Below are 72,089 nucleotides of genomic sequence, written 5' to 3'. Positions count from 1 at the left end.
GCCCATACTCCATTAATGCAATTCTGATCAAAATACCAATAAGCACATCTCACAGAATTAAATAACACAATCCTAAAATTTATCTGAAACCAGAGGAGACCTAGAATAGCAAAAATAATTAGGACAATAACAGGAAGCATGAGGCATCACAATCCCTGACTTTAAATTATACTAACAAAGCTACAGTGATAAAAACAGCGGGGGGGGGGGGGGGGGGGACAAGGGTCAATGGAATAGATTAGAAGGTGCAGAAATAACTCCAAACACACTCAATGACCTGATCTTTGACAAAGCAAACACATTAACTTGAAAGATAGCCTCTTTAATAAATGGCTTTCCACATGTGGTAGTCTAAAACTAGACCTATGTCTATCACCACACACTAAACTAAAATCAAAGTGAATCAAAGCTCTAAATGTTAAAACAGAAACACTAAATCTTCTGGTAGAACTCCTGAAGACATTGGTGTAGGCAAAGACTTTATGAACAAAAACCAAATCACACAGGAACTATCATAAAAAATCAACCACTGGGATATCATTTTATTAAAATCTTTTTCCCAGCCAAAGAAACCATCAATAGAAAAAAGATATAACCCATAGTGTGAGGAACAAAATTTCCAACTGTCCCTCAAACAAAGGACTACTGTATAGAATATATTTTTAAAAACTCAAATAATCAGACTTCCCCTCCAAATTTAAAGAGTCCAACAAAATGGGCATCTTAAAGAGCTATTATCAAGAAATCAACCAATAACAAATGCTAGTGGGGCTGTAAGGGTTAAAGGAGCCCTTTTCCACTGTGGTGAATGTGCAGGGTGGTGCAACCACTGTGGAAATTATTGCAGAGATTTCTTAAAAAACTAAAATTAGTTCATTCAACCCCGCTATTCTCCTTGGTATTTCCCTCCAAAAATTAAACACATCATATCATAGTGATATATGTTCACTCATGTTTATCGCAGCACAGGTTATAATAGCTAAATCTTAGAAACAGCCCAAATGCCCATCAACTGATGAATGTGTGAAGATGTAGCTTTTTTTATACAATGGAGTGCTACTCTGCCAGAAAGAAGGATTGGCTTAACACATTTCTACCTAAATGGATGCACCTTGAGATCACATTCTTAAGTGAAATAAATTAAACATGTTTAAATACTGCATTCTCTGGTGTGAGAACCCAGAAGTCTAAATAAGAACCCAAATGTATAATTACATTTATACTGGAAAACAGGGAGAAATCTTTTAAAATAATAAGGAGAACAGGGAAGGGAGAGAGGGGAAAGAAAAGAAGGGAAAAGAAAAAATAGAATTGAAGTAAAAAAATGGAAATGAAACTTTTGTAAATAAGGAAGAGGGGTTTAAGAGAGTAGAGGCGAATGGGAAAAAAATAAGCAAGATACACCATGTACAGGTACAAATTCTCTATGATGAAAATTACCACCATGTATGTCTAACATGTGCCAACAAAATTTTAAAAATGCAAAAAAATTTCTTTAAATACTTGAAATCCTAAAGTCAAATCTTTTACCTACTCCTTAAACCTGTTTATAGATTAATTAATCAAAGTAGGCTTTTATAGACATTTCTAATACACAATTCTAAGTTATTATTACCATCTAAAGGGTAGTGCCTTTATAAAAATAATATTTAATAGCTGGTAAAATATCATAATCACAAAGGAGTTTAGGTTTTTCACTGTCTTGATGATAGATGTAAATAGACTCTTCCAGTAATGTAGCTTTCTCTGTAAGAATATGTTTATTAAAGATATGCTCTCTCATTCTTCCCACATTAGCTTGACTTCTTACGAATAACTTGATACCTTGACAAGCTGTTCCAAGTGTTGACACAAATGTCTTCAGAATGCAAATCTAGGCTACTGCCATAAATGGGGCCATCTCTCCAAGTGCCCACCCCTCCAGTCCCACCAGTGCACTGGAACACAAAGATGGAAGTCATCAGAGAAACTCAAAGAGAATGTCCTGAGAATAGTACTGTGGTTCTCGGTTTGCACAGAGTTCACAAAATCTGGAAGTGCAACTCAATGAACAATAGTCACGTTTTTTCTCTGGCATCTCTCATCTAATGCAGTTAAGGTTTCTCAATTGTGATCTGTGTGTCATTTACATAAAACTCCTAGATTCCTTACCTAGACCTACCGAATCGAATCAGAGCTTCTATAGCATAGTTCATGAATCTGAATATTTTTAGTTTTCCCTCTTGGTTCTTATGCATTCTTTGAGCATCATGATTTGGTATATCTTTGGAGCTCAACACTAAGGATGCAATATGAGCTAGACCTTATGATATATTACTGCAAAGCTTCACTGAGCTGAAAGATTCACTAAGATTAGGTATTTTATTCCACACTAAAAACAACAGTGAGAGGTTTCTCTTCAGGTAGATAACTATGAGAACATCAATAAATATTAGACCCACATTCATTATCTTTAATATACGTCTTACTTTGCTGTGTTTCTTGGACTCTAGATAATTTCAGCCACTCAAATACTGATTTTTCAAATGTTTTTATGTATATCCAATAATACTGATTAGGACCCTATCATGAGTCAGGCTTTAGCTTGCCATCAACAACAGAGCGATAAATGAGATAAGATATTCTCCTGGAAAAGTCTGAAGTCTAATTCTTTTTCTCTATCTTCCCTAAGAGTTGCTCAGAACAATTTTCTAATTCCAGCCAAAGAAATTCTAAAATTTATCCAGTCCATTGTTTTTTATTTGTTTATTTTGTTTGGTGGATTTTTTTTCTGTGTTACTTGGATCTGAGAGATACCTCTGTTCCCCAAGGGGTGTGTGGGTAGCAGATCAAGTAGACTCTGTACAGCTACCTCCCATTCAACCGTAACAGCTTCACTGTTCTGTACTTTAATTACTTTCCCCATAAGATTTCAGATAAGACAAGAAAGAAGTTTGTAAAACAACAGCCTAGAGCAGACACGTTTTCAGATATTTATCTGTGGCACCCAACTTTTTTAGCAAAACACATATTTTATTGGTTTGATAATTTTTTAAGAAATCAGCACACAAAATAGCACAGTTTTTGTGTGCTATTTCAAGCATTTATAAATGTTTTAGATATTCTTCCCAAAATGTCAGTTAACATCTTAACCACTTTGATCAAAATTTCATGCACAAAGAAACATAATAAGAAACATAATAAGAGTTGTAAATAAAGAATAATTTTAAATATTTGATTACATATTTATGTAATACATACAAAACTGACATACAAAGCATTAAAGCATTGCCTTTTCATTAACATTTTTACTGGTTGGAAATGAATATGTATATGGATATGTATATATATGTATAGAGAGAGAGAGAGGGAAAGAAATCTAACATACTTCTAGTTTGAAAAACAAAAACCAGCTTATTTCTATTTGTTATAGGCTCAATTATTCTGACAATACTATTGAATCTAAGTAACAAGATAGCATTTTATAACAAAGTATGCATAATTGAAATAATACATAGGATTTCACATGAAGAATTTTCCAAAAAAAGAGATTATATGAGCTGTAATAAAATTACATTTATATTAGGGTAAAGCAACAATGCTTATGGTGTAAGGACCTTAAGCAGCTGTAGGTAAACTCATATGCCCGTCCTACTGATTTGGTTCAACACTCCCCTTCCTGTCTTCTTTCAATGTTTCTATTAAATAAAAGAAAATCCCTCAAATGATGCTAAATTGGGACAAACTTTCCCTGCTAGGTAAGCTCTCATAAGCTTTCAAGGTGTTTTCCCTTAAGGGAGCTGGAGATAGAAGAAGATAACATTCAGAGGGTCTAGTGCCCTGGAGTAACTCCCCGGAATTAGTTGTTTTGGAACTGTACCAAGCCACAAAAGGCATCTGGAAGCCACAAGCCTTAATTCTTCCATTTCTTGAAATTTGTCATTCCATCCTACTCCATTAATTCTTGACAGATCTTTTAACTTAATCTCCATAGAATTCTACAGAATTAAAATGTTTCCTTCTTTCTAAAATAACTTGCCTTTCACACCAGAGCCTAACTTCAAGTAGGTTCATTTGTTCTCAGGAATCAGGTATGTAAATAGAGAAAAAAGGACTTCTTTATTCATCACAGTTATAGTAAAGAAGACGACTTATTGGAAGAGTGTAAGCATATCTTTTCTGAATAAGATTGTGCAAGTTAGTGACCACCAATAGGCCGCTGTTTGCTCTGTAGGCCAGTGAATGGGGGGGGGATGCAGTGTCTGCATCAGAGGGTGTCTAGGTGCTTGTTCTGGGTTTTTTGTTTCGTTTTGCTTTGTTTTAGTTTATTTAAGAGGAAAAAAAAGACACAGGAAAAACAAAAAGCAAAAGAGACAAACAAACAACAACTACAAACCCAAAACAATAACAATATATGTTTACCAAAAAAGATGATAGGAATTCCACGATGGTTATTATACTGCATATTGTTACCTTCAAAAGTGTTGCATAGATTATCAGATATAAACATGTAAAGTTGATCTAATCATAGAGTATTGACTGTTCTTTTCCAAGAACAATACAATTAGTAATATAATCATTTTAACTCTCTTATGTGTATATATATATATATATACACAAAAAAAATTTATGTCTTCTTCCTTTTCCCTTCCTTCTTTCCTCCTTTCCTCATCCCAGTTACCTTGCTTTTTTGAACAGTTTCTTACCCTTACACAGTATTCAATGTAGATTTTGGATCGTATATACTTGTTCAGTTTCTTACATTAGGGAGACAATATGGTATTTACATATATGAGTTTGATTTATTTCACTTATGAATATGGTATCAAGTTACATCCATTTATTTGTAAGTCTCAGTGCACTCATTCTTTATAGCTGAGTAATACTCCATTGTATAAAAATATCATATCTTTTTTATCCATTCCTTGATTGATGGACTTTTGAGCTGTTTCCAAGATTTGGCTACTACAAATTGTGCTGTTATAAACATGGGTGCACATATATCACTGTGGTATGATGTTTTCAATTCTCATGGGGAAATGCCCAGAAGTGAGATAGGGTCAAATAGAATCTCTGATCCTAACTTTTTAAGGAATCTCCACACTGATTTCCACAAGATTGCACCAGTCTACACTCCCACAAGCAGTGAAAAAGAGTTCCTTTTTCCACACAGTCTCTCCAATATTTTGTTATTGGTTGATTTCTTGATCTTGGCCATTCTTTCTGGAGTGAGATGGAATCTCAGTGTTGTTTTAATTTGCATTTCTCGAATGAACATTAATATTGAATTTTTTTCATGTGTTTACTTACCATTTGTATTTCTTCATCTGAGAAGTGTGTATTCATCTCAGATGTCCATTTTTTGGACTGGGTCCTTGAATTCTGGGGGCCTCATTTTTTTTAATACTTTATATGTTCTAGATAGATGTCCTTTGTTTGAGGGAGACATGGCCAAGATATTTTTCCAACTTGTGGGTTTTCTTTTCACTCTGTTGGAGATTTCTTTTGACATGTAAAAATCTTTTAATAAGATGCGATCCCAGTTGTTGGTTCTGGGAAGTATTTCCCATGCCGTTTGAGTTTGGTTCATGAATTCTCTGCCTATCTCTATGTCATCAAGATTTCTCTGTACTTTGTCTTCCAGCAGACTTAGTGTTTCTGTTTTAATATTTATAACTTTGATCCATTTTGAGGTTAGTGTATGGTGATAGACACAGATCTAGTTTTAGTTTTCACAATATGGAAAATCAATTTTTCCAGCACCATTTATTAAAGAGACTATCTTTCTTCCAGTGAACATGTTTGGCCACTTTGTCAAAGATAAGGTGGCTGAGTGTGTTTGTAGTTGTGCCTGTATCTTCTAATCTATTAGAAGACCTTGATCTTCAGGTCTATTTTCTATTCCAGTATCATGCTGATATTATTATAGTAACTTTGTAATATAATTTCAAGTCAGGGATTCCTCCTGCCTTATGTTTGTTGCCCAGAATTGCCTTTGCTATTCTAGGCCTCTTTGGTTCCAGATGAATTTTAGGAACAATTTCTCTAGATCTATGAGGTATGCAAATGATGTTTTGACTGGAATAGCATTAAATCTGTATAATAATTTTGGGAGAATGGCCATTTTCACAATGTTTGTTTTTCCTATCCATGAACAGGGAATGTCTTTCTATTACCTTTTTCAGAGTAATGTAATTTTCAATTTATAGATCTTTTACTTCCTTTGTTAGACTGACTCTAAATATTTCATTTCTTTGGATGCTATAGTTAAGCATGTGGTTTTCCTTATTTCCCTTGCAGTGAGTTTGTTGTTTGTGTGTAGGAATGCAATTGATTTTTGAGTGTTGACATTGTATCCAGCTACATCACTGAATTTGGTTATTACATCTAGGAGTCTTTCAGTGGAGTTTTGGGGTGTTCTGTGTAAAGTATCATATCATCTGCAAATAATGATAATTTAACTTCTTCCTTTCCTATCCTATTCCTTTTATTTCTCTCTCTTGTCTAATTGCTCTGGCTAATATTTCCAGCACTATATTGAATATGAGTGGTGATAATGGATATCCTTATCTGGGAAGAGCTTCAGTCCTTGAATATCTCCATGGCTAGCCAGGGCACATCTATGACATCGGAGCCTTATGCTCTGTGGCCTGTGAGGCTGGCTGAGTATCTCCTGATAGAGTGTGCTGGGTTGTGCTGGGATGCTGGGCTGGGCAGAGTTTGGATCCTTCATGAGGCTAGCAGGGACTCACCCTGGAGTGTGTCATTTGTGCCTAGAACCTGGCTAGGTGGGATTCAGAACCTCTAGGACACAGACAGCTAGGCAAGGCATGCCCCTGGAGAGTGGTACCATCAGCGGCTTGCACTTGCCTGGGAGCTATGTGCTTGTTCTAGAAGTCTTTACTAGACAATAGTTGGTGTTCTGTTCACTTACTGTTTATGTTGGCACTTGCAGCTGAGAGAATGGGTTATAAAAAGGGCTATTTCAGGATAGGGTTGTTTGTCCAGCAATGGTCTATTCTACTGCAATTGCCATTCAACTTTAGCCTAAAGTCACTATAATAATTTGATGAAGCTCTAAATGCTTTCTACATTGCTATAATGCAAAGGCTTCAAGTCTCTATCAGTTCTAAAGGGATACATGATTGAAATAAGCATCCTGGAAGAAAAACTCAAAAAGATCTCAGATTCCAATTGTTCTATAAAGCCCTGTATAAATGCAAGGGTAGCATAAGAATATTATGCAATTATTAATGAGGTTACTAAATAAATCATGAACTGTGGCCAAGCCAGAATTTAGACATTCTCACTTGCACTGTATTTACTGCCTTTGCTTCCTTGAGAGAAAACATCCTGATTCAAGCTTATTTAGTGGGGAAAGTCCTGCACAGATCATCACATTTACATACTGGTCTAAAGAAGAGGAAACATGCCCAAATGAAAAATATTCATGTCCCCTAACTTATTCTAAATTTATGTTTCCTGTCAGATACAGATAAAGATGTATTTCATGATCAAAGATAGAGAGCAAGACTAATCTGCATTTTTTTTTTTTGAAAATGAAACGTGAAAAACATTTTTCCCATGAGATATCGTCTCTATGACTTTTAGTCATTTAAACACACAAGTACACCTGAAGGGAAGTGCCTCAGATGAACGCAGACAGCAGCTCATATTTTGCCTACACTTTGGCCTTGTATTGTCAAATCGAAGCAGGCAATTACTTTCACAGTGATTTTTGGGAGGTGTCAAGCATGTAGACACATGTGGAAGGTAAATATTCAAAGCATTATATAAACACAGGCATATCTATCACCGTGATGTTGAGAAAGTCATACCACACAGTGAGAGGTGATATGGTCAAATTCATTATGATCATTTACTCAGAATTACAAAAGCATGGAAAGTACCTTTGAGAATGATGGAAAAGAGGATGTGGTTGTTACAAAATATTTTTGCCTATCCAAATAAAGCATAGCTACTCCAGATCTCCTCCACGCAGATCTGCAATTTGTGCATGGCACTCCTCCAGTTGTGCCATTTACACTTATGCTGGTGAAAATGATACTGCCTGGAGGTGTTCCACGTGCTGCATGTAGGAGGCCTAGAATGTGTCATCTGATGGAAAGGAAAGGAAGGCAGGCATGTGAGAGAAAGAGGCTTAAACGACTGAATTTGTGCCTCGGTTTTTCCATTTATACACTGCTCATAAATTTGAAATTAGCTTACTGCTAATATGGTGGGATACTCCAAAAAGTTCTACAGATTCAAAGCAATTCTTCACAACGTTCCAACTCCTTTTTCATGAAAATGAAAAAGCCAATTCTAAAATCCATAAGGAATTACAATGAGGCCTAAATGAAGGGGGGTATTCAAAAAAAAAAAAAAAAAAAAAAACCACAAAGAAGCTCACATTTCCCAGTGTAAAAACTTGCTACAAAGACAAGTATTTAAAATAATGTGGTTCTGAGATAAGGACAGACATCTAGATAAGTATAATAGGATTAAGAGTCTAATAAAAGGTTATCACATCAATTATCAACTTTTTTATTTATGATAAAATAAAACAAATTTCCATAACAAATTAATAAAGGGAGAATACATTGTGTGTCATATACACAATCACATCACATTTTAATATACTGTGTTTCATAATTTTAAAAGTAGTTACTCAAGAGAAAAAGACAAAAAAAGGGTCTCTTACAAAGAAGAGAAACAACAGCAGAAAACTTTCATTTCAATGAACCAGGAAACACTAGTGGTCTAAATGAACCAAACTAGCATTTTACATTAAAATACTTTTGAAACAATGGAATGTATACTTTAGGAAATTATTTGAACTTTTCCTACTTCCTATTTTCAAGAAGAGTTTCAAAACAGTAAATGGATAAAACAGTCTTTTGAATGGATTGTTCTGGGGCCACTCAATATTCACATGAAAAATACCACACATTACACCCAAAAATTAATACAAAATTATCAAAGACATAAATATGAGACCTACTCCTTTCAAGCCACTAGAGGAAATATAGGGATAAATCATCACAAATTTGGATTAGATCATACTTCTTAAATAAAACACCGTAAGAGAAAGCAATAAGGTAAAAAATTAGATAATTAGATTTTGACAAAATTAAAAACCTTTGTTCATCAAAATTTACTCTGAGGAAAGTGCAAAATATTTCACAAATAAAATAAAAATTTATATCATTCATCTAATCAGGGTCTAGAACTGTGAAATAATAAGGAATTCTTCAATATGATAAAGCATTTGTACAAAAATTTAGAAATGATATTATAGAAATAATATTGTACTTAATGGTGACACAGTGAATGATTTGTCCCTCAGTTGAGGAAAAAGACAAGGGTACTCTTTCCCGTTACATCCACTAATACATTAAGCAGACTGCATACCCTTCTAGCTGGAGGTTACAAGAGAAAGGAATAAAAAGTACCTAGACTGAACAGCAAGAAGGTCAGTGTCTTTGCTGGCACACATAGTTTATTTGTATATTTACAGTTTGTTCTGGATTCCACCCTGTCAGAGTATGACTAACATGTCTATTTTGCAGACTCAGATTCTGAGTGGCATGAATGCTCTTAAAATCTCAGGACATTCTACAGAATAACTGCAGTGACAAGGCACACCCGTAGTAATTGGTGAGGTCAGATAGTATCTTAGATGATCCCTAGCTAAGGATAAAGGATGCCCTCAAAACTGGCAAATGAGCTTTAACTGGCAAAATCAAAGGTCAGAAATAGATAACAGGAAAGACACTGGAATTAGAAGGACCAGAAACAAGGATGAAATCTTGGACAGGGGAAGTAGTGACAGCTGAAACAGGATATGAAAGCCACGGAATACCGAGTGGACACATAGAAAAGTATATGAATGAAGAGAGAACCAGCCTGGGGCCCGCTCTGGGTCTTGCCATAGAGCTATTTCATTTTGGATAATTTGCATAACCTTTCTTTCTTGTATGTGAAACAGGAGAAAACAAACAGTGTGTGGCAGGCTCCCTCTTGTCAAAAAGTCTTTTTCATTTTCAAAATTTGTTTGAGATTTATTAGTACATGTTTGCATGTCACAATGATTACATTCGTCCACTGTGAGGGGTTGGTACATGTACGGAACACATCTTAATCCTCTTCACTCCCCTTTCCCCTCCCCATCCTCCCCCTTGCTTTCATATCTTGGTCCCTCTGCCAGATACAAAAGATGCCCCTGTTGCCTATGATCTGTCTTTTATTTTGACCTTTAAAGTGTTTATATTTGGGTTTCTTATATAAAAGAAACTATGTGACATTTAGCTTGGCATCTGATTTATTTCACTTAACATTATGGTGTTAAGATGCATCAATTTGGGGGCTGGAGATTTAGCTTAGCGGCATAAGCGCCTGCCTTACAATCAGGCAGTCCTGAGTTCGATCCCCGGTACTGATAAAAATGAAAAAGACAAAAAAAAAAAAAAAGAAGATGCATCAATTTTCCTACAAATGACACCAGTTTATCCTTCTTTGTAGCGTCGTAGTACAGTACTACATTGTGTTAAGTGCCACACTTCTTATCCATTCATATTTTGATGGACAAATGGACCACTTCCAAGATTTAGCTACTCTGAGTTGTGCTGCTATAAAGATGGGTATGCATATGTCATGTAATACAATGTCTTTAGCTCAGGAAGATATGTAGAAGGAGAATAACTGGATCAAATGGAATTTTAGTTTTAGGTTTTGGAGGAATCTTCATACTGATTTCTATGACGCTCATACATATTAATTCCACTAACCTTGTCTTTCTCCAACCTTGTCTGCATTTGTTATTATTGAATTTCTTGAAAATAAGCCATTCTTCAGAAATAAAATGTAATTTCAGTGTTGTTTTAATTTGTACATCTCTAATGCCTAGCAATGTGGAACATTTTGTCATGAACTTATTGGCTATTTTTATTAATTTCAGTCGTTCCTTTTTAATGGAGGCATCTACGTTTTTTGAATTCTTTATATATTCTAGATATTAGTCCTCTGTCTGAGGAATAAGTGGAATTTTTCCCCATTGTGTATATTGTCTTTTCACTCTGTTGGTTGTTTACTTTGCTGTGAAGAAGCTTAGATTTAATCTTCTGCTTGTGGGTAGACAGTATTCCCAGCATCATTTGCTAAAGAAACTATCTTTTCTGCTCTGTAGACAGCCTAACATTCCCAGGGTTGTTTCTTCATCCTCCATTGTCTTCCATTGATCTGCATGTCTGTTTCTGTGCCAGTACTATGCAGTTTTTGTCACTCTAGCTCTGTAATACAAGGTGAAGTCTGAAATTGTGACACCTGGCCTGCTCTTGTTGTCCAACATTGCTTTTGATATTTTGGTTCTCTTCTGGTTTCGTATGAATTTTAGGATTCTTAGTTGTGTGTTAGTTGAGACTTTTATTTGGTTTGCATTCATTTTGTATATCAGTTTTAGAAGTGTAACCACACGGGTAATATTTGTTCTTCTTATTGAAAAACAGAAGACATCTTTTCATTTTCTGGTATCTTCCTTGCTTTCCTTTTTCAGAGTACCATCGTTTTGTTATAGAGGTTCAATCAATTCACATAGGAATTATGTAAGTTTTATTTACTGAAGTGATTGTGAATGGTATTGTTTTCCTATTTCCTTTATTAGTGAGTTCATTTTCAGTTTACAAGGACTATATTGAGTTTTGTGTTTTGATTTTGTATCCTCTGACCCTGCTGAATTTAGTTACCAATTCTAGGACCCTTTTGCTAGAATTTTTGGATCTTTTATGTAGAGACTTACATCTTCTGTGAATGACAAGTTGATTTTTCATTTCATATATATATATATATATATATATATATAATCTTTTTATTTTTCTCTTACCTGATTGTACTGCCTAATCTTTCAAGTTATATATTTAACAGAAGTAGTAATATAGATATCTGTGTTTTGTTCCTGATTTTAAAAGGAAAGCTTTCCCATGTAATATAATTTTGGCAGCAGGTTTGTCATAAATGGCTTTTGTAAGATTGAGGTAAAATGCTTATATACCTATTTTTTCAGGGTTTTCAATCATACGTGAATGTTAGATTTTTTTCAAAGGCTTTCACTGCATTTATTCAGATGATAATGTGATTTTCCTCTTGGTTCTGTTTTGTGTTGTGTTATATTAATTATCTGTACGTGTTGAACCCCTTTTCCATACATGGAATGAAGCCTTCTTGATCATGATGTATGATCATATTGATAATTTGTTGCATTCTGTTTGTCAGTGTCTTGGTGAGGATTTTTGCGTCAGTATTTATTAAAGAAATTGACCTATAGTTCTATTTAGTTTAGCCTTCATCTGGTTTTGTTGTTTTTTGTTATGCATACTGTCTTCTGATGTTTCACTTTCACCATCCTAAATCTACGGGAATCTTCCTCATCTCTCAGGTCCTCTCTGTCATTCTGACTCATTTTCTTTATATTATTTACATAATCTGAAATTAATTGTTCATATATTTGTTAAATGTCTGCAGAAGATATTTGATGTCAGTTAATAAAGGTATTGTGTATGCAAGCAGATTGTTCACTCTAACAAGGTTGTTTTAAAAATGAAAAAGAGTCATGTGTGCAAATTCTTTAGTGTAGTACCTGGGCCATAATAAGCAATTATTATGCAATATTTTTGGTATCATATCTCTTATCATGATCTTTTATTATTTCACTTCAAGTGCTCATTAAGATGACGGTTGAGTGGAAATGTTAAGCAACAGAATAGCCCTAGCTGACCTACTATGCTATGCAGGTGACAGGATCTGAGAGAAGCTACCATTAGAGCAGCCTAAATTGGAGGGTCAAACCAGAAAGAATTTCCCATGCCCTGATGATCGCCCACCGTTCCCACTGTCTGATGAGCTGGCCAACTGCTCTTCTGCTGTGACCAACTCCTAGTATTTACCTCTTCATTCTTTTTTGGTTCTCTCTTTATTGCTATTATAGAAGGCTGCCCACTCTTTTCATCAAAATAACATTTTGTACCTGTACCATGCACACAACTTTTCACTGCAAATAGCTTTCGTTTAAATCAGAATCCCTCTTTCATCAATCAACACTAACTGTGGGGTCCTCTTCAACCTGGCCTCAAAGCACCTCACCCAGCAAGCACAGGAGTGTGTTTTGTGGGCAAAACCACCATGGGAAATGTCTCCTCAAGGGAGCTCACAATCTATCTTCTTATGTGACTATCATTTCTACTTGTGAGAACCCCCATTTTCTTAGCAGAAACTGGAATGAGTTTTTCTCAAAGAAAATATCAATGACAAAACTCTGCTAAGGAGACTTTGATTATTTTTCCTACAACCTTTAAGAGATGCAACATAGAAAAACAAGCTACTGAGGAACAATAGAACATGGTGATAACAAGGGAGGTGCCAGAGCCAGTCAGCATGGTATGGATCACCGCTCTTCCACTAGAGATGTGTAGCAAGCTTCCAGGTCTCACCATGACATTCTTGAGGGTACTAAGAGGCGTTAAACGAATTATTAGATGTAAAATGGGCAGAGCATCTGGAACACTGTAAACATTTTATAAGTATTAGAGTAAGAACAAGACAAAAGACAAATGAAAAAGGTTGGGGGGGGGGGACAGGCCTGGAAATAGGGACCAGCATCATGCCACAGCAGATGAGAAGTTTGTCCAGAGGAAGCTGGGCTGTGTGTTAGGAAGCTGCTAGCATTCACAGAGCCCTCAAATGCACGAAGAAGCCAATGCCCCTCTAAGGAACCCATAAGCGAAAAGAGATCTGTTAGGAAATGAGGATATGCTCTCTATGGGAAGAGAGAGATTCAGCTAAGGTTTGGATTTCCAAGTAAGCTTGGACTCAAAGTCACTTCGATGGAACTTGAAGTGTCTTTTCATGAAGTATGAAATAAATTCTGCATTCCAATTGCCATAAAATAACAACACTTGCCCACCCTGAGGATTAGATGGATTGAGATGAGGTTTACTGCCACTAAATGAGACTGGAACACTCATTTTGTGCTGGGCCCAGCAACCACACACAGGCAGTTTGCCTGTCCTGCCTGTGGGATGCCTACGCCTCTGGTTAGCGCTTAGGATGTGGCTATTCATTTCCCATTGATTAGACTCACACCACCCTTCTAAGACTGACTTGCATCAAAGGAATTTCCTCCTTCAGTGTAAATGTGGAAAGATGACCAGAGCCTTGATTTTAACCCATCGTTCTCTTGAATGTAAGAATCAGAAGTACATTTGAGCAGCCAAGGAAGTGAATTTGGTGAAAGTTATGTATTTCAAAGCCAAAAACACAACAGACTTTGGGCCTTGAACTTGGACTTAGAGGTTCTAGAAACCAAGGCAGATGACTGTTGTCAGGACTTCTTTTTCCCCTACTCTCTTCCCAGGGAAATGTATGTCTCATTTCTTCTCCCTCAATATGTACCTGCTCTTTCTTCTGTGGTACTGCAGATGAATTTTCATTCTGTCATCATTCACATGGTATGGATGAAATCCCCCAAGGACTTCCCTTCGTACCTTCATTTACATACCGTAAATTCCCCAGAGACAATCTAATGTTTCTCCTGTGCATCAGATTTCCAACTCAGGTCTAGAAAAATGTGACTGTAATAGAAGCATCATAGAGTGTATCCATGGTGACAAGGGGCTCCTCTCTCTCTCTCTCTCTCTCTCTCTGTGGGGGCAACAGGAAATCTCAGAGAAAGGGTATAGATACTTTGGGCATGCAGGTCTATCTTCTTTCTCCTAAGAGGCTGTCTCTAGTAGATCAAGAGTAAGGAAGAACAAAGATAGATCTTGGACTGTGTGTGTGTGTGTGTGTGTGTGTGTGTGTGTGTGTTTGTATATGCATGCCCATGTTAAGTGCTTTGTTATTACTGACATTGCTGCAAAAACTCAGAACATGAAATCATATTAATTTATAATCATCATCTCTTGTAGCATAATCAATATACAATAAACTATGCATATTTAAAATCTGCAACCAGATAAATGTTGACCTACACATGCATACACACCTTTGAGAACATCATTATGGTCAAGAAAGTGCACACACCCATCATCCCTAGAGACTGCCTCATATCCCTTAGAAATCTCTGTTGCTGTCCTTCTCCTTCCCCCAACAACTGCTAATCCACCTTTAACCAAATGCATCTGCTTGCATGTTCTGCAGTATCATTTAAAAGGAACCATACAACATATACCATTTGGCCTTTTTAAAATTCAGCATAATTATTATTCTTATTATTACATATGCTAATAGTTCATTGCTGAATTTACTGCTAAGATGTATCTGTTTTATGAATTCTTTCTTACACATTTTTAAATAGAGATTTTTAGAGTTCACAAGGATAGATTTTTACATTATTTGTCTTCCACAATACATAGCAGAATAGATTTAGAAAATCTGTAATGTTTTTCTCAAGTTCCTACAAGTCAGCAGAGCAGTTCAGGAAATTACCAGCAAATATAGATCCCAACAATTTCTAAATAGTGCCCCATAAATGCACTTTTTGCACACAACAACAGATGACTCACTCCAGGGACTCTGAGAATCCAGAGTGGGCAAAGGAAGCGGCAGAGTAGAACGGGAAGAGCACAGCTTTTTGAGGCTCAGCCCAGCTATGTGACCCGTGGAAAAACTACTTCCTACTCAGGAACCTCAGTTTTCTTATTTGTAAAATAGGGAAGCTGAACCCCAGCACCTCAGCTTTGGCCTTTGTGGAATCTCCTAACTTGGCAGTGTCAGCACATGAGTCGTCCTCCCTCAGACATACTGGATCTAAGCCACACTGAAACGGTCAAGTATGAGCAGCTTTCCTTCCTCCTCCTAACAAAGAACTCAAATTGCATAGTAGGCAATGACTTTTTCCAGGTAAAGTACAATTGCAAGAGGCTCTTTGAAAAACTCTGTGCTGACAACATCTTATCTAGCAAGCAAGCTGGAGCTCTTGGCTTAGAGCCTGTCCTTGACACAGGAGAGAAGAGCTTCCTCTTGGCGAGAGAGGCAGGATGATACCACCCTGAATTTAACACGGTTACAGTAAGTGCTACCGCTCTGGCTGCTTCTGCAAGCCGTGCTGCCTGCTCCAGGAGCCTGCTCCTGATGACTCAGGTGGTTCTGAGCCCTGCACCTCCACCACATACACACCGCATTACTGGAACTCCACAGCCAAGATCCTCATGAGATTCAGCAGGAAAACAAGAACCATGGTGCACAGAAGAAAGAAATATATGGGATAGATGGTTGAAACGGAGCCAGAAGCAGTGGTTTGATGGAGGAGGGGGGTGGGGTCTTGTGACAATTGTGAAGGGGAGAGCCAGGAGCCCGAGGGTCTTCCTCCCTTCATAGGTGCCTAAGGGCCACTTTGTCACACTCTGTAGATGGTGTGCACCCACCTACCCTGCATTTTACAATTCTGTCTCACATGGTCATCACAGCAGCCTAAGGAAGAGGGGGAGAGTTACTACTATACCACTCTCCATGCATTCTACAGAGAGGAAAATTGACACTCAGAGTGATGGAATGATCCCAACCATCACCACCAAAAAAAGGGAAAAAAAATCGGATAATTAAGCAGCCTAATCCCAGGCTCTGCAGGCACCAAGTCCTAGGATTTTATTCCATAGACCCTAACAGGGCACTTTCCAGTGCTAAGATTCCTGAGAGACCCAAAAAATAAGATATGACAGGTTATGCTGTGACCTTCCATAGAAACTGTGGGAAGGAATCAATCCTTTTATTTCACATAATCAGGAGGTAAAGAGAAAGGAGGGAAGCACATTCAGAGCTGTATCTAAAGCATTTCTACTCATGATAATTTTATTTTTGTAACTTTTATAAACCATTTAGTGCACTGTCATCTTAAAAGCAGAAGGAGCAGGAGGGAAGGAGAGAAGGAAGGACGAGAGAGGCTACATAGTCTACTTTTTGGTTTGGTAGCAAAGTGAGGGTTAATAAATTTTTATCTAAATTAATAGAATGGGAATAGAAACTTACTTTTTACTTTTTATTGTTCTTGAGTGTTTGAAACCTTGTCAGATACGTGTGTTATTTGCAGGAATAAACACCAACCCTGAAAGTTTATTTCAAAAGGAAGAGTTTATAATAATGGGAAAAACTGATTTCTTCCTCTCCATCTCATCTAATTTTGTGCTGAGATAGGACAGGCTCCTTATCTCTCATCTATAATAATTGTTTTGCAGTCATTTGTAAAAAAGTTCTGTGCCAAGTTCTCTAAATATTATTTTCTTCATTACAATTCTAAGGGTAGTACAACCACTCCCTTTATATAGACGAGGAAATTGAGCCTTTTAGAGTTTAAGTAACTTCGTCAAGGTCACGAAGTTAATAAACATAAAGCCACAAAGACATCCAGACAGAATTTGTCATTGCTTCCTAGCAGCAATAAACACCAATATTCTCACTTGCTAGTGTTTGTGTTTAGCCAAATACATTCACCTCACTTCTTTGCTTAAAATCTGTGGCGCACCCTGTCAACCTTCTCGTTGCCCTGGTCCAGCTTTCAGCACTTCCATCCATCTACTCATTATTAGTCAACAAATTATAGCAACTCTAATGCTTATTTCAAACCTATTTAACATATGATCTCTCAAAACGCCTGCGACATAGTTAAATGAGCACGCATCCGAAACAGTTTCAATGATGCATCAAAAGGTTTACAACCAATGCTCATCCCTGGTCCCCAAGTCTAGGGCTAGACTGACCTTGCTGTGCAGATGCCTTGAAGTCTTCTGGTTCATTCAGTGCCCTGAGCTTTCTACCAGGTATATGAGTGTCACTTTCTTCCATCTCCCTCTGATTTTACAGCTGCTCTGTCTTCTGCCAGGTGGGGCCTTTACATAAGTCCTTCATTAGTTATCTCTAATAGCCTATTGTTGTTTTTTTTCTTTACTCCATTACACTGTTACTATCTTGCTATTGTATCACGGGTCACATTAAACTGGATGGATTTGTTTGCCTGATTCCTTCTATGAAACATAGATTATGAGCTGTGAGCTTAGTCTGAGTAAGATACTGAGATAGACTAATGATGGAGATAGGAATAAGATGGGGTGAAGAAAGCCATGATTAATAACAAAGATACATTCCTAATGTTTCCAGAATCCTTGTAACATCGAACTGGGCACAGAACTGGAGACAGAGATAAATGCTAAACAGGACAAAAATGGTCATGTTTGTGTCTGTGTGTATCAATCATACACATATAATATCTATACATACCATGATTACACGTAATATATTGTACATGTACAGTATGTACACATATATGTACATAGCCTGCAAAGAGTTTACTAGTGAATATCTGGCATGTATATATAGTACATAAATTTGTGTGTACATGTATAATAGTGTATATAGACTTACATTTAGCTTGTGTATATGATGTGCAAATACATGGTGTATATATAGTCCTATATATGTGTATCTTGCACATAACATGGTATGTGCACATATGCATACATGCACCCATTGAGTATATATACTATAGTGCAACGCAGTCGGATATTTACAGAGTACATAGGAGATGGCTATAAGGACAATCATTGCACACAATAGGGACTTTATTTTCAATAGAAAGATAGTGCCTTGTGTTCAGCTCCCTGTTGTGAAAGAGGAGCACTGAAGGAAGAAGAAATAGTTGGAGAATTAGGAAAGAAAAAGGCGTGGAGAAAACTCACTAGCCAAGAAAGAACCACATCCTAAGATGAGGGTGGTTAGCTAAACAAATCCAGAATTTTTCAAAAAGCCAAAGAGATGGAAAACCAAAGAGGAAGGGATCCTTGGGTTTAAGAATTAGACACATTGTGGTGACCCAGAGTAAGTTTCAGGAAGAGGAGAGGTAGGCTGAGTCACAGGCGAGGAAGTAGAATAAGACAAACAGATTTCTGTCTCTTTCTAAAACTATTGCCTGGATAGGGTGGCAGAGTAGCAACTTGTAATAGAGAAAGAATCAAAAACTCGACTTGATGTGGCCCCTAATAAGACAGGAAGCTCATGTTTGATAAACAACATTTTGTAGATAGGAAACCAACACACAGAGGTTAGTTAAGTAACTTGTTCAAAGTTGCTTAGCTCTTAAGTCCCAGAACTCATGTTCCACTAAGGTAATCCAGCTTCAGCATTGTGCTCTTGGCCCAGGAACAAACAGAGATGCAGAAAACATTTGTCAGGTCTTGCTAAGACTACATGAAATACTAGGCACAGAGCTGGAACAAGATATAAATAATAAACAGAATAAAAAAATGGTAGTTGTGTTGTGCATGATATTTATAGATGTATTCTACCTCTCGATAGCATGTTATATCTAGACTAGCCTGCCCCTGGATTTCCCTGGCTTTCTCCCCCAACCTGTGCAGAAGCTTTCACTCTAGCAACATCACTGTCAAAACAGTGGGTCAGAGAATCACTGGTATCAGTCACAGAGATAAGGAAGAAGAGCAAGAAGAAACTATGTTGGCACTGAGGGTTTGCCTCCTTCCAGAAATTGTGAAAATTATAACCATCAGAAGAGATGGGTAGTAAATATGTGAGGCCAAATTTTGAGAGAATTTTCTCTAAATTACTTAGAAAATGGCACTGTCATGGTTTATGTCTGTGGCCCCCAGGCCTCATGCGTTTGCATTGTGCATTTGTGATTGGTTCATTGTCTAGTATTTGGACTGACAGTGTCAGTGCTACACCCACCTACTGGTGGAGCCAGCATACAATGTAATGGCTGGAAGAAGGCGTGTCTCACTCTTGCTGGTATCCACTTGCTGTTTGCAACCACCATGAACTGTGGCTCTGCCATGCCACCCTGCCTTGGAGCCAACTAAGTGTGGACTGAAACCTCCAAAAACTATAAGAAGTAAACCTTTCCTTTGCTAATTTTGGGCATCAGGCATTTTGTCTTAGCAACAAGTAAAAAGTAACTTAGGCAGCCACTTACCTGCTGTGGGTACCAACTCTCCTTAACATAGGATGATGACAATGATAATCTTTGTCTCCGTCACTTTCCTCATTGCTAGGGCAAAACACTTGACACCACAAAAGGTAAAGAGAGCTTTACTCTGGCTCAAGTTTCAGTCCATGACTGGCCCATTCCAAATCAGCAAGGCACAGGGAAAAGTACTCACTACAAGAGAGCTGAGAGGGCTAGAGGAAAGGGAGGGAGGAGGCTGTGGCTGAGTTACAGCCTGCCAGGCTAAGCCCCCAGTGACCCACCACTTCTAAGCAGACCCCAACTGCTGACAGCACCCCTTGATCCAATTGCTTTCAAACATCCCACCTACTGAGCCCTAGGCTTTGGGAGGACATGAGATGTAAACCACATCAGTAGCCCGTATCCCTCAGAGTATTGCTACAAAGACCAAGTGAAATACCGCAGGAGAATGCCTCCAAATGTAACTATTCATAATTAGGATGAAGCCCTCAAACTACCTGAAAAACTGCCTCTCCTCTCCACTTTCCCAGGTCCTCTTCTCAAGGCTTAAAACTGGACATATCAACGTGAGAAAGTTTCTGAATCTTAACATTTTCCAATGGGCAATTTGCCTCAGATCTAAAATTCCCTTATATAATAAGGCAACATTACACAATCTTAAAAATCTCTGAGGGTGATTTCTGACACATTGTCATCATCCAAGATTTACAGGGCAACTTTCTTTCTGCTCACAACAGCTAATAACTATACCACACACTCCACATCTTCCTGTTCATCCTTCAGTTCTTTCCCCTCACCACATAGATCTCAATATTAACCCACTACCTGCCTTCAGTGCAGGATTTTCACCTCACAGCTGGCTTCCCCTTTCAGCAGACTTCACTTTTATGAATCAGTGTGAGTGTTAAGTTCCTCCTCTGTCCTGCTTTGGGCAGAGTAACTTCAGTTTAGAAGCAGAGAGAACACAGGTTGGAGTGAACATCAGAGAAACGGCATTCGGGTTACACACTGCCAATCATTTAGGAGGGCGGAGGATACTGCAGGGGAGTCTCTTCAGGCATACTACGCAGGCTGGATCTTTCCACGGATGTCCTTTCATTTAAACAAAGTAGCGTGGCTCACAGATAATGAGCCTAGGGTTACCTGTAAAGCTCCTGTCCTTTATAGACTATGGTCTAAATCATCTTCATTTTTAAGTTACCCTACATCAACTGTATTCCAAAATTTACACTCAAATAACTAAGCAGTATCCAGACAGATAGCATGTGTGTAGCCAGTAACAGGGATACTTACTATCGCCTCTACTCTGCAAGAATATCTGAGACACCATCTCTGTACAAACCAGGAACCAGGGATCCAGGGCCAAATTTCACTTTATCTCTCTTTGAGAAAGGGCAGTATATTTTGCATAAATGTCTTGTGAAAATGAAATATGCAAAAATGCCAGGTCACAGAGGCAATATGGTGCTGATCATTTGAACAGACTAAGGAAGACATCATGAAAAACAGGCTTACTTAAAATTGCTTTCTACCCTGATTAGCTACTCTACTGCGCATATACTGGGCTCACCTGTTTTGTAAAGCAAGGTACTCCTCTATTTTATAACCCCACACATACACACTCCACTCCAAACAACCCAGCAACTCTTCAGTGTAAATCTCTCTGCAAAACTGTACAGACTAATTCTTGCATTTGTTGTCCATGCAGAGATCGGCTAAAACATATTCAGAATGACTTGTTTTTTCTCTTTGTGAAACTCTAGACGGAAAGAGACAAACCAGCTCCTTCTCCCCTTCTTTGCTGCACCCCTCTTCCCTTCAGAGCACCCACTACCTGAGAGCACGCTGCACATAGGAGGGCTCGTGGAACTGAAGCTCACTTACCATCCCAGCCCCCCTGACCTTTTCAGTTCTTATCCATAAAAATGTCAGTAAGACAGAAGGCAGTAATTGTTTGATTCAATTCTTTTTTGTTGTGATTTTAAAAGTACAAATATCATTTTTTCAACATAAATACACATTTCTAGGGAAAAAGTACTGTAATCTTAGTCACTGCCCAGCAGGAACATGTTTGATTATAGATCCTGGAGTCGGATCCTCCCTGAAGATAAGCTTTTTTAGCCCAGTTTGAGGACATTTTCAAACATAAGAGAGTGTTTTTCAAAGACACCCTTTTAGAGACGATTTAAACATGCCATTGATGAATGTCTAACTTACATCCAGGACTCCAGGCTATTGAAATGAGCTAGAATTTGACACCCAAAATACAATCGTGTTGACATACAAACATTGTATAAATTACTTTATCCGGCTGCAACAATACATCAGATTTTATCTACCAGTTTTCATCAGTCAATAAGTTACTAGTATTAAAAAGAAGAAAACAAATCTCAAGAGTGTTTCTTCTGACCCGAGGGTGAAGCGCACAGCCGCGCAGAGTCTGAGGAGCACCCCCCACAGTCACCACTGCACTCCGGGAGGGGTGCAGGCCGCAGGGTGCCCAGGATTCTGTCCCAGTGTGTGAAGTAAGGCGCGAAGTTGCAGTTAAACTGAGAGTGGTGCAGGTCGTGGTGCGCCACGCCCCCGTACCAGCCGAAAGGCACCAGTCTGTGCGTGGACCACGGGAAATCGTAGCCTGAGTGGTCCTCCACCGACAGCCAGATGTTGAGCACGTGGAAAGTAAGAACGGTGAGCGGGTGGCTCCTCAGCAAGGTGATGTTCACCATGTCAAAAAAGCCCAAGGAAAAGAGCTCCCAGAGGCTCATGTACTGCGTGGCCAGCGCGAACGGGGCCGGATTCTGGTGGTGCACCTTGTGAAAGGCGCGGTATAGCCAGGGCACCTTGTGGTGCAGCACGTGCCACACGAAGAACTCGCCGTCGAAGAGCAGCAGGCAGAGCAGGACATCGCGCAGGAGCTGCAGCAGCTCCGGGGCCTCAGGCGGCAGCAGACTGGGGCTGCAGAGCCAGTGGAGCAGCGTCACCGGGAACACGAAAACCAGGTGCTGGTACAGGGTCTGCCCCAGGCAGGGCAGCAGCTGCTGCACGGACGGCGAGAAATCCGGGTGGATCTTGAAGCGTCGCAGCGCAGGCACCCAGGGACTCAAGAAGTCCAAGACCACGAAGGGCAGGCAGAAACCCAGGTAGGTGACGATCGCGAAGATGACCGGGAAAAAGGGCGACTGGATGGGTACCTTCGAGGTCCTCAGACGATCCCAAAGGGGCTGCAGGAGTAGCTGGCCCGAGCTGCACAGGACCTGGAGCTCAGAGCTGTTGTGGCTGCTCATGGTGAAGCGGAGCCTGCAGCTGAGCAGTTAGCAGCTCCGCCAGCTTTTCTTAGGGATTGAGGCTCCGCCCCGCGTGATGTCAATAGACTTTTAGGGCTTTCAGCTACAGGAAATTTAAATACGTAAACCAAGGAGTTGCTTTTACTAGTCCTACATTTTGCACATCTAGACTCAATCTAGTTGTCTTATATATGATCGTATCCAGTAACACAAGCTTTTCATACGCACGCAGAAGTACGTTCCCTGTTTTCAATTTACAGGATACAACTGTACAGATCTACACTGGAGAGTTTCCATGAGTTTTAAACTTGGTGATGGGTCATCATCACTCCCAAGTTAATATTTCCAGCACCACGGGAAGATGCTACTCACTGCTTCGCTGTGCTTCCATCAAGACGCAAGCAGAGCTAGGTCGGAAAACTGCAAAGCGAAGGGCCTGGCGCCGTCAGGGTCCTGGCTGCGCGCGCCCTGGAGAGGTCCGAACCGCCGAGGAGTCCTCTCGGCGCCCGGAGCAGCGATCGGCTCTGCAGGTCCGGCAAGCAGGGCGGTCAGCCGGGGTCCGAGAGGAGCTTCTGGCCAGGCTGGAGGAACCTCGCACGCAGATTTGACGGGAGGAGCCGCAGCCCTGGCACCGAGGAGAGGCTGCCAGCCCGCGCCGGATGACCCCCCTCAGTGCTACGCTCGGGGCGCGGGGTGCGGGGCACGGTGGGTTTCACGCCCAAAGCGCACGAGAGCGCGCTGAAAAGCCGTCGCGCCCCAGTGATGGACGGAAAGGACTGAAACCGCTAACTTCTACCTGCTCGGAGCTCCTGGAACCCCGGGAAGTTGGGAAGGAGCCCTCTCTCCTCTTCCTGCCCTTCCCTGGTCTACAGCCCGGTTCCCTCTTGCTCAGTGCTGCTTCTCCAAAAAGCAACTCTTGGCCCAAACAGCAGAACATAGTGATTATTTTTGGCCACAAATCTTTGATTGGGCCGGGAACTGAACACAAGACAGTCTGTATTAGGGAAGTTCTGAAGAGACTCTTCACATAGGTGCAAAAACAAAAACAAAACAACAAACAACAAAAACCCTCTGCCTTTAGCCCAGGTTGTGGACTCAACACGCAAGAGAGTCTTAAAAGATCTGACCTTTAAAAAAATAAATAACTAAATGTGTTATTTGCAGAGAAATGGATGCAGCCTGAGACCATAATGTTACATAACACATGAGCTGAAATAGTGTATGGTTGCTCCGTTATGAGAAGTCCAAATTATAAATAAAGAGCGAAATGAAGCCAGATAATAGGGCATAGGGCGGTAGATCTTTCTTAAATGGAAAAGAATGAAGAAATGGGAAGAGGGGAAGGGTGAAAAAAAGAAATCAAGCCATTTATACCAACTCCACACAAGAAATGTAAACATTGTACATTGCAAACACTTACTAATAAGATTTTTTTTAAGTTTTAGATAATAACTTTGAAGCCAGGGACTACTCTGGATCCCAGTGTTTGACATTCCTGTCTATGAGTCTGAGGTCGGCCTTCCATTCACTTGCTTGCCTTTGCTCATCCACTCAAAAGGAAGCAACGACAATAATCATCATCTTACCTGCCTGTTGGGAGCATTCAGTGGAAAAATAATAACATCCACTGTGTAACACCGAGCATTAGCTAAGCATTTTTAATTGAAGGATTTCGTCCAATCCTCAAGAACTATGCTCCCCCTCTGACAAGTAGGAGATAGTCATTATTATTGTAAATTTAGAGCATTAAAACCACAGTACCTTATACACAAAATTAGAAGCACATTCTTTTAAATTTTTACTTCACATTTTACCTAAAGAATAATTGAAATGACTGAATTTAAAATCAAATGTTTGTGTAATAAGAAACAAAGATGTAAAACCATGTATTATAGAGAAATACTATAAAAACATAGACTGACACGTAGGCCTAAAATATAATGATATATATGACAGGTATGATACAGGCCAATTTATAAAATGTATATGATATGTGCATCATAATAGACATTCATAATTCAGAGTCTGCCACTTTGTGTTGCAGAACCGCCATTCATGGAATTTGGATATTCCTCGGATACCCACTCTTGGGATACCTAAAACAGTGGTGGTGAACCTTGGGCACAATTGCCATAGCAGGCTGTATGTTATCACTGAAAGCACTAGAAGGTTCGCCATCGCTTCATAGGTCATAGACCTTTGTGGTACAGCATCCACTTTAAACTCCAGTGTACCATAAGAATATTATCCTGCGTGTCCAGTTGCTATTCATAGTGCAAAGGGTCATACACAGCTTTGAGCTTTTTGACAGCCAACACGAAGGAGAGAAGACAGATTTCTAATGTAGCTCTGATGTCTAGAAGGTAGCAGAAAACAGGTCCAGTGCAGGCCCCTGGCCTCTTTCCGGGCAGCTTTCCTCCCGTGGATAAACTCCCTCTCCAGATCTGTCACTCCCATCCCAGTGCTGTTCCACTTCACTTTTAGGGCAACTTAAGAACTTTCTTCTTTCTATTCCTGGTAGACTAGAATGTCTACCTTGCTGTGATGCCTCAGAGAAGACAAAAGATTTTCGATCCTTCATTCTTGTGTCCCCTGGGAGCTCTAAAAGGACCATCAGATTTCTCAGAATTACAAATGCATTCTCTTAACAAATGTCATTCAAACTGACCCTCAACAAATTAAGTCAGCAGTCCTTTCATGTGAGCACACAGTGTCCTTTCCCTGGCTGTAGTCTTGGTTTTCATGCCTCGGTGCCCTGGATACTCTTGCAGAATTTTTTGAGTGGGTGGCATCAGCAGGTAAATATTATTTGGACTTTGCTGCTGGATTTGCTGTCAGGACTGCTTCTCTGACCCCCAGACCAGTGAAACTGTTCTTGCCTGCTTTGGTGGCTCTATCCTCTGTTCCTGCTAGAAAAGCCTTCAGGTGCTAAAGTCCTCAAAATCTAAGAAGATGGGTGTCAGCCGCCAGAACCCTGACTTCACAGCACTTTCAAGAAGAGCAGGCAGGTTCTCAGCCATTCTGGCCATGAAGCCCACCAGGACGGAAGCTGTCATCCTACATACAGGTTCGACCATCTCAGGGAAACTGGTCAGGGAAAATCTTTTTAGTCATCTCTCTCTTCCATGAAGGACGCGGCAAAGGTAATCACAGTACGTCAGATTATCAAAATCAGTCAACCTGGAATGGACCAGAATAAAACTGAGTCCTCTACAGTGATTATAGCAGAGCCACTAATTGAATTTCACAAGATTATACTTCTAAATACTACCTATGCACAAAAATTTAATATCTTTCCAGGTAAGTTACTTTAGGCAAAGTTGTTATCTTCTAAGACATTTTCCTGTGGCTCTAAATGTTAACTTTTTTTTGGCAAGAGATGAAACCCAGGCCCTGCACGTTCTGAGCCTGTGATCTATCACTGACCTGCACCTGCAGTTCCAAACACTGTATCTTATACATAATGAGTGTTCAAAAGATACTAGATGTTCCTTTTCAAAGATACAGGCTCTCAGCTACTTCTAAGATAACAATATGTAATTTATCAACTAGTGACTTCTTACCTTTTTTGTAAAATTCTGTACTATTTCTACCCTTATTGTTTTGCGTTTTTCTCTAAATAAAAAAAAAAATAAAAGATATTGGCTCAAAAGTGGGACTAAAATAGAATCTTTTTTCCTAGAACACTAGTAGATGTAGTTTTTTGGTCTGGTTTAAGCAGGTGGAGATTTTCTGGTCTCAGAGAGCACTAGAGCTTTGGCCACACTATTTCTTGTACTTCTCCAGTTATGACTTCTTATGTTTCATTTTTATCTTAACAATCTCTCTGACAGCGTGAGAAGACAGGAATCTTTTCTTCTCTAGTTTCCACAAGAGTCAAATACTTTCTTGAGATTATAAGTATCTGCAAATCTAACATGCTCTTGGAATTATTTGATAGCAACTTACCAAAAGACATTAAATACTGCCCTAACCACTGCAAACAGACTACATACATAGTTGGCAAAGCTTTCAATTTACAACTTTTTTCTAAAAACCTATCTGAAATCACTCTTCCTGGATATCAGAGATGTACAATAGTGTGTATGTGTAATGTATAAGATTCATAGAAGTAGAGTAATCTCAAAAATCTGAACCTAGCTCTGCATTTTAAGACTAGTGGTTAAAATTTCTGTCTCAGAAAAGTCAAGACCATCCAGGGTTAAACAGTAAATTATCGGCAAATTGAGCAGCACCAGGCAATGTCAACAGCACGTTAAGTATCTCTTCAGGAAGAGTCTGTTAAAAGGGGGTATGGAAGCTGTTTTTATGTTTCAATCTACAAAAGATTTAGAAAACACGAAGTAGCCACAGGAAAAACAGTAAATACTGATGAAAAAGATGAGAACTATTCACTCCCCCAAGATGCTCCCTCAAAGCTCTTACAAATCGAGATTTTGATACACATTTTGATTCTAAGCACTTCATGTTTTTGATCCATCCATATAACATGTAAAACATTTAACACACATGAAATCATCCCCAATAAACAAGAAATAATACTACTCGTCCACTGTCAAAAGGTTGTTACACTGATCAAAATGTTATGCAAGGCTTTACAAACCCAGATGGCACAATGACAATGAAAATGGTTATTTTTACAAACACTAAGACAGCTCAGCAGAGTTACACTTTTACCTCTTAGTTTAGAATTGAACTTGGTATCTGCGCATCTATAATTCAATAAAGAATAACTGGCAATTTTTATCAGAACAATTATTAACACAATGTTACCTGTGAAGCCTCACAAGAGATCATGTTATTTTGAAAAATTTTATGTTGATATTTAACACATTTGTATCTTTAATGGCCACCCACATGAAATAATTTTCATTATTTTGAGACACTGCCACTAACTTTTGGTGCCTAATCAAGGTGAGTTAAAGTCTTCAAGTGAATCAAAGTCTTCTCCATTCCCCAAGTTCTGATCATCCATTAAACTATTTGATAAATTCCAAAGTTCTGATCATCCATTAACCTATTTCATAAATTGTTACATTCAGGTCACATTTAGGGTTAGCTTTTCCTCGAGAATACTTTTCAAGTGCCATTCATTAGGCAAAATTTATTCTAATACTGGAGGCAAAGGAGCACAGCCAGAGCTGGCCTGACATAGAATCAACTACCAGCCTGCTTATGAAGCTGCCAAGGTTTCTTGTTTCCTCATAGGAAAGCCCCAGAGAAATCCTCAAGTGCTGGAGGGGTCAGGGAGCATGAAGGAGGAGGTGAAGGCAAAGGAATTAAGATGTCTCGTGTACATGTACAGATTCCTAAACAGTAAACGTAATCATTATGTACTGCAAACATGTACTCATGAAAATTAATCGCAAAAAAAGAATTATGAAAAAGCAGAGGAGTAAAATTCAATAAAGGCAACTTTCTGAAGGAAAAAAAAAACTGTAGGGGACTGGGGAACATTTGCGTGCAAAGCCAAGAGTGCCCTCTGGTGGCAAATAGAAATATGAATTTTTTACTCATTAAATTTTTTTTTTAAGAGAAGAATATATTTTTTGAGAGAAAGAAAGCTTCTGAGAGACACAGAAGGGGTCTTACATGGGTTGCCAGGGACCCTGTCTTTTCTAGGGACTTTTATAGAGTAAAATCATGAAGTGAGATGGGTCCAACGTGGGGAAAAATGGGAACTTACAAGGTGGGCATAAAGTGGGATAGAACTGTTAACCAATAAGAGTGATTGCTCAGGTAAAACTGATTGAATTAGGAAGAAATGGGGGGACAAGTCACCTGGTAAGCGGCATGCTTAACAGCAGTGACCCTTCCTCTAGGGAGGTGGGATGCTGACTCCTGACTTCCTCAGGGTGAGGGAGAACTATTTCAACTGTCATTTCTTAGGACGTGGATGTATTTGCTTGATCCTTTGTCTTGAGATCTTGCCCACAGAAGGAGGTGCCTGTCTCCTCTAAGTTCATAAGACATTTGGTCCTCTGTGCCAGCTCCCTTGAGGACCTAGCCCTGTCTGACCACCTATAATATTTCTAACTGACTCAGCTACCTGTAACATTCCCCGCTCTGAAGAAGTAACCCTAACTGCCGTGAGCGGGTAATGGGCAATGACCAATCTGGGTTCTTCAGGCTGAAGGGGGTGGTAGTTGTTGAAAGACAGTCAAAGTTACTTCTGCAAAGGTTCTATCTAGAGGCCCTTGATAGACACCAGGCATTTTCATCTTGGGTAAGCATACAGCTTTAAGTTTGGAGGAGACAAAGCCAAAGAAACAATTAAGTATGCATGGGCCAAATAATAGAATCAACAGGATAATTATGAGTATACTTAACAAAGATTTCCACCAAGAAGAGCTAGTAATGGCTTCCTATAAGGAGGAAAAAAAGATGAGGTTTGGGGAATTTTAGTCTAATATGTCATTAATTTGTTGTCTAATATCTTGAACAGCTACTGAGATATTAGCAGAAGAATCAGGAATGAACACACAGAATGCAGTTTTTACAATTTCACAAGTGCCCCCCCCCGCCGTGCTGCTGTTAGAATGTCTAATGCCACCCAATTTTGGAGGACAGCCTGTTCATTAATTTTATTTACCCCACCTACAACATCAATGGTCCAGAAGTGTGTTTCACTGGTATGATCACCTGGCCTGACTTTATCCCTTCCCTACAATTAGAAGAAGTCATGCAACATATCAAGGCCTTAATTAAGTATACTCAGCAGGCCTTAAATGACACTGCTGCCAGTCTCTCTCTCCTAAATGAACAAGCAAAATTAATGGGACATTCTTAATTGTGATTCATTTCATAACCCTTTGCTTTCTGCTGTAAACACAGTATCTTAGAGAAGAGTTCCACGTCGGCAAGACTTGTGTAAATCTTAGGGTAGGGACCTTTGTACATTTTTGTGTTCTGCTCAACAGAAGATGTATCAAGGCCTGCTGAAAACAACCTCTGGAAAATTGTCACAAAATGTGTTATAGCTGAAATTCTGACTCTCAGCTAATGATGAATGGAGCTATGTTAAGATTTTGTTTGTTTGTTTGTTTGTTTGTTTGTTTTTTTAAACAAGTCTTGCTATGCAGTTCAGGCTGGCTCTGAATTCACTGTACAGCACAGGCTGACCCCAAAGTTGCAGGGATCCTCCTGCCTCTACCACCCAAATATAGATTTACAGGTGTGTACTGGCACACCTGATAATAAAACTATGTTAATACATCCAGGATTTGAAGGCTACAAAGGAATTTTACTGCTGCTTCTAGATAAAGAAGCTACCAACAAAAGTAAGTGAGAAATGTTACTCAATGGCTGTGCAATATCCCCATCTCTATATGGTCCATTCATTCTTTTTTTAGAAAAGTTCCCAAGGCAAAGTTTGGAAAGAAAGCAGTGGAAAACAGGCAAGTAAAAAGTACACTTTTGAATGTACCTGTTAATGATTTATCTCTAGATGCATCTAAATCCTCATGTGTTCATGAATGGGGCTTCTGAGAATGATTAGATCATGGGTGTGTAACACTTATCAGTGGATCATCTACTAATGTGTCTATACTTAACTATGATTTGGAGGTCCCTGCAGACGTGGCCTGGAAGGATCTATCTCCCTTTCTCTTCTCTTGACCCCTCTCTATGCTTGCTGCCTGCCATGTCCATCTGCCATGCTGACCAGCCTTGCAGCCAGCCAACTTTTCCTCCTTAAATTTTTCAGGTGTCAGGCATTGTGTTTCAGGGATAAGAAAAGTAGCTAGACAAATTCTGGTACCAAGAATAGGGTCGTTGCTATGAGGCTACATGACCATGTGGTTCAGAAGCCTTTTGAACTGGATTCATGAGTTTGAAAAAGGATTGGAAGTGCTGGCTAGAAAACCAGCCCTAGAATGCTGTGAACCAAACTTGATGGAAGATACTGGTCGAAGCTCAGAAAACAGAATGTGATGTAAAGCAACCAAGCAGACCAACTTCAAGAGGTTTCGGTTGGGAGGGCCTCCACTGGCAGTTGGACTTCAGGCCCTGTGTGTAATATTAGGACAGAAAAATTCATCTGAATTTTGCTCATGTCCAGAGACTTTGCAGGCAACTGAGATTAAAGACAGTGGTCTGATTAATCTGGTGGTGGAAATTTCAAGGCAGTCAAATACGCAGACTGTGGTTTAGGAACTGTTGGGAACTTTAGTCAGCTCTACACCGAGAAACAACCAGAAGAATGATTTAAAACATACTGAGTTTGGCCAGAAAGGAAGCTCCAGTAATGTTGGGGCCTACACAGAGGGAGCAGAGACCTTGGTTGCTGAAAAGACTTGTGTTAGAAAGAAGGCAAGTATGGGGCTGGGGTTTAGCTCAGCGGCATAAGCGCCTGCCTTGAAAGCAGGCAGTCCTGAGTTTGATCCCTGGTACCCATAAAAACGAAAAAGACAAAAAAAAAGAAAGAAGGCAAGTACTTTAGAACTGGGAACAGGGGAAATCCAGAAGAGCCCATCTTTTATGGACTTAGGCAGAAAAGTGAAAGCCCTGTTCACTCAGGAGAGTTTTCTCAAGTTGTGTGCAAGAATTTAGCTAATCACAAGCTAACAAGGGCATCGCTGGGGGCTCCAATAGCAACAGCCACAGTAAAAGGAGCCCCATCAGCCCTGGCACTGAAGTCTTTCTCTGGGGAATTCCCCCCACTCCTGGAGAAAACAACAAAAATGCCCACTCATGGCCCTCCTTATTTTGTGATCAGCCCTACCCAGGAGGTATCTGTACATGGCTGGTCAAATCAGTTTGCCTTAAAGGCAAAAGGATAGCTCCTTGGAGGAATATATGGCCACAAGGTGATGCACATACCCTATGTGGTATGACTTCAATGTTTTCTATAGCTGCCATATGAAAATCACACCAATTCTGTATCAAGACTCTCCCACATGTTACTTCTGTTTCTAATTTCATTTCATAAATGTAGAAGCTCACTGTTTCAGTTTGTCAATCCATATACATTTATTGACTCACTATCCTGCAGGCTCTCAGTTAGACTTTGGGTCATAGAGATGATTAACATATATCTTCTGCCCTCAAGTACACAGGGCACAGGGCCTCAAATCTGTGTTTGAGGGCCCGTATGATACATGCTGTCTCTGCTGGCTTCAGTTCTCTCCTTTGTTCAAGGATGTTAATTCCTCAGCCCTGCGGTCCTACCGTGGCCAGCCCTGCCTCTAGAGGTTTCATTACTGTCTGATCCCCACTCGTGGCCTCATTAACACGGCCCACGCAAGGTAACATCTGAGCCTGAGTTTCCAAACTACCCCCCAGCCCTCCTTGGATTCGGGACCCTTTCCTTCTTCCCCTAAGAGAAGAACAAAGATTCATAGTCAGCATCAATGAGGTGCACAAGGAGGAGGGAGGAAGGGGAGATGAGAAAGAAAAGCCCTGTGAGAAGAGAACAGGAAGAATGAAATAGTCACTTTAAAAAAAAGAGAGAAAACAGACAATTCTTAAGTCCTATGAATCTCAGTTTTATTGAAAAGTTTCAGTGAAATCATTTACTGTTACAGTAGGATTTTATCTGCATGTAGCCAATACTAACATTGTTATTGCAGTGAAAGTAACTACATCAGAAAAATATATCAATTGTCTTTTTGTCCACCTGACAGCGTCACAAGGAAATAAACAATGCTGCAAGAAAAGCAGATAAATACAGGCTTCCAGATACTGGAATGCAAAGCAGGGTTACAAAAATACACACAAGACTAAAGTAAAATATGAAATGAATTCCTGAGCTAAACTTTAATCTGAAAACATTCATATTCACATTTTATATGAGTGAAAATGAACTAGGACACTTCACGGGGGACCACAGGGCTTTGGCTTCACAATGACATCACCACTGAGTGACAGCAGTTGGTTCAGAGTTCCATACAGTCTCTCCAGAGCACTTTTCTCCTGAGACAAACAGACTGCCTGCTATGCAATCTAGAGTCCACAAATACAGACAGCTGAATGTATCAGTTTTCAAGTTGTTAATAACTGAGGTTTTTTAAGTCAGTGCAATCTGTGCTTCAAGATCCCAGCAAGCTATTTTGCTTGCCCTGAGCAATTTAAGCATTTTCTAAACATTTGTTATTGTGGTCTAATAAAATTCATTATAGAATCTTTACTACTGGCACATGACAGCACTGAACATGATAAAGTATCTAAAATATAAAAATAAGACAAAGTTTTATTTAGATCTCTAATATAAGACAATTAGACAAAGGAGTCCTTTAAGAAAAGGAGATGAGAACTCAATACTTTTATACTGTGCTTAAGTCAGTGACAGATTGTTTAGCAATAACCAACACAGTGTATTGCATGTATTAATTTATCCTGGGTAGGGGTTAAAAAAAAACAATAGAATAGATTTTAAATTGTAAGGAGAGACAAAATAGTTATACAGGTCTTCTCATATGTCAATGGCATTTTTTCAAGACTTAAAAAGACGTTAGTGACACTAGCTTCATATTCACCTATAAGTAGGTAAAATATAGCTGATGTGGTTTGAATTCTAACTATGGAGGACTGGGCATCTTCAAAGTCATAATTTTCTTGCACACAAAAGATGTGGGAAAGGAAAAATCAGTATCTTTCAGAAATCAAGCAAACACATTTTCAGATGACTTGCTGGCACAGGTCTGAAATTTTGTTTTCATGGATATTTCCTCATCAGATTAATGATTTCATTGTACATCTTCCCAGGGGCATCCAAGCCCCAGATAAAGTCAATATGATCCCACTCAGGAATTTTCTTGTGGTACACCAGGTTGGGGATCTGAGTCAGTAAGAGGCTGACATCGCTGGCATCTGCGAGCCAATCGTGGCCTCCGCTCCAGAGCGCAGTGGGCACGAACATGTCTTTCACTCTGTACACAGGCGGGTAAGTCTGCATGCAGAGAGAGACGCAGAAATAATTGTTACAATTTTCAAAGTCACACTGAACACAATCTCCATAAAACACTGTCTAGGAAGTCTGATCTGAGCATAAGAGACTGAATTTTTGAAATCTGTTTCAGAACCCTTTCAGGTTGCCTTTACCACAGCAAAAAGTAATCCAACCTGCAATGAAAGAATCTGTGTTACTGCACACTGGTACTATCATGACTGTTTAATACCCAGTGAAGAAACCATTTTTCTCATCAGGGAGTAGCTGCTACAGGAGAACAAGTAATTTGGAAAGGTCTTTGGAGTAATACTTTCTTGGAGTAAGACAAGTCATAGAAGTTCTCTAAAACTCATTTTTCCTTCCTCCCTCCCTCTCTCTCTCTCTCTCTCTTCCTCTCTCTGTATGAGGAATTGAACTTAATAGCTTATGCTTACTAAACAGGCATAGTCCCACTGAGCTAAATCCCAAGCCACAGTTTTTCCACCTTTAAATCAGAGATAACTACATTTATATAACAAGATATCGAAGAAATAAGTAAAATGTTGCATAGTTTAGTTCACTGAACATACAGAACACGAACTTGCAGGGAGAAGAAGAAACACAAGCAATGTAATACGGCTAGGGTCCCAAAGGTGGCAGGTTACGGATGAAGGGTGCACCCATGATCACTCAGCATAATGCATAACAGTGCCGATTCATTCCTGTAACCAGGAGAAGGAGAAAGGGAGGACACCCAGCGTACAACCACAATGCAAAGCCTGGGTCATCCTGAAGCGGACTGAGGGAATCTAACACTGCCTAGTCAACCTTCCGAAAGCAGGAGCCCACCCAGAGTCCTGACAACCTGGGCACTTCCTGGAGGAGTTCTCAGGGCCCATTCTAATGCAAAGAATGAAAACTTTACCTGGTTGTAATGAAAGTAATTCTTGGTACTGCTTCCCCAGTCAAAGGCTTGAAACTTTTGGTATCTAAAAGTCTAAAAAGAAGATGAATTAGAAAAATGTTATCTGACATTGTAGACTGAAATAACTTCAAAGGTTGTGAGAGTTGCTTGCATCCTCAGAAATCAATCTTATACCAAAATCCAGATATCCTCTCCATTTCCAAACCATTATTTAAAATAAAATGCATTCTTTTGGTTTGCTTTATCACATGACTCAGTTCTCACGGACTGGAAAACCAGTACTACATGACCCACGGAAGCAGTCACCCACGCAGAGCTGAGCTGCCCTGGACCCACAGCTGCTCCTGTTGATAAACTTCATCTGCATGGCTATTTCCCACTGAAGTCTGCATCTTAAATTTTTTCAACAAGATAATGATTTTCCTTGGAGATAAACACTCACAGGGTCATGTGTCACAAAATGCCATTTCAGACTTCAATGAGTTACTATTATAATCGTCCTGAAAGAGTATATCAATGAATTATATTGTAGCTGTGTAGTCTGTGCGGGTATACTCTATTATATACGAATAATGATGAAATTATCTAACACACATTCCTCCAGAATATATTTTTACTGTTAGGAGATACCTGACATATATATTTCTATATGTTTATATAATTTTCTACTATGTTATTTTTCACATTTTAGTGATTTTATTGATTTAATACTGTTTTTGAGTCTAGTAGCACTACAATCACCAAACATTTTACAAGCCAGTACAATTTTAATTAATTAGGGATACTAGAACTATGAAATGACAGTATGTATAAAATTTTAACCTATGTCTATTTGGAAAAGTGTGACATCAACAAAAGTCATTTCTTTGTGAAATTTAAAATAATGCAAATTCTTACTTCCACCACACCTCCAAGTTAAAGTATGTCAGGAGTTAAACCCTAAACTGACAGATCAAATAAATTAGAAACTGCAAGTTTTGGCCATGTGGTGGCGCCTGGCACAAGAAGAAAAGAAAAAAGTGCCCACAGGTGAAGTTTCAGTTCTAAACAATTGTATAAAATTCTGTTTGATACAATAAAAGGCCTCGTGGGATTGGATACTAAAGATGACTGCTACAGGAAAAATGCTTTCACCATCTCTTTTGCCATTGCAAATGAGACACATTAAATACATATTAAACACACGGCATATTTAACAAAATATGGCTTTATAGAACATATGACCACATTGCTCTTTTTTTCTAATTGTCAGTGAAAATTCACAAGTGTGAGTTGCCCTGCCCTGGCACAGACATGCCAGGTTACTCCCTTCTCCCGTATGTCTTCAGCATTTATATCAAGCATCAGGAGTGAGTACAGAACACAGACTGAATTTGACTTTTGAGCTCAGTCATTCAGGACTTCCAAGGACTCACCTAAAAGGACATGTCCAAAGGAGGGAAGTGTGGAGATTACTTAATCTAAGTAATTCGAAAGGTTAAAGTCCAATAGTAGATACTCCGCAAATATACAAAAGCAGTATGGTACTCTCATAATTATAATAAAAATATAAACAAAAAAATATTTATAAATCATTCCCATAAATAATGCTAAGTGAAAAATTCATGAAATTAAATATGTACTATGTATGTGTTTTTGTAATAATCCTCAGTAGATAAATATCAGGAAAAAAGGATTACAGTATTAAAATATACAGCTTTAAAGTGGTATTTTTAAAATTATTAAGTCTCTAATGGTTATGAAAATGCAAATAGATTAAATTTTTCGAAAGCATGACATGTATCTGAAACCTTGAAGATATCCTTACCCTCTCACTACTATGTCCACTTCTGTGGAATACATGTATCATTTTAAGAAAATAATCTTCTTGATTATAGGATAGATATATTATACAAGACTATTTCTCCCAGTACGGCTGACCATGGCAATGAAACTATGATGCAAGAAAAAAATACAGAAAAAATAAAACTTACACGACGGAAGACTGTTTTTCACTATCAGTATATTAAAAATTTATTTACTGACCTGTAAAAGCATATTTTCTTTTATTATGGCAAAAACTACCTGATCCTAGTGCCCATTCGTGCCTTTGTCCTTTCAGTAATGGAATTCCTAAAGCCTACTCAAAACTGCCAGGACAGAAACCATCCTCGTCTCCCTGTGAGCAGCACAGCTGTGGCTTGAGGTGACCTGAGGTGACCTTCGCAGCTATCCTGGTAGGCAAAGCCACAAGGCTTCCTCTCTCCCGCCTCACTATGGAGGATGAAGTGAGCCAGCTTCAACTAGGCAGGAAGGGCAGCACCCCAAGAGCGAAGTTGAAATTTGGGAGCCTGCATGACCTCATGCAGCGTGATAACAACCTTCCTCTCCCACCAGCCTGAGCTGCTAACCTCCACACTAATCTCAGAGAAAAACTATTGATTTAGTGGATATATTTTAGGTTTTCCGAAACAGCAACTTCGCCTGTATCTAACAAATACTACACTGTTTAACTGACAGTTACTTAAAAAGTTCATAGGCAGTATGATCCTACTTTTGTAATGGAAATGATATCAGAAAGTGAGATTATACCAAATTACTAGTAGTGATTACTGTTTGGTAGTAAAGACATGCTAAACTTTCAATAAACATATATTACATGTACAACACAAATTATACTAAATTATTTTACAGCATTCGTAAAAGCCAATCAACTATACGTTTTGGATATTGTTTTCCAAAAAAACATAGTAAATTTCAGAATAATGAAGGACAACAGAATGATCTAAATTAGCTAACTAGAGGCTGGAGATTTAGCTCAGCGGCATAAGCACCTGCCTTGCAAGCAGGCAGTCCCCGGTACCGATAAAAAAGAAAAAAAAAGTATAAATTAGCTAACTAAAATGTAGATTCCAGGAACACTCCCCCAGAATCTCCCAAAAAGACTTGGATAGGCCTCAGAATCCGCATTTTTATTAGTGCCTTAAGTAACTGTGACTAACGCTGCAAAGATGTGTTAGGATTGGCCTTCTCCCAACAGAAGCAACTTGGTATGGCCACCACAAAGGTCAGAATATAATAAGCATTAGCTTGAAGGACCTGTGAAATTCATCTGTTTTTTTAAAGAAAATAGGAAGATTTATAAACTACCTTTAAAAGCCTAGACAACTAGATTTGGGAAGTTGATAAGTGAATGCTAATTATTTAAACAAAAAGTGAACTTCTGAATGTACTCGAAGTAGCAGTAAAGGACACCTCTGTAGGACAGTAGAGCCTTCAAACTCCGTACCTGAACTGGGCCTCCAGCCTGCAGCGCCAGGCTCGCACACTCTCAGGGATCTACCCCCAGAATGGAGGTTTCTGGTCGACCATCAGAAGCGGCCCATAGCCAACAAGGCTGTTCTTACACTGACCAAAGGGAGGCAGAAGGACAACAGACAAGGCTGCCTTCTTCGGTGAATGGGGCTTTGGAAATGTTCACAAGGCACATTCCAGTGTGGTTAACCCAAACTACAAGGTTGCAACAGGCCCTGGACCACAGCCTGAAGCCTTTGACGCTCCTGGATCTCAGCCTGAAGCTTTTGACATTGGCCAGCTGCTTGAATCAAGGGCTGGAAAAAGAACAGAAGTCACTCTCCCACAGATCCAGTTCTGGGAGGCCTGAGACACACAGTGAAACAATGCCATTATGTAATAGACGGCAGAGTGGTCTTCAGACAGCCATGCTTTCCACATTCCCACAGCTCTCACAGCAGGTCTGGCAGACACTGGCACTTTGCTGAGGCATGCAATGTTATCACATGTGCGCAGCTAGCGGTCACTAAGCTGGTGACTAGTTTAGCATCTGCTTTCAACCTAACTTAGTCATCCTTTCTGCATCTCTAAGAGCATTCTGTTAAGAAAATTGTACCTTTTGGAAATATTTCTACTAGGTAGGCAATACACATTCTCAAAAATGTATGGGAATTTGATTGTCACAGTACATGAAGAAAACAAAAGATTGATTTTTAAACTGAAATCTGACTGAGGAGAATGGCAGCTGAAGGTCTGGGGCATTGCTTAAGGGGTCAGGGAATGCTGCCAGGATGGCACAATGGACTTGCATTCCACAAGCCCTCTTCTAAGCTGGAGCTTAGAAGAGGCATTTAACATTCTTCTTTCTGGTCACTGTAATGAGCTAAGAGCCTCCAATCAGGTCCTGGCTCCTTGGAAAGGAGCCTCAGTGAGAGGGGCTCCTGTGCTAAGTGTTTGGTGCCATTCTGCCTATAGAAGTGCTCCAGGGACAACTGGGGAAGGAGATGAAAGCATCAGAGATGTTCCAAATGCATCACTCCCAAATCTAGTTATGAAGAAAATTCTGCCATGCAGTTTTTAAAAATGTGAATCCTTAAGAACAAAAAGGACGGAGCTACTGCTATGTATATAATGTGGCTGAATCTCCAAACAAGCACACTGGGTGGAAAGTGTATGGCTATACTTAGACAAACGAGAAAATACACACTGATGCACATGACAGAAAGCAGATCATTGGGAGGGGAAAGAGGCAGTTAGAAAAGAGCAATGAATGAACTGACTATGACGGTGGATGCTTATAACCCCAGAACTCTGGGAGAATGAAGGAGGATCACAAGTTTGAGCTCAGCCTGAGCAACTTAGTGACATCTGTCTCAAAATTTACAAAATGAAAAGGGCTGTGGATGCCGCTCAGTGCAAAGGCCATGAGTTCAATTGCCAGAACTGTAAAGAAAGGGGCTAATAAGGGAACATTCTAGGAAGATGGATATCTTCACTAACTCAGTTTAGGTGTGAGGCTTAGCAGGTGTTTCCCTGTCTCAAAATATATAAAAGTATGTTATTTAAAACACTATGTCAATTGCATTTCAAAAAGCTGTTAAAATAGAATATATCGACTTCCAGGAGAACATGGCAGATAGATAGTAGCAGCTTCGGTGGCTCTCTGAGAAACCGCACTTAAAATCCAGGAATGGTGCCGGACAAGAAGTCCTAAGCAAGGGGAGATATACTTTGCCGACCCAGGAATGAACTAAACTAAGAGAAACCAACTGGAAATGCAATCTCGATGATAGAACAGGAACAGATAAGGTCTCAGCGCAGAAGCTGGACCCCACGCCACTGGAAGTTGCGATTTGAATTTCCTGCAGCCGCTGCTGCTTCCCAATTGGCATGGCAAAGAAAGAGATGCGAAAGCTCTGACAGTGGGAAGTGGGGAATGGAGTTGAAAGAGGGACTGGCCGGGAGCCCTGCATCGACCTGTGGTGAGTGAGTGGATCGGGAACCCTTCCATAGAGTAGGAGGCTTCACAAAGGACATAGTGGGACTGGGCAGACTAGCTGGAACAGGATGCTGCAGTGACTTCAGTCACATATTCCCCTCTCAAGTGGGACTGGTGGGGAGTGCCTGGCTTGGGTGACACCGCTGACTAAGACTCAGTAAGCTAGCCCAAACCAGGTCACAGCTCCTGGAGGTGCACCCTAGCAGTGAAGCCTTTGGTAGGTTCACCTGGAGGGGTGGGCCCAGCATAGGCTGCCCAGGTCTTTGTCTCCCTAGTACACTGCTGTGGGCTGGAACACCTAGCCGGTGCAATTCAAACAAACTGTAACCAACAAAGAAAGAAACTGGGCCTCCTATATATGCTTGTATAAAAGGAACAAAAAATATGGGAAGAGCAACAAGAAAGGGTCCCCGGCCCCCAATCCTGAGAAACATGCAATGTTAGACACGGCACCAATAGACATAAAGTACTATCTCGAGAGCCTCATAGACGAGTTCAAAAATAAAGTTATTAACAACCTGAAGCAAAATATAAGTGGAATAGTTAGAGAAATGCTAAACACCGCCCAAGAAAAAACAGATGGTGGAATAGAAGAACAGAAAAAAAGGGGAGAATTGTTTAATGGAGAAAATAAGAGAAAACATAGAATACGTGAAGCAGGTTCAAAGAGAATACCAAGAAACTAAAAACTCTATCAAAAACTGGCTTAACAGCTTGAAAGAAACTAAGGATAGATTATCTGAACTGGAGGGCAGATTTGTAATATGGGAGCATGAAACGAAAAACTTCTTAAAAATAACAAAAAACAAATAGCAACAAAGGCTAGAAGATGATAAGAGGATCTGTAACTTAAGAATTAAGAACATAAAAGAAGAAGTAGGGACACAAACAAATGGACTATAAAAGCTATTCACAGAAATAATCCAAGAGAATTTCTCTAATTTAGCAAATGGTAAAGATACTCAGATGTACAAGGCATACAGGACCCCAGCCACCTACAACCCAAACAGAGATACACCCAGGCATATAATAATCAAAATTCCAGAAATCCAATATAAGAACAGAATATTAAAAGCCATCAGAGACAAGAAACAATCGCTTACAAGGGAACACCCATCAGAATTATGGCAGACTCCTCGGCACAAACCATCAAATCACAAAAAGCGTGGGGGGAAATAATTCAAGCTTTGAAAGATAATAACCTCCAGCCAAGATTGATATATCCTGCACAACTGTCCCTAGAAATTGATGGAAAAACAAGGTGCTTCCAGGATAAAGAGGAACTAGGGGAATTTGCAACCACCAATTCAACTTTACAGAGAATACTGCAGGATAGTCTAAAAAAGGAAAATACCAAGATTCCAGAAATAGTGGTAGAGAGGCCACAATGAATGGAGCAGAAAGTGAAATAAAGAAGACATACTGACAACAAACGACAGAAAAAGAGCTCAACAGAAATGAGGCAGAGAAGATCGGATGGTAGGAACAGCTATTTTGGAGAAAACAAGACATCATAATAGCTAGTGCTGATTTAGTATCACCTTGTCTTAAGTCCCATCAAACTTGTATTCTTCTGTCTCCATCGGTCTTAAAAGGTTGTATCGTATTGCATTTTATTATATATGATAATATAAGTAAAAACTTTTATAGACAAGGAGATTATACAGAAACCATTGTTCATTTTCTGTTTATTGGTTCTAAATACCCTGTAATAATGTCATTCTCTTGAATGGTTTTATAATGTCTTGATATGTTTGTTGCTACAGTATACGAAGTTATACTCAAAGATTTCAAGGAAAGAGACACTATGGTAACTATTTTTATGTCAGGATATCTTGTGGTGAAACACTATTTTGCTTAAATGGTTATGTTTTGACTTGCGCTGTTCTGTTGTTATGCCCTCTTTTATCTCAATACCCCCTTTTTAAAATTATTTACTTTTTTCTTATCTTTTTAATTAAGGGAAAAATAAATAAAAAATAGCAGGATACATTATAGTAACCCACTTTGATTTCCTGTTAACTTGATTTGAAATCCTGTATTGCCCTCACCATCTTGTTTTGACTGACTTTCCCCTATTCTGCTTTGCTTGATAGTACCAAGTTTGAAAGTATAGGCATAACTGTGAAGACAATAAGATTCATTATAATACCCATTCTGGTTGACGATTATATTCTTTTAAAGTCCTGTAATGTCTCCAATGCTTTGGTTTTATTCTTTACTGTTTTGTTCAATTTTATTATAACTGATTATATAGGCAATTCTTCTTAAGATAGCAAGAGGCAGTATGGTAAACATTGTTGACCACCTTGTATTTTGTTTTTACATTATCTATTATATCCATCCTTTTGATTTGACTGACTCTGTTCTGATATGTCGCATTTGGTTCTACTCTCTTCAAAAAAAGTAATAAGAACTGTGGGAGTAATAAAACCCAAAATGTGTAATTGTCATTGTACAAAAGAAAAGAAAAAGTGCTCTAACGGTGCTCTAACGGTTATAACTGCATATATGTTTAAGTGTATAAGATAGATAACCATATTACTGAGTTTTTTTGGATCACTGAATAAAACTATTTGCACTCTCACTGTTTGAAAGTCCACTTTATATGCTTCAATTTTGTAACCTGAACATATTTCTAAGATGAGAATATGTAATCTATTAACTAGTGATTTCTTACTGTTTATTTTTTAAATTTTGTATTACTTGTACCCTTTTTCTATTTTTTTTCTTTTTCTCTTTAAATAAAAAATAAAAAATAGAAAATATCAAGTTCCCTAATCCAAATCAATTAAAATCTCTGGGGATTAGACACAGGGGTCTTTGTTCTTAAAAGCATGTATTGTATTCAAGCTTGTAAACCCATTACTTTTACTATAAATGTACTTTAGTAAATCCTACAAATAGATTGCTTTTTCATATAATATTTTACTAAGTGGTATAATTTTAAAGCAGTTCAGGGATTCTGATGCAAGCAGTGACTCCTAAAAGCCCAGAAATTACCCCCAGAAGCTTGAAAACTGATTATTAATAGCATTTTTACTTACAACCAAATAGTAAATTATTTCATATTTAAAGAAACTTAGCTAGAAAAAAATCATCAAAAGTGTGTCCCGGGGTGGAAAGAAGCCCCTGATATTCAAAGAAGCAGATTATGAAACACTAAATAGGAGAAAACTAATTGATTTCCACATCTACCTTTTCTAGCCATAATCTGCTTCTCTTTGACAAAGATATGCAGCAAGATATTCCGAGCAAAATGTGGGAACATTTTATATCTCCAAGTACAATTTTTTATCTTTGTGTACTTATATACAGAAATTTTATTTTCATTTACAGAATTTTCTCTTTGGGTTGCATGTAAATTCTGAATGTTCCAGAACAAACACATATTCTTCATGTGACGAAATAATTAAAAGTCTGTTTTAAAAGTCATGGCTCCCACTCATGTTCATGGCTGGCTTAGTTCTGGGTTACAGTGCTGCAGTAGTGGTTTCTTCATCCAAACCTATTCATTGTTCTTTTTGCTCCACCAGCTTTTAGTCATAATTTGTTTTATTTCTGCATTACTTCCACAAAAAAAAATAGGTGGAAGGAGGGAAAAGGAAAAGAAGAAAATATACACGCTGGAATTATGAGTAAAGAAATGAAAGAGAAAGAGAGGGAAGAGGAAAGGAAAGGAATGAGAAGTCAACTTCAGTAGCATTTGGTGAACCTACGCATGGTGCACTGCACCTCCCTGAGGACAGCCAAGACAAGAACAAGGACAAGGACAGGACCCTGGGGAGGGAAAACACATCAGATTTGCAAGCGGACCGTCCTTCTGCTTGGGAGAGGTTTGCAAAGATGCATTTCAAGGAATACAACAGGCTTTCCCAACCCCGATTTCACCTGAGCCCAGAGCAGCCCCAATGCACCTACCTGCCTCCAGTGTAATGCATTCTGCACAGAAGTTCCAGCAGGACAATGTGTCGCATACACGTCTACCCTAGACTGCAGAGTAAACACGTTATATGAAAGGATGAAGATATCACCAGGGTGCTGTTGATGATAAATATTACACTTTGTCCTTCAAAGCATTAAAAACTATAAAATCGGGGCTGGGGATTTAGCTCAGCGGCATAAGCACCTGCCTTGCAAGCAGGCAGTCGTGAGTTCAATCCCCGCTACCGATAAAAAGGAAAAAGACAAAAAAAAAAAAAAAAAAAAAAAAAAAAAAACCACACAACTATAAAATCATAATCTCAAATACATAAGATTGGGCTTAAAAAAATCTTCATCTACAAAGATGTCCTATTAAAACGTGAACAAGCACATAGAGTGCTTATGAAGGAAATGCAAAAATAGGATGAACAAGGGGTTCTACACATTGCAGTTACACTTTTTCATGTTTTTCTTAATTTTTAAGTTTGAATGACAATCATACCTTGCTTTGATCATCAGAAAAATGGTAACATTATTTAAAAAATTCCCTAGGATCTTCATTCCAGAATTTTAAAACCTATTTTCAACATGCAGCAATACAAATGACAAATAAATCTATAAACACCAGCATATTGCTGGTCAATGATTTGTTTTCTATTAAAAAGTAAAAGAATACATATAACTCATATGTGCATGCATGTCATATAAATGTATGCATATACACAACCACTTCAAATTTAAACATAATTTTTAAAGAAATAAACCACTAGACTAAATATATAAATATTACAACTTAAATTGTGACAGAAATAGTCTCCATTTGTGTTTGATGTAGGATCCTGACTAAAGCCCACCAAGAGAGCAGCAGCAGACAGTATTTTAGGTGTCCGCTGAAGCTGATTCCTAAGAGAAACACCTTGTAGGGTCTAAATGAGCTCACTAGATCTCCCATATCATTTGACACAAACAAGCAAATTCACAGACAAACTTACCGGAAGTTTGAATCAAGTCTTACTGCTCATATACGTACCATGTTTAAGTTCCTCTCATTAAATCCACAGATAAGAAAGAAAAGATTTCCACAAAGCTGCTTCATAATGACATGGGTACAAACGTTTGTACTTAGCCACTTCAAGATCTCACTTTGGGGTAAAAAAGCTTGGTGCCCAAATAATTTCTAAAAAACAAAGAAGCACAATGGTAACTCAGGTATCTGATGTATCAGTCTCCATGACCCACCTCAGAAGCACAGACACAGCAGCATCCTCAAGTGTGGCCTCAGAAGCAGAGTCAACCAGCAAATACTCAAAGATACTGACACAGTAAGTTTACTAGGCAAAATCAGATGTGTTCCAAGTATGTATTTAAATTCTTAAAATGAAAACAAAGGCAGAAAACAAGATAAATTTAGAATTAACTTTTGCAAAGGGAAAGGGCTTTGATCAGTTATGCCAGGGGCATCCCCAAATAGCTTTCATTTGTCTCCAATGGATCATTCATGACCTCCAAAAGACCTGCCAACTATGCATGCATCTAATTTCATATAGTCAAATTCAGCCCACAGTCTGTTGTTTTCTTTATTTTTTTAATTGGAGAAGGGGAGTAAATGTTTGAATGTCTATCAAGCTACTACCCTACAATCTCCAAAGATTAAATAAATTAAAAACATACATTTCTATGACACAGAAATTTCAATTCCCCATAGAAAATTTAGATATGCCCCCCAAAAGGTTGTAAAGATGCAGCAATAGCAAATCAGCAAACAATCTGAATGTCTACCAAAGCATTCTGGCTAAATGAACAGGAGTTCCTCATAGTCCAAAACTTATTATGCAACAATTTTTAAAAATGAATTAATGTGATGGCTTTCTGAGAGTGAAACATCCAATCTGTAGAATAATCTATACAGTTGGATAGCATCCATATTAAAATCTTTAATTTCTGAACTTTGCAATGAAAATCAATGCTCCTATTACCCAAGGCATTAAAAACATATTTGGTCAGAGTGTTTATATCTTCTCTGCATGGTCACTGATGCAGTAAATCCCATATTATATTAGTGTCAGATTTTGAGATCAGAATATCATCCATATTTCCTGTGCTGTTATCCCTGGTTTTAAAGTACAGTTATATGTCACAAACATCACAGGGTGCACTGACACCAACCTATATAGTACAGGTCAATCATTTGACCTGGATCCTTAATGCAATTAAGAGGCATGGTGAACACAAACGTACAAATGTTGCTACCAATATCATGATATATTACCATACAGTAAGCCTTTTTACAAAAGTATACTCTAAAATAGTGATTTAAAAAGACAGTAAATATATCACTATCAAATATTATGAATTACACATACAATATGTCTATAGTTTTGTGTAACTGGCAGCACAGGTTTGTTTATACCAGCACTGCCACAATTCCATAAGCAATGCATTAGTTATGACATCATGAGGTGACAGGAATCTTTCAGCTTTATTATAATCTTATGGAATTACCATCAAATATGCAATGTCTACTGAAATAAATGCCACTATATGACAGGTGACTATACATGTCTGTACAGGACTGTGTGTTTGTGTGTGTGTGTGTGTATGTGTGCATTCATGCAACATATCATATATTAAACCTAAAATGCATGGGCCAACTGGCCTCATAACTCCTTCTTATGAGAGCTATTTCTTCCTTGAACAGAATTTAGGGTTATATAATTTTAGAACTGAGGCATAGGGCAGTCATTGGCTTCATAGGAGTCACATGATAAAATATAATGAAACAGTAACTTTAGGGATGTGGCTAGAGATAGGTATGTAGGAAAGGCACATTTCCTTTCTCTCACATCTTGATTACTGCTATGAATAGGCTTATCTTGTGGGATAAAGAATAAATGCATAAGTGTTTAAATTATTTTCTTGAAAACTTTGCATTTTCTTTGTGTAGTAGGTAGGAAGCTGTACTAATACATGTTAACTGGGAGTATACAAAGCTGTAGTGTACAGTTAATGATGCACCACCTTGTAATGATTGACACATTGTATCAAGTTTAGAAATCGCTTATGTAAGTAACTCATCTACATCCTAGGGTGTCCATGCCCTTACTGCTCTAGGATGTTGTTCATTGTGTTGACTTGAGAAGTTCAGGAATTTAACTAAGTGACTCAGCAGGGGGTCAGCAGCCTTACTTTGTAAACATCCTGAGCTTGTGCAAGAGGACAGCATGGAGATGGTGTTTGTACTATACCCACCCAAGGGCTGTAGCCTACACACAATATAAGGGAGCAAAAAAGGCTTGTTCTCCTCGCTTTTTGCTCTTGCTGCTTTTGCTGTCTTCTGTCACCTTGAGCAGTTGCCCTTCTGCCGTACCACTCTGCCCTGGAGCCAGCTGGTAACACACTGAAACCTCTACAAACTGTGAACTAAATAAACCTTTTCTCCCTTAATTTTGGTCATTGCGTATTTTATCTCAGCAATGAGATCAAAGTAACCAAGACTGGATAGGAAGCAGGAATGAAGGCAGAAAGCAAAGCCCACATCTCCACTAACAGTAAATGGAGAGGAGGACCATGGCAGATTCTCCCTCCCACAGTCAGTTCTTCAGACAGGAAGAGGAAATGTTGCAGGGGTGGGGCAGTTAAGTACCTCCAAGAGATGCTCTGGCAACCGTCCTAATTTGGTTAGAGGACTCTTAGCAAAATCTACTAAAACCACAGGAGCCAAGGCAAAAAATACTTTAATCTTTTTGGCCAGTTCAGGTAACTGTGAAAATGCTATAAAACCTGTGGGAACAAAAAGACAACAGAAATTCCATCTTCTGGGTCTTCTTAGAAAAAACAAGGAACGTCATTCATAAGGCCCCCAGCAGCAACCCAATGACCCAGTAAGCAACTCAGTCCTCAGAGTCAGAACACTTAGGAAGGGACCCTCTGAACCTCTGAGTAAGCAAACTAAGTTAGCAAAGCAAATGTTTGTTAAGCAATTGCTCCAAATTCCAACCTACATATCCACAGGAAGAAATCCAGAAGGTGCCTTTAAACTGTGTGAACTGTAAGACTACATTTCCACAGCTCCACCCTACGACTTCCATCTCCCTGGCCTATCTTTAATCTATAGCCCCATTCAATTAAGTCACCAAGGACTCTAAAAGAGTACCTTAAAGTGTCTTTGAGCCCCCTTAGTCTCTTCTTGCCATTTAGCCTTAGAATGTCACTGAAGAAATCAGTCAGGCACAGCACAGAAGTAAACTAGTTTTGAAAGAAGGAATATAAATGAACAACCAAGTCTGTTTTTCTAAGAGTAAAGCATAGCTGTATACCTGTTTAAAAGCATGCATGCTTTTCATATAATAATTTTTCTTTCTAGTATTGAAGGACATGAACATAAAAGTTTTAGTCACAGGGAACACTAAAAGGGAGAAATAAACAAATTACAGGACAGGTTCCCTCTAGTTCCTAATTCGAGAAATTTGCTTTTTAGAATTACAGATAATTTGTATTTTCTTTAAACTATTTTTATTTCTAATAAGCACATTAATATTATCATCAACATAAATTAAAATCCATTTTCCTTTAAAAATGGATTAGCAATTAAGTGCAACCCATTATCCTTATAGTTAGATTCTAGTTAACTGTTTATTTACATTGCTGGAAATCAAACACACTAGGTAAGTGCTCCACACATAGCTATAGCCCAGCCCTCCACTTAACTTTAAACGTATTTTCCAAGTTCCTTAGGAAACTTTCTGTTTTCTACTGTGTCATGCCCCGATAGTGCTTAACTTGAAAAATAAATATTACAATGTGGCTCACGTTAATTCTTTCAGTTTTTAGAGAATGATATTCCATATTTAGCCATGTAATTTAAAGTCTGAACTTCCATGAAAGATTGCTACCAAATTCTTTGTCCTATTTGTGATTTCTGCTTGGCATTAAAAACAAAAACAACTATGTCAACTAACTTTTTATATTCACTAATTTTAAGAATAAGTATAAACTGTAAGAAAGACACATGACCTTCCCGTCCCTATTCCTTACATACCTATTGTGCTGCCTTGAGAATGACCCACATAATACACTTGCTTTACACCAGTTTTATTCAGAATGAAGTCAATTGAAGCTGGTAGGTCGTATTTTGCCATTTCATCAAAACTGGAATCAAAAAAGGAACTCTGTTGTTAAAACTGCACATAAAATAGAAGAACACTCAGATATTAAACATGAAGCTTGCAGAGTATCATAAATTGAACACAGTTGAGTAAATCAACACTAAGCTCAGAAAACTGAACCTTACGAGGCCCACTGGGCTCCCCTTGGACTCCCCTCTCGTTATGCCTCCAAAGATAACTATTATGCTCATTTTTCCCATTATAAGTCTGTTTCACCCACTGTAAGATTTTTCTATGAATAAGACCATACAGTTTTACATTTTTTCCACCCCTATGTTTATCCATGTTAGTACAAAGAATTTAGGTATTTGTTCTTCTTTTGCTTTTTAATATTCCATACTTTACTTGCCTGTCCGTTTGGTTCACTGCTGAGGACAGGCACGTGAGTGGTTTTCAGTTTTTCCCTAAAGCATGTAGTGCAACAGTATATATATTCTTCTACATGCCTTTTGGTAAAAATTCTCATTCTTGTGTATAGGAAGGCTCTAGTAGTACAAATAGGAGGCAAGCCTGGAGACATCCAAAGAGCTAATCTTCTCTAATACTCAGTGCAACAAGATACAGTGTCGAACAAGGTGTGTGTCACGAGCAGATTAGCACATTGTCACTATACACTGGCAATGTGTCAAGTTCTGTGGAGACTGTTTCCCAGTATCCCCTCCTTTAATCCCCTGATGACTTTATGAGGCAAGTGTTTACTATCCCCATTGCTAAGAAAGAAACAGGCAGGGATTGTGCAGCATGCCCAAAATCATATGGCAGCTAATTGGGAAAGGCAGAAGTAAGATAGAAGAGAATTTCTGCAAAGAAGAAAAGTTAACATATGGAAGATGTGTTTATGAAAAATGGAAGAGGTTTATGGGAACAATGTTCACCAGCAGGCCCCACATCAGCTAGAATGACAAAATAACTTAGGAATTCACAACTGAATATAAGGCCTATTTAAATCATTTACCTTACTGCTTATTTGATTCCTGGAAGGTTTAAAATCTTTCAAGAGACAACAGTCTCTTGCAATTTCAGAGTTACTCATCTAACAGCCTCTTCTGCTGAATTCTTCATGTGCCTGCTTTAAGGCCACTAAGGAAAAAGACCACAGTCATAACCAACTGAAATATACCTGAAGGCCCAGAATTCATCCTGAGAAACTGACAGATTCTTGTGTTTCCGAGACCAAGTGTTTCCCCTGCTGTTCCCCATCCACACGTCAAAGCCAGCATCAGCAAGAATGAAGCCCAGGCTGCTGCTGTCAAGGTTTGTGACCCAGTTACTGGAATCTGCCAAAAAGCCATGCTGTAGAAAGACAACTTGTTTGGGACCTGAAAAACAGCACGCATGTTTAGGAGATTAGTATCCCCAAGCTTCAAAACAAACAGAACATTTGCTAAACTATCTCAAAGTGAATGATGAAAAACAAAGTCATGATGTAGGGATTTACTCCCATGTAACCCTAGTTTAAAAAAAAAAAAACTTAAAGAAAACAGGGCTAATAAGTAGCAGTAAAACTGAAATATTTTTACTTGCTTAATTACAAAACAACTAACTATTGAAAAAATTTATGTATGTTTTAGGAACATGTGAAACGTTTATTCACAGCCAGACACAGCAGGTACATCTATAACCCCATTTATTCAGAAGGTGGAGATAGGACAATTGCAAATTTGATGCCAGCATGTAAAATTTGGTGAGATTCTTTTTTTTGAACAAAGAAAATAAAAGGTTGGAGATATATCTCAGTGCTCCTAGAGTTCAACCCACAAAACAGTTTCTAAAATTTGCTCCATAAATTGCTTTTCTTTCAATGAATGCTAACAAAATAAACCAAAACAAAAGGATCACACACAATGAGATACTACTATCGACCTATTAGAACAGCCCAAATTCAAAAACACTGACAGTACCAGTTTTAGCAATAGGAACTATCATTTATAGCTCAAAATAATGCAAAACAGTAGTTCCACCTTGAAAAACAGTTTGGCAGTGTCTTACAAACTAAATATATTCTTACCATTCAATCCTGCAATCATGTTTCTTGGTTATTTTACCCAAAGGAATTGAAAACTTATGTCCATATAAAATCCTGTGTATGAGTGCTTCTGGTAGCTTTGCTTATAATTGCTAAAAGCTGGAAGCAATCAGGATATCCTTCAGCACATGGATGGATAAACTGTGGTACACAGACAATGAAGTGTTATCCTGTTCTAAAAGGATACGAGCTACAAGGTGTGAAGGAACATGAAATGCATGTTCCTAAGGGAAAAACGCAATCTGAAAACGTTGCACAGTATATGATATTGTGGAAAAGACCAAACTATAGAGGAAGTAAAAAAAAAAATAGTGATTCTGGTTGGGGGAGAAAGGAGAGAAAGAGGCAGAGGAAAGAGGGTCATTAGGACCCTGGAACTCTATGTGATACTGTAATGGTAGATAAACACCGTCACACATTTGGCTAAACCCACCAAACACATCACATCCAGAGATAAACTTAGGTAAACTGTGAATTGTTGCTTGCTGGTAACAATGTGCCGCTGCTGCAGCTTCTTCAACTATAACAAATACACAGCGGGGGGATGCTCCCAACTCCACTGAGAAAAGGCAGAAGACGCCTGGGTGTCTCCATACACTGGCCCTCACAGTAACTGTATTCGTAAATGTCAAAATTTCAAAGTAATCAATTTTACTTCTCCATTATTCTGTGAACCTGAAGCTGCTCTAAAAACACACAACCTAATCAAAAAATTTAAATTGGATTAAAAAATTAAATAGAAAAAGATTACATGTTTATAGATTTGTGTATATCTACGTGTAGGTTTAAGTTTATTTTGCACCTGAAACAGTGATGCAGCAGAAAAAAAACAAAAATTTGGAAGTCAAAGAAATCTGACTTCAAGCTGGTTTCAGTTTTGAGGCCACTGACCATACACTAAACAAATCTTTAGTAAGCAACAACTGTATGCTAGACATCCCTCTGTCTAAAAATCAGACCAATCTGATTTTTGTGATTTTTGTGGTACCAGATATTGAACCCAGGGATGCTGTACCACTGAGTTATATCCCCAACACTTTTTACTTTTTAAGACACAATCTTAAGTTGGGTGTTGTTGCACATGCCTGTCATTTCAGAATCTGGGAAGCTGAGGCAGGAGAATTTCTGTGAGTTCAAGGTTAACCTGGGTTATATAATAAGTGCAAACGTAGTCTGAGCTACACAGCAAGACCCTGTCTGAAAGAGAAAAAAAATCAATTAAGACACAATTTCAATAAGTTGCCCAGACTGGCCTTTGCCTAAACTTGTAATCCTCCTGCTTCAGCCTCCCAAGTCACTGGGATTACAGGTGTCCCATACCACATGTGGCTTAAATTTAACACTACATCAATAAGATCAAATTTGGGGATTTAGCTCAGCGGCATAAGCGCCTGCCTTGCAAGCAGGCAGTCGTGAGTTCAATCCCTGGTACCGATAAAGACAAAAAAGACCAAAAAAAAAAAAAAAAAAAAAAAATTTTTACCAAGAGAGTAGATTCAGCATTTTATAGGCTGTGTCCAATAAAGAAGATCCAAGGTTATCTTAGGAAGTTTTAAAAAATCATAAGAAGTTTGAAATCATAAACTTGAGTGTGATAACAATAATTGCCAAAATTCCCTGCTCTTTAAGCCCAAGAACAGCTGGGGGCTAAGAGAAAACCTAGAGAGTTCTTTTTTTGGCAAAGAGAGGGCAGTGATGTCTTCATGGTGGCCTCCTCAGCTCTACTATTGGAAGCAACTGGGTTAGGGTCAGCACAACCCCTAACTGGGTTAGGGTCAGAGGAGTCCCAGCCAGGAGGAAGCAAGGAGTGGATTATTCAGGATCTGAAACTGAATGTGGTTGCGCAGAAGGAAGGTGACCCCAGGCGTGGGGAAGCTCCTCCTGTCTCCCAAAGCACTGACCTCCTCTGCCAGGACAGAGTCCGGATGGGACTTTTCCACGCGCAAACCCAGTTAGAAGCAGCAGCGGAGGTCTGGGAAAGAAGTAAAACTGAGAACAAGGAGGAAGGAGGCACAGGATTGAGGATGTGAGCACAAACCTTACACGATTTACTCAGTTCTGAAATGTGCCTTTTCCCAAAGCATAGAAGATGACATGGCCGATAAAGGGCAGAACTCAATAAACAGCACTCCCCGCCAGCCACAAGTATGTAAATGTGTAAAATATTATTAGAAAACAAGCATTGTAAAGAAAAAGAAAAAAAAGTGGTATTCTTTAGTGCAGGCACTATAATCACAGTTACAAGAGCAGAGCATGTCAGGGACTTTGCTAAACATTTTACATATATTTTCTCCCATACGCTCCCTGCTTTAATAGAGTAGAACAATGATCCCTGCAAAGAAGGTCACATCCTAATTCCTAAAACATGAGAATATATATCACCTTTGCATGGTGACAAAGATTTTGCAGATGTGCTTAATGATCTTGCGATAAGGAGGACACCAGGGTTTATTTAAGAAAAAAGGAGAGGGGCCATGTAATCACGAGGGTCCTTACAAAAGGGAAGCAGAAAGGGTCAGAATTAGAAGAAACTGGAGAACACATCCTCCTGACTTTGGAGATGGAGCAAGGACCCATCAGCCAAGGAAGCAAGCAACCTCTGAAATCTGGAAAGGCCAAAAAAACAGATCATCCCCTGGAGCTCTGAAACTGTAAGATAAACAATCTACTGTTTTAAATCACAATGTTAGTGGTAGTTTGTTAAAGTAGCCATGTAATACTAATACAACCAGAGACCAACTTTTTCCCACCATGTTTTTGGATGTGGACTCCAAGGCACTGTGTGGCTAATGAAGGAAGCTGTCCACAGCCTCACGGCCAGCAACAGTGGAACCAGGCTTCTGAAGCAGGCTGTGCTGTTGCTCGAAGGCTCCTTAAGCAAAGCAAAGGCTGGGAGGCACATGGATATTTTTGAGGTTATGGTAGGTCCCCACATGTGTCCTGTAACCCTAAATCTATCCATTCTTAAGGTTCTAAAGTTTTATCAACCCATGTATGGGCTTCGGGGAACCCATAAACCCCTGTATGAAGTCGCTAAATTTGGTGTACACAGCATTTACTCAGGCTTTGAGGGTAACTGCAACATGTTGCCTAACCTGATAGCTCAGGTTTGCTGGCTCCTCCGCCCTGCTCCTTGCTGGTTTGGAAGGAATTTGTACATAAAGTGCTTCTCTCCTGCTGCACAGCAATGAGAATTTGTGTACAGGTGTGCACTACTTCATACTGAATGAAGCAAAGTCAGAAATGGCCCTTGCTTTGTACCTCCTGGGAAATCCATGGGATTCAACAATTCAAGGAAGCTCAACACCAAAAAGAATAGGCCCTAAACTTTGAACAAATCCCAAGTCCAAGGGCTTGTGCAGCCATTCCTATGAGCTTTAGTTTGTCAGAGCTCTGGGGCTGAAAGTCTTCTTGAACTTGCCCCAGCCACATAACAGAAACCAAGCAAATATTCTGGCATCTGGATGATGTGTCTGCCAGTGTTTGTCAAGACAACTATCAAGCATGTGCTAGGCACCATGTTTCCTAAGATTCTCATGATTACACCCATTGAAAAAACTAAGTAGCTAGAGAGAAAGGTTAAGTAATCTGTACTAAAACATTCAGCCAGCACAATGCTAGAACCAAAACCAAGTTAGCCTCATTCCCAAGTCCTTTTAACCACTGGCCTAAATAAAAACTATGAGAGCACAGGTGAGGTATATACAAACATATATTAGGTTTGTCTCCAGTTATCACAGCAAGCCAAAGAGCATTTCCCAAAGCCAGCTACAGGCTGAAATGACTCAAAGAGCTTATAAAGCAGACATGTTCCTAGCTATTTTCTTGGCTATTGTGAATCAACCCACATCCATAGCTATGTTCAAACTAATTCATCTAAAAGAGTGTAGATCCAGCTATCTCTGCTGCATCAAGTTGGCTCAGAATAAAGTGTGTTACCTGAAATGACCAGAGAGAGGCCACTTAGACATGGGCATCTCTGGTGTCTTAGTTACTTTTCTCGTTGCTAGAACAATATGCCCAACACCTACAGTTAAAGGGAAAAGTTTATTTGGTTCACAGTTTTTAGAGGTATCAGTTTTTAATCAACTGGCTCCAAGTCAAAGTGCCATTGCAGAAGGTAGCAGACTAACACAGCTCTTTCTGTCCCTTGATGTTATCTAAGATACTCAGTGTGGTAACACTCCCTTAATCCTAGTGCCCTTAATCCTAGCAGTGGAGCATGAATCAATTCCAGCATCACACACTCTAGATCCAACCTGTACAAGCCCCACCAATGAGTGCATGAGGCATTGGGGGGACATCTAGACACAAGCCATAACATCTGGTAAACATCTACTGAGCACCTGGAGGTGGTTCTAGGGCCTCTCTCAACAATTATTAAGAGCATACTTGGGGGTTCAGCATGTAGCTCCGTGGTACGGTGCATGTCTAGCATACATGAGACTCTAGATTTGCTTCCTGGCATTACACAACAAAACAAGAACTGAATAGACTTTCTTTTCCAAAGTAAGTTATACAAAGTAATGGAACAATGAGTGGATTTTTATAAACTAATTCTAGTTTAAAGAATTGTCCCAAAACTATCCCCAAATACTATTTTTTGGTCCACATTTCACTGCTCAGACCAAATACCTGAGGTTGAAAAATTTATAAGGAACAGAAATTGATTTCTCCCATTTCAAGTTCAGAACTCTAAGACCAAGGGGCATATATCTTACAAGGGCCTTTCTGCAGTGTCATCCACTGGCAAGGTGGAAGAAAAGGGTACAAGAGGGAAGGGCCAAATCCAACCTTTTATCAAGAATGCCTTCTGTAACAATAGATATTAATCACTTCTTAAAGGTCCCAACTCTTGGCACAAGTACATTGGGAATTAAGTTTCTAATACATGAACTTTAAGACATAAATTCAAAGCATAGCAACTACAAATACAAACTAACAACTTTGATAGGCAGCATTTACCATGATGGTTGTATTCATTAGGTAACCAAGAAGAAGAGACTACTCTCCAAGGCACACATCCCAGGAAGCTAAGCAACAGAAGCCAATCTGCACACTCTCTAGATCAGACACTTCCTTGACTTTACCAGGGACATTGCTGCAATCCCAAGATCTGAAAGAAAAAAAGCCAAGTGGGGAGGGTCTGTGCCACAAGCTATATGACTCCTGGCTTTACCTTTTGCCAGCTGTTTCATCTCTAGCAAGTTAAGGTGGATAATCAGACAGAAAGCACAATGTTTCACTTATCCAGAGGGAAAAACTCAGAAAAAAAGTGTGGCCTTTGCCACCATCCAGGCCACCATACTCACTTTCCACAGTCACTTGCTGGGAACAAGATGACCCACCAGAGTGTGTTTAGGGTGCCTTGCAACACAAGCAGGGAAAGAAAACCATCTCAGCATACCTCAGAATGCTGTCCTCCTGCCCCCAGCCATAGTCACTGTGATTATCCGGCTATAGGAAGGCAGCCTGACACCTCATTCACTGCAGCTCCACAGCAGCTAACACTGACACAGCTAACACAGCAGCTAACAGTGACAGCTGGTGCACATGTAAGAATTTGACAAGTGAAATACAGCAGTTTGCCCCTATTCCAAGGTTTTGCTTTTGTGATTTCAGTGACTTCCAGTCATGTACAGTCTGAAAATACTAAGTGAAAAATTCCAGAAATAAACAATTCGTAAGTTTCAAATTGCAGCACTTGTCAAGTGCTATGATAAAATCTCAAACTTTCCTTTTCCATCCACTCAGGACATGAATCATCTCTCTGTCTAGCATATCTATACTCTGTATTTTGCCTGCCTGCCCTGCTTAGAAGCTATCTTGATTATAGATGTATAGTCATAGTATTGCAGAGCTTGTGTTTAAGTCATTCTTCTTCAACTTAATAGTGGACCCAACACACAAGAATAATAATGTTGGCAATTTTAGTATAATATATTGTTATAACTATCGTATTGTGTTATTATTATTGTTAATGTCTTATATCAGTGTTAATGTCTTACAATGCCTAATTTATAAATAAGAGTGCATGTGTGTATATAGAAAAAAACCATGGTATATATAGGATTCAGTACTAGCCACAATGTCAAGCATCCACCAGGTAGTCTTAGAATGTATCTCCCATAGGATAAGGGGGAACAAGGTAAAAGGAAAAAACATTAACTACTCACGCACATAGACACACAGACCACATAGACACTCTCTGGAGCACTGCTTAGAGTTCACCTTGCAGGCAGGATTATGCTGGGCCATTTACATGGTCCTTCATACTTTGCTAATTATGAGGCTTAGCGAAGACACATGCACCAGGACACACTGGGAAATCATCTAGCTCTAAAAGAAGCTGCGAGGTCCCGAGAGGGGGGCAACTTCCAGACCCAACTGTGTTTGTCACCCGATCCTGAGGTACAGCTCCACCTATTACATTTTTTCCTTCAGCATCTTCTGCCTAAAGTGAGCAAATTCTGACATCTTTCTCCTTTCTTCAGAGTTCAGAATGCATTGTGTGTCAAAGAGGACTATATACAGAAAAATTAGCTATCGGAGACCACCACCAAAGCCAGTGTAACACTGACAAGTAGAAAATAAAAGCTGCAGCCCCATTAATACAGGGATAGATATTTCAGAGGCCTTACTGCAACAACCAATTAAGTGGCAAGTATTAGATACTGGTGATAGATAAAAGAAATTAAAATTCACAAAGGTTAAATAAACTGCCAAGGACACATAGCAGTCAAAGGAGCAGAACTGGAACTCAAGCCCAAGGCTAGCACTTTAATGTGCTCACACTTAACCACAAGGCGATGCAGCCTCTAGTTTTGTCTACCACACGCACCCACAGATTTATGTTTGTGGTCACCTCTGAGCTCATGAGTAAGTGAAGTTTAACCTAAATGTGGCCTAGAGCAAGGAACATTTTGAAGTCTCAGTGTTGACTCTTTGTTTGCTCTGTAATTAGTCTCTTACTAATACATGAAAAGGCTGTTTGGCCTTGGGATGCTTGTCAGGCCAAGGCAGGAATTAAAGGAAAAATAGGACAATATGAATTTATTGATTGGAGCCTATAGGGAGAAATCGTTGGTAGAGTAAACAATATAGACCCATGGAAGATCCTAAATTGGACATATTCAGACAATGTTACTAAACAATTTCTACCTGTGCAACTTGTAAATGACTTGGGGCTTTGTACCCCTATGCCACACTTAATCTATAGCACACATACCTGAACCAATACAATAGTCTTTCTGGAAACTGGCCCTACCCTTTATAAAAGAGAGCATAAGGACTGGCAAGAATGTTAAATCACAGAAGAAGGAAATTCTTAAATTAAAACATTACCAGACTTCCCAACCTTCTATTTTCATTTATAACCCTCATGTACTCTTATATGGCACTGTATCTTGGAATGTTAATTCTTTCAAATGTTCGAATTATACCTTTAACCACTGTGTGAGGCTACTGGGTCACATGCCAGGCGTTTGGGTCCCTGTAAATCTCACTGAAACATGGTCTTACTCTCCGGTGTCCCATCTGTTACATACACTAGTAAAACATCTGACCCATAGGACAAAAAGAATGCTTGGCTTAATTACTGCAGGAATAGATGCCAAATTACAGACACAGGTTAGCATGCTGGAAACTTGTTATGAATAGAAGGCCAAATAAGAAGCCTACAGCTATTACAAGGATACGCCATTACAAGGCCACTCATTTCTATACAACTCCCTTGCACTCTAACAAATCTATGCATCCTTGGGAGGACATAAAGAAACATGTACAAGGAGCTATCCATCAAATGTTACTGTGGGTACTGATGTTCTCTAGAAGGAGGTGCTGTCAATGTCCCAACAAACTCAAAGATTTGATGAACAAATTCAAGATTCGGGCAAATTTTCTGATGCCTTTGATCAATTAAACCCATTCAACTATGTGAAGGCACCCTTCTGGCTTTATGTTGGTATACTTGGAGTAATCTGTGTGTTTCTCCTTATTCTATTCATAGTCTGTCGAAGAGGAGCTAAGGCAGGCCAACTCCTAGACAACATCCAACCACGACTTACCCTGATCCAGCTTTTCTTACAAAAAAAAAAAAAGGGAAGAAATGCTGGAGACCACTACAAAGTGACTCTGAGCGGATTTAAAATTAACTAATGGCTTTCTATGTTTATCTATAGGTCTGTCCTAGGCCTCAGCCTCAGCCTGGCAATGGGAGCTGATTCATAGTAAATGAACCTCTCTGAATCACTGGTCCTGGGTGAGGCCTGTAGTGGCCTGTGAGGCCAGACACACCTCAAAGGGCAAGATAAGGCCACAGCTGAGGACACCTTGGCTCCAACACTAATTAAGTATATAGAGACTGCAGCTGCAGGCATCTCACTCCTGAAGTTTCACTCCTACCATAAATGTCACCGTGGAGACAAGACAGTTCTTCTAAATTGGCATAATTTACTACTTGCAGAAGTCTTTGAAGTGACTTCCAAAGTCTTTCTCATTTCCTGCGCTTTCCTTGGTATCTCCATTCTTTGTCTGAAAATGTAATAAATATGGTTGGCCCAGAGAAGCTCTTTGTCTTACCACCCAGAGTCCAGAACTCTGCACAGGGTTTTGATCCTCCTGGAGCCCTAGAATCATACCACTTGTCTCACTTACTTAAGCCTTCATGTACACTCATTTGGGAGAGTGGGGATCTAGGTCAGACTGGGTAACTCCCCAGAAGGTTTCAGGAGCTGCCATAGTCTTCCACTGAAGCATTTGCAAGCAAATGAGACAGAAAACATTTCTACCTCTTAGCACTTACACCAGCCTAACAGGAAAGACAGTGGTTATACAAGTTATCACTTTTTATTTATCGTCTTAAGTGCTACGAAGTAAATACATAGATAACTCAGAATATGTAGTCCTAGGGCCTGCCATTGAGGGTAGTGAGGAAATCTCACCCACAAGTGGCATTTAGCAGTTAGACCGCAGGAACAGAAAGAGCTCTGGAGGAGGAAAGGGGAAGGACAGTGTCAGTGCTCCCACTCCACATGGCTCTTTGCAACATCCCTAAGCTGGGGGTAGGACACATGCCACACACCGGACCCTGACTTACCCCAGAGGGTCAGGCAAAGGATCTGAAAGTGGCTCCCAACCCAAACCACCATCAGAGCAGCAGTGAGCCTGGACATGAGCTCAGCCTTCATTACTGGGCCCAGGCATTGATGCACAAAGCCGAACCTATTCAGTGCCACTGTGTCAAGGAATCAGATATCAGATTACTAAAGCCTATCTGTCACTTGTTAGAGCACTGCACTTATTTTTTTAACACGGTTTCTTTAGAAGAAAAGATTCTCTGTAAGGAAAGAAAATTCAGAAATTAGTCAGAACTCTAAAATAAGCAAACCAAAACACAAATTGATAGCTTTTCCTTTCAAAGACTTAACTCCTAAACCACACTGTGAATTTTCAATTATGATTCAAAAATCTCAACACACAACGCCTGGGGAGTCTTACAAGCCTGTTTCTCTGTACTGCTGTCCTATTCCAGCGGGCCACCAGAATACAACTTTTCAGTACAGACATGCTACCCTGCTGTTTTCTTTAGTGAATGGCTAATTTCGCAGGCAATAAGTAAAGCTACATGTTGCTGTTGTTACTGCTTCTTGTATTTTATTTTTAATGCTGGCAGAATCAGCATTTTCTTGTTTTAGCCAAATAAAAACTATATTGTGAAACTCATGGGATCAGCTTGCTCAATACTAATTTTGTAAGGTTATTCTCTCAAGTTCAAGAAACACTGAATCTATTGGTAGGACAATTGTCCTTTAACCTGAGACAAGTTTCTTTTCTTTTTTGAACCTAGTTGTCTCACCCAGTAAAATGAGGATGCTGGTACAAATCATAAATGCCCAGATGCCTCTAAGTACCCAGGGTAATATGTTAAAATATAAGCTCTCCAACGCTCTGACCCAAGCAGGAATCTGAGATCCTTCTAATACTGATACCTCATGACTGTGAAGTAAGGGCTGAACAGATGCAAACATAACCACTTCTACATAAATGATTAATTTCTAACTTTCAGTTCCCTTAAAATGCTAGCAAAAAGGAGAGTTCAACACTTGTTAAAAAGACTGCTTAACTGTGGATAACAGCATGCATATACTCCAAGTAGTCAAGAGCCACTCTATAAAGGATAGGTGTGAAAGTCAGGACAGAATATTAATCTACGCATCTTCATCGATTAGGGCCCTAAAGATTGCTGCCTAGAAAAAATCAAACAATTATGGTTGACCTTTAAGCAACATCATCCTGCAAAACTATGTAGGACAGGCAAGAATGGGGAGGCAGGCAGAAAAGAGGCAAATTGGCAGAGGTTAAGAAAGCAGAGAAGTCACTTGGCCCAACGCTATGTTCATACAACTCTCTAAGTATCAGGATCCTGGCCAAGAGTCCCAATTGTCTGTCTTAAGAGTATGGCAAGAAAAATAAAAAGACACAGGCAAGTATAGCAGTACATCAAAGCTGGGAAGTCAATATCCACTCCCAAAGCAGCCACTACTTATTAGGTGTATACAGTGATAGGTCGGGCTAGCACAGGATTACACTTTGGCAGAACACTCAAGAGGGCATAGATGATCATATGCTAAGAAGGATCTTGTCCTTCCAGTAAAATCCTGGGGTGACTGAAGAAGGTGTAGATGGTCACATGCTAAGAAGGACTTGACCTGGAGAATAATCCTGGGATAGCTCAAGAGGGTGTAGATGACCATATGGTAAGAAGAGTCAATGGGAAATCTCAAATAGGAGGTATTGAAAATCCCAAGCCTCCATTCGATCAACTCTTAAAGAAGTATACAAATTTAGCCATTGTGAATTAGTGGTCCCCAACGTCTAAAGACCTTGAAGTGAGCTGGAGGAACTCACCGAGTCAAAGCTGAAAGATGCTCCCATTCCCAATTCCCCGCAAGGAATGCAAACATTATGTATGAAAAATATGTACTAATAAAAACAACTTTTTAAAAAAGAAAGTCACCAATATCCAAAATGTATTGAAGCAATACAAGTTTCCTTTTTCAAAAAAAGTATTTACAAGATGAAATTCATAATCTATATTGTCACTAATGTCATTATTCAAGAGAATATGTAAGAGCTCTAGGAAAAAGGACATGTTTTATTACAAAATATTGGTAATCAAGAAAACATGGCTTATCTTTAAATAAATATATGTGGCAAAAAAGTTTAAAAATAAGATCACTATTCAGCTGTACAGTTGTATTCTATAAGGAAAGTAGTCCCAATAAATGAAAGATGTTTTAGTATATTGTGTAATTACTTATAATTAGTACAGATAGATGGGATTATGTATTAAAAGCATTAATTTTTTAAATCATCAGCAAACCAAATTTCCATATTCCTGTTCTGAATTTTCTTCTCTAAAATATGGGGAGTTCAAAAAATGGAAGTTCGTCAAGCCTCTCCTCGGCTTCTGAGACTACTGTCTGTACTCCACTCAGTGGTAACAAGAGCTTAAGACAAGCTGGTCAGAGAACGGGAGAAATGAAGGGACAGAGCGCCGCTGGCTAACGAGGGCCTGACAGCTACTTCAAGGTAGATGTCAGGAATGATTTTGTAAGGCTTGCAGATGTAGCTAAGTGGTCAGCATTGGGCTAGTATGCGTGGATTAGATCCCCAGTACTGAAAAAAGGGAAAATAAAAAATGAAGATTTTGCAGTTTCTAGTCTAGGTCACTGGAAGAGGAGGGTGCTATTAACAGGAAGTCTGAAGGGAAAATGGCACGCATGAGATCAGGATGAGTTCCACTGTTGGTGTAAAGGACTTTAGGTATTTTTTAAGGCTTTCACTGGGTCAAAGTAACAGCACAGACAAAATTGCTCTTCAGTAGACAAGAAGGGCAATAAAGTGCCTCAGCCCCACATTTTGCCCTGAACTGTGGAAGGCAAATCATCAGAAAAATACTAGTACAATTCTTAGGAAAATCACAATTCTTCATCACAGATTGCCTTAAAAAGTCCCCTCAGAGGTCAACTCGTAGCACTATATATACGTCACTGGTACCACTCATAGGACACTTTAGAACCAAAGAAGGTAGGGACCTACTGCTGTGGCCAGAATTAGACTTTCAATCCATGTTCCCCATTCTGAAGACCAAGAGTATCCACTTCCCCATCCTGACACCCTTGTCCCCTACAGAACACAGCCACAGAAGTACAGAATGCTAACAAATAAATGAGAATTTCAAGATTATCCAATCAATTCACTATTGCTATGGATGAAGAATCCAGGACCCACAGTGTAAAACACAGATATAATGATTGACCTAGATCTGGCACTAAGATCCTCTATGCTTCCTCTTACCGCTTGGGAACATAGCAAGACTCATGGTCACTACATCCCAAGCCCCTGACCCTTCCCTTGCAGTAGTGTGACACATGCTATGTAGAGAGAGAAGCCTAGAGATGGATACAGAAAAAGAAGCAAGGTACACTCTTTTGTATGGCATTACTGAGACTCCCTGCTCCTTTCAAAGATGAGGCACATTACTAGTCTTGTTAGTGGCAAAGTTAAGAAAAATAGTATCAACACTTATTTATATTGGGTCTGAGATCAGTATAAGGATTATTCTTTTTTTTAAAAAAAAAAAAAAAAAGGAGGGAAAGAAACCAAAATCATATACTTACAGTGGCATAAAATAAGTGTTTTATGTGTATTAAGCAAAGGAAAAACTAGAAGCCCCCACTGCAACTCATCACTCAATGACATATTTATAAAAGGGAAGATTAAGAGCATGCCATAAAAAAATCTTAAGATAGAAATTAAATTTCAGAAAGAATTATCATGGCCACTTAAGCATTATTATGTACTTATTACGTACCTTATTATAGTTAGAATTTATGAAAGAAAAAAATCAGTAAATCAGATTACCTTAAGAAAAGACATATATACAGAGATACTAAGCTCAAACTGATACAGACCGTTTTGAAGTTTACTTTTAATAATGATTTAAGAAGAAACAGATAAAGAAGGCTCTTCTGCCCATGTAAAACTTTAACAGTGAAGAGATAATTATCCAACACCTTAATCTAACTTTCATGTCTCTAGGAAAATTTCTAGAAGAGAAAATGTTAAAAGAATAGGCTATGTCTAGAGAGATGACTGAATAAAGATTTGCTTTCTTATATCGTTTAACGATTTTAAGTAGTCTGTCTAGAATTCCTTGCATTGAAAATTGCAACTTTTTGAATTAAAAAATGAAAGACATATGTATAAATCCAAATCTATAATAACTTTCATATATTCCTAATGAGAGTGTTTATGAAATGCACAAGGAAAACAATTTAGGGTTTTTAACAATATGTACCAAAAACACAAATCTATGCACCCTCTGACCCCAAAATTTTATTTATAAAAATGCATTTTATAACTGGACTTACATAAAAGGTTTTTGCAGCAGCAATATTTATTAACTGAAAACTAGAAATGGCTCAATGCTCACTAATAGGACAGTAATTAAATAAATAATGATAAAACTGTATAATGGAATATGTAATCTATACAGAAAGTATTCTATGTATTATATGGAAAGATCACCAAAATATTTAATAAAACATTCAAAAACAGAAGGGTGTGCATTATATGCCACCTTTTGAGTTAAAAAGGAGGCAGAAGAAAACTAGAATCCATGTTTAGGGGCTGGGGATTTAGCTCAGTGGTGCCTGGCAAGCATGAGGTCGTGAGTTCCATCCCTAGTACCAGAAAAAAAAAGAAAAAAGAAAAAGAGAAAGAATCCATGTTTATATTTGCTTCTAATGAATTTTTGGAGATAAAGAGATTAAAAATTAAGGAGATTTCAGAAGTATTCTACTGTGCATCCTTTTATTGTTTTTAGGACTATGTGACTATACTACCTCTTCAAAAAATTAAACAATTTTCAAATAACAAAAGCCATTTACTTTATGCTCAAAACATTTCAATAAATAAGATGCTTTCTTGTTTTTTGTTTTTGTTTTTTGATGCACTAGAGAGTGAATCCAGGACTTTCACACTGCAGTATATTACCAATCTCTTTTAATTTTTTCTTTCCGTTTTGGTTTGATTAGGATTTTCTCTTCGTGTTTTTTGAGACAGGGTCTCATTAAATTGTCAAACTGCCCTAGTTGAGCTGGAATATGGAATCCTCCAGCCACAGCCTTTCAGAGTACTGGAATTACAGGCTTTCACCACTCTACTAGGGAGCTGCTTCCTCATGAAACAAACCAACCAAAAAGAGAAGACAGACATTATAACATCGCCTTAAAGGAACATCTCCTTGACCCTTTAAGCAAAATATGAAATTAGCTGAGTCATCCTAACTTCTTGAAAAGTATTTTTCTATGCCTTGCATAAATGTAACACATTTAGTACATTAGTCTAAAATCAACTTCATTTCAGTATTTTAAAGTTAAATATGAACTTGCTTGCAGACATAAAAACCAGCTAAATTCCAAAAAGCAGTTATTTTCAGAGCTCTCCTAGCGCACTACAAAAACATCCACACCTGTGACAGAAGGCTTCTTCCGCCCATGCGGAATTCGGTGAAGGCACAGAATATAACCATCTCTTGTCTCCACCAGGTGTTCCTCAGCCGGAAATCCCCAGTGTAGGATAATTTCGGTCTGCAGAGAGAAAGGACAATGGGCGCTTTATGGACAGAACCTGATGCCATCTTCCACATTAGGAGGCAAAGGAGAACGTAAAATGCCAAACACGTTTTCCAGGGTTTATTAAGAATCAATTGTTGCTGTCCTTTGAGTCTGTTCAATCTAGTAGCCAACATTCTATCACGAGAATAAATCTTCTGTACCCACATACTTGGCTAAACCTTGATGTCATGACTCCAGCACATTCTCTATCAAGTCTTTCTAATCTTACCATACCATATGGTCTTGTTTCTGTCCTGACTGCCAGGCACAAATACCTACTTCTTTCTTTTCTAGATTTAGATAGAGCTAGCACTATTTTAAGAAGTCCCATTCTAAGAAAGCATAAAAATACAATCCATTTTCTTTCAATGAACTAAAAAATTTACACTAAAAAATATGGAGTTATGATCAGAGTCCCTCCTTAAGAAATCTATTGATAACTGTTAATTGGCAATTTTGTAGCATATAAATGAATCAATATCTACAAAATGTAATGTAAATAATTGATTATCCTCTCTATCATAAATAATTGGAAAGACTTAATTTTATTATTCTTCCATGAAAGAATTGATTAGAAGAGGGAGAAATAAAAGATTTGGAATAAGAACTGAAACTGCCCGGAAGACCATGCTATCAGGCCATACTCTCTTGACTCACTGTGAATTTTTCTCAGGGTCTTTAGTTAACTGATTTATCAAATTAGGTCACTGCATCTTCTATTTTAAAGTTGTTATTAGCTTAAATAATCTGTATTTTTTAATATTTTACACTTAAGGGAAGTACTTTCAGGTTTAAATGTTTAGTTAAGATGAATAATTGCAATGTTTTAATTAATAGAGATATTTTTGCTTATCTTTTAATTAATGGAGATATTTTTGCTTATCTTTTCTAGCAACTCTGACTTTTGCATCTACGTACGTTGTTCCCTAGATATTCTAAATTAAATCTTTTTTCGGTGTATTCTAAAACCATCACTTATGGATGAAATATAGCAAACAGAATCTAAGATTTGAAGAAGAAAAAGAAAAGCATAATAACCTTAAGCACATGAGAATGGAGTTTAGGCCTCACACAGCCCATGTAACCATGTTTAAGGAAATAACATTTGTCACAGCCACACCATAGAAGTACATGACTTGGAGAACTTACCACATTCATGTTGGCTTCAGGATTCACGATTGTCACCTTCCCCCTGGACCCAGCAGAATACAGGATCCCAAGGACCAGAGAAACCAGCAGCCTCCAGGTCTGCATTTTCATTCTAGGGAAATACTGTGCTATTATTTTACTACGCAAAAATGCACTGGCAAATTAAAGCTCTCATAAACAGTTCTGGACCAGGTTTAGGGAAAGACAAAGTCAGGTGAAAGACAAGTACAAACGACTCCCGTCACACGTGGAAGGAGAAAATGAGGAACCCCTTTTTGCTGAGTAATCTCCCTTCCTGCCACTCCGGGGTCATGGGACCTCTGGAGCCCACATCATACCCACTGGCCTCCTGACCACGAGGTAAAAGAAATCGGTTTTAGAGAAGTAACGGGAGACAGAACTTAGATGAAGACTTGACCACCTCCCCCCCACACAAAAGAAGAGGCATAAAACTCCAGACCTGTTAATTTCTACCTTTTTCTTCCACTTGTAATGCAAACATTTCTAAATTCAGATAATACTAGTTCTGGCCTCCCACCATGTACTCACTTCTGTGCTTGCCCTAAATTATTTCAGGTTCCAAACTGTCACCCAAGGGAGAAAACAGTTAAATGAAAGGCAGCCTCCAAGAGAAATAAAAGAAGCTAATACCAGTCCCCTGTGCCTCCAACCAAGAGAAAAGATCACCCAAAAACTCACAGCATAGCAAAGACCTGGGAAATGTAAAAGGTGAAGACATGTGACTCTCCCAAGAATATCTGGATAGAGGAAACAGCTGAGATAAAGCCCAGTTCTACATTAAATAAATAGATAGATACATATGCCCATAAAATGACTTGTACACAAATGCCAACAAGAGCTTGGGTGCAGAAGCCAAAAACTGGACAACTGGAAACTCCAAAGGAAAGGATAAGTAAATTGTGTGTGTGTGTGTGTGTGTGTGTGTGTGTACTTAGCAAAAAAAGGAATGAATACACAGTACCTTTGATGAATCTCAAAATAATTATGTGGTATTGAAAAAGCCAGACCCAAGGAAAAGAGAGACAGAGAGGAACTAGTATTTGATACATCAGTATAAAACTTTGGCAAATGCAATCTGATCTATATTGACAGAAATTTCACTGATGCCTGAGAGGAGAGGTGGGGCGGATTACCAGGGGACATACATAAGGAATCCTTTTGAGGAGAATGTACAGGTTCATAATATTGAACTGATCTCACAGGTGTACACATGTACTTAAATATACTATTTAAATATAGCCTATTATATGTCAATCAAAGCTCAAAACTGTACTATCGTCTTTTAAAATGTATTTACACCACGTACTGCACAAGTTTTCAAAGAATTATCAAAATGAGTTGACTCTCTTCTGTTAAAAAATTCCTCCTGGACTTATTTTCTGAGAAATAGTGAGTCTCGAAATTGCAGACAGGAGCCAAGGTCATCTTGAGTCTGCACTGGCAAAGCAAGGCCACTGCTTTTAGTCCCAAGTGTGCCCTTCCATAGCTGGGAATGGCCTGGGGCTACCTTTGATCATAACGACCATCTCCCCACAGTCTATTAGGATAGAATAGGTGTGGACCTAAAGGGAAACATTAAAGGTTACCACCACAATTTAAAATAAGTATCCTGCAGCAGCTGATTTCTGCACAGCTCCCATTCTAGAGAACCTGGACCAGCTGACAGAGGATGCTCCCCAAGGATGACAGCTGAAGCCACTCAAAGGGAAATGTCACCCAGCTGACTGTCCCTTCCAACAGGACAAGCAATTCTATCTAGGAAGAGACAGGGAATTCAAAGGAGAGGGAAAGAAAGAACCAGAGAGAGACAGAGAGACAGAGAGAGACGGGGGGGGGGGGGGGATAGAAAGAGAGACAAAAGGAGGGGGGGGGAGAAAGGAAAGGAAAGGAAAAAGAAAACACTGTGGCCCCTTCCTTGGCGCTAGTCTGGGCTCTCAGGACCTTTATCTTACTTCTTTCGATTTTGTAACAATCCAGTTAATTGCCCTCTGCCTTCATTTCCGCACAGCCTGGCTCTCTCAACTTTGTCTATCTGTAAGGAACAAAGTACCATGCACGTGTCAGCTGCACAACACACATTTTGAAAAATGGGGTGGGGTGGCCCAAGAAAAGGCTCCGACGCAGCCTGTCATTAGTGTTCTAGTAACAACAAGGAGGATGACAACCACAGCAGCAAACAGCACCACTGCCACTAAGTTCTTCAGGGTGCCACCCTGGAGGGCACTTCGGATAGGCAGTCAGTCTCCCTCCCACCAACCCAGGGACGTATTATTGAGCTCACTTTTCAGGAAACTAGGGTCACGGAGGTGAAGCACTGGCAGCAAAGTGTGAACTGGTCAACCCGCAGCGTCGCTGGCCTAGTAACCAGAACCCTGCGGCCAAGCCTTTGGCAATGAATGAAGAATAGGGCGGGCTGCCCCGGAGCTAACGGAGGGAAGGAAGGACTGCTGGGGATCGGAGACCGGCGGTCGCCACAGTCCAGCAGCTCTGAGCTAGCTGCTTATGTAATCCAGCGCCCTGGAAGGGTGGGCACTTCAGGGGGCAGGGCAGATGCCTCGGCCACCCACTGCAGACAGGCACCCCAGGGGCGCAAGCTGAGCGCGCGGGGAGCCGAGCTGGGAGCCGCAGTGGGGACAGGGGCCGGTGGACAGCAGGGCGCTGTCCTCACCCCACACCACCCCTCACCCCCGCACCCTCCACCCCCGCACCCTCCACCGCCCCCCCAGCCCCCCACCGCTAACCCAGGTCCCGCTTTGCGCTCACCCGGCCGCCCTCCGGAGCCACTGACCCACACCGCGGGGCTTGACGCTGGCGCCGGGTTATAGCAGTGGGAGGGAACCTGGAGCCCAGCGGACCCCACGTGGGGAGGCCAAGCACCACCCACCCTGCTCAGGTTACTCCCAAAGCTAACGGGGAAGCCAGACGCCGGGAAGTGCCCCCAAGACTTCCGCCTCCGCGCATCCCCGCGGCTCCCAGCAGTTGGGGAGCGCCGCCCAGTGGAGCATGCGCTGCGGCCGTCCTGCGCAGCGGTGTCCTGGCCTCGCACAGCTGAGCTCTGACCCAGGTCACAAGCCAGTGCGAGATGTTTAATACCATGTACCATAATCTGGTTTGCATGTTATGAGGTCTCTGATTGCTGTGGAAAGTAGAAGACTGCAGTAGTCCTCGCAAGAGTTAATGACGGCTTGAACAAGGATACTGACAGCCCTACAGGTGGAGAAACACTGTAAGTGTGTTAATAAAGTTGAGCCCACAGGATGTGCTAATGGCTGGGATAGAGGTATGAGAAGGAAAGCAGTGTGGAGGAAGGCTCAGGCACAGTTAATAAAGTGAAAGTACGGCCAAAATGGAGAAAAAAAAAGCACCAGGAAGAAGAATTTGAGGGTTGCTCTGAATGTGTTGATTTTCCAGTACCTATTAGAGAACTGCATCAGTTAAGGCTGCAACAGAGCCAGTAACCACCTGAAGCATTCCAGGCTGAGGAGATGGCTGCACAGGTAACAGAGTTGCAGAGAGGCCAAATAGGATTTAGCCAGGTATCCCAGAGGTTGTTAGCCACAGTGGAAACCTGGGCCTTAATGGGAGAAGATACTGTCATCAGAGACCAGAAGTTGAGTTGCACCCTCTGCCAGGGACAGTGAAGGCCATAAAGGGGAAGATACAGAAAACATGGCTTTCCTTTCCACTACCTTAGCCTGCAGGGGTGAGACTCCATCCACCCTGTGAGGTAGAGTGGCCCCGGGGAAGGACAGGGTATGGATCTTAGACCAAAAGGTGAGATCAGTAACCCATACACATAGAGTATGCACCAGGATATTTGTGTCTGGTATTCCAGGCCTAGTTCCAGGATAGAGATGCACTTTGGAAGTAATCAATTTAGAAACAATTTAAAACCTTGATAAGGTCTGTAAAGTCAGCCCAAATAGTGAAGACTACCCTGAGATATTTGACAGATAACAAAGCTGAGATGCAACTGGGGAACCAAAAGTATTGTAGCAGACACAAAGTGAAAAACATTTCAAGAAAGGCAATGATCAGCCCAGGTACATGCTGACAGTAATTTAAATGAAGTAAGCAATGAGAAATAAAGACCAAATTTAGCAATATTGCCGCATGCAGACATTGTGCTAAAACTATGTGGGTTGCTTCATTCAGTCTTCAAAATGTGACCTGGTTCGTATCTCCATTTTACAGGTGAGGAAACCGAAGCTTAGAAAGTCTAAATATATTTTTTGTAGATACAGAAGTGGAAAATGATGCAGACCAAAATGCAACGCAGGCAACTAAATCCAGGTTATTTTTTATGAAAGAACAAGTGAAAAAACAACCACAGATTGCTTTATCCAGGTAAGGAAGAATCCTGCTTGGGGCTGGTGTGAGTTATGACTCATACTTTTATGCCAAAGAGAAGGTTTTACAGAATACAAGCCTGGCAGGTGACAGGTGGGCAGGTAGGGTATTTTGTTTTGTTTTTGTGGTATTGAGGCTTGATCTCAGTGTCTCATGCATGCCTGGCAGAGGCCACTACTGAGCAACAACCCCACTGCCAAGATGGGTACTTTGTATCACAAACCAGACTGGTGGACTTAAGACTGAGAGGATAAGGCTTGACCGTTCAGCTTTTACCCAAGATGAGGTAACAATGACAAGATACAGCTTTCTGCTTTAAATAACTGGGGGCAGTAGGGGTATAAAATAATAGTGTTAAACACTGGACAACATATTGGTCAGCAAAACAATCTTGAGGAAAGCAAGCAAGTGAAATAATCCCTGAAATACCCAAAAAACTGCCTGCAAAGAATTTTCAGCTAGCAGTTCAGAGAAGGC

The 72,089-nt window shown here is 39.4% G+C and overlaps 2 protein-coding genes across 3 annotated transcripts; both read right to left on the bottom strand.

Annotated features, from left to right (window-relative positions):
- Window positions 1-21,895: 21,895 nt before the first annotated feature.
- On the bottom strand, window positions 21,896-23,402 carry Ch25h (cholesterol 25-hydroxylase). Its single transcript, XM_003473549.4, has one exon. The coding sequence runs from the start codon at window positions 23,227-23,229 to the stop codon at window positions 22,336-22,338; it is 894 nt and encodes a 297-aa protein (XP_003473597.2). The 5' UTR covers window positions 23,230-23,402; the 3' UTR covers window positions 21,896-22,335.
- A 9,288-nt stretch (window positions 23,403-32,690) lies between these two features.
- Lipa (lipase A, lysosomal acid type) lies at window positions 32,691-70,229 on the bottom strand. Of its 2 annotated transcripts, none has more exons than XM_003473550.5 (10): window positions 70,026-70,229; window positions 67,242-67,353; window positions 65,948-66,065; window positions 50,503-50,701; window positions 49,256-49,365; window positions 47,861-47,997; window positions 45,248-45,394; window positions 44,215-44,286; window positions 35,022-35,093; window positions 32,691-34,117 (listed from the first exon to the last, which is right to left on the bottom strand). In XM_003473550.5, exons 2-10 carry the CDS (start codon window positions 67,350-67,352, stop codon window positions 33,884-33,886), a joined length of 1,200 nt encoding a protein of 399 aa, XP_003473598.2. In that variant the 5' UTR covers window position 67,353; window positions 70,026-70,229; the 3' UTR covers window positions 32,691-33,883. The 2 variants fall into 2 exon arrangements, with proteins under 2 accessions (XP_003473598.2, XP_063095554.1); XM_063239484.1 differs by lacking the exon at window positions 70,026-70,229 and adding an exon at window positions 69,215-69,238.
- Window positions 70,230-72,089: the final 1,860 nt, after the last annotated feature.

This window comes from Cavia porcellus, unplaced genomic scaffold, assembly GCF_034190915.1.
Source record: "Cavia porcellus strain 051 isolate PalLab524CR breed Dunkin Hartley unplaced genomic scaffold, mCavPor4.1 scaffold_28, whole genome shotgun sequence".
Lineage (NCBI taxonomy): Eukaryota > Metazoa > Chordata > Mammalia > Rodentia > Caviidae > Cavia > Cavia porcellus.
The sequence above is the reverse complement of the archived record's forward strand: the minus strand, read 5'-3'. Positions and strand labels throughout refer to the sequence as shown.

Bases quoted from the DNA above. Each gene is read 5' to 3' on its own strand.
- Ch25h (XM_003473549.4), bottom strand. From the start codon at position 23,229: ATGAGCAGCCACAACAGCTCTGAGCTCCAGGTCCTGTGCAGCTCGGGC.
- Lipa (XM_003473550.5), bottom strand. From the start codon at position 67,352: ATGAAAATGCAGACCTGGAGGCTGCTGGTTTCTCTGGTCCTTGGGATC. The intron at 49,366-50,502 runs GTATATTTCAGT...TTTTGATTCCAG, and splicing joins GATGAATTCTGGGCCTTCAG to TTTTGATGAAATGGCAAAAT. The intron at 34,118-35,021 runs GTAAAGTTTTCA...CTCTGCATGCAG, and splicing joins ATTACTTTCATTACAACCAG to ACTTACCCGCCTGTGTACAG.